General features: G+C 40.8%; 2 protein-coding genes across 2 annotated transcripts; both read left to right on the top strand.

Moving 5' to 3' along the window:
• Positions 1-769: 769 nt before the first annotated feature.
• On the top strand, positions 770-4,380 carry BCL2A1 (BCL2 related protein A1). Its single transcript, XM_007440667.4, has 2 exons — positions 770-1,389; positions 3,545-4,380. Exons 1-2 carry the CDS (start codon positions 979-981, stop codon positions 3,653-3,655), a joined length of 522 nt encoding a protein of 173 aa, XP_007440729.1. The 5' UTR covers positions 770-978; the 3' UTR covers positions 3,656-4,380.
• Positions 4,381-6,410: 2,030 nt separating this feature from the next.
• MTHFS (methenyltetrahydrofolate synthetase) lies at positions 6,411-24,982 on the top strand. The gene is made up of 3 exons (XM_088148652.1): positions 6,411-6,751; positions 11,926-12,190; positions 22,300-24,982. Exons 1-3 carry the CDS (start codon positions 6,596-6,598, stop codon positions 22,533-22,535), a joined length of 657 nt encoding a protein of 218 aa, XP_088004778.1. The 5' UTR covers positions 6,411-6,595; the 3' UTR covers positions 22,536-24,982.
• The last annotated feature ends 47,107 nt before the right edge of the window (positions 24,983-72,089 follow it).

Here is a 72,089-nt window from a genome sequence, read left to right on the forward strand (position 1 = left end):
TGTGGCCCTTGAGTTTACTGCAGAGGGAATGTGGACCTTGGCAAAAAGAGAAGGAGGAGGGTAACAGTGATGGCATTACTATTTTCATCGTCACAAAGCACTGAACATTTCGAGTTGAGGGCTGGTGGGCGTTGTGGGACAAGGATTTGCGTACCATCTTGAGTTATGGGAAGAAAAGCTGGTTATCAATATGCTAACCCACATTTGGAGGGCTACACATTTCCCATCCCTGCACAACTAACCTATGGATGTGTACTGTGTAATAACAATAATTACAACAGCTGCATATGGTCTCAGTGTGCTTGACAGAGAAGAAATCCCTGTGTCTAGGAAACTTACCATCTAAAATCTAACACATAAAGAAACAAAAATGGGGAAATGGGGTAGAGATTGCAGGTTCCAAATACATTAGGGGAATGTCTAAATCAGTGTTTCTGAACCTCAGCAACTTTAAGATGAGTGGACTTCAACCGCTTGGCTGAAAGAGAAAAAGGGGACTTCAACATGCTCACTAGGGAATTCTGGGAGTTAAAGTCCGCTCATCTTAAAGTTGCTAAAGTTGAGAAACAGTAGTGTAAATATTATCCAGCACGTGGCACTGTATCAGTAAAAGCCTCTCTGATTTGGTAACCTTAAACCAGATTTGATTTTATTTTTTTTTATACTAGGGTTTCAAAACTTCCTCTAATTGCATTTTGAAAATAAATCATGTTAGGAGAAGTTCCAGCTACAAGGCTGCAGTAGTTTTCCCACCCTCGTATCACAAAACTTTCACTTCCAATCACATGTCATATGCTGATTTGCATGTGGATACTTCAGTACTGGTAATAGCTATTGACAAGGCTTTGAAGAAGAAAAATTCCACCATTGGGTGAAAAAGCTGAAGCTCTTTAGCTCATTATCAAGCAACAGACCACACATTCTTGAAAGCGCTGCTAAGAGTCAAGTCCTTCCTCTTTGTCCTGTGATTATTTTTCAATGGAAAGCTACAACTTCTTTTATGTTTACACCTTGGTGCAAGATTACTTGAAATACATTTGTCAAGAGACTCAGCTTGCAGCAGCCCCAAACAGAGTTGCTGAAGTCCTACGTAAAGCTGGATCTTCTCTTCAGAAAGAAGTTGAAGGCAACCTGAGACCGTACATTGACTTACTGGAGGTTCACTCTGTGGAAGAAGCCAGTAGCATTTTCAACCAAGTGATGGAAAATGAATTTGCTGATGGGAAAACTAACTGGGGGCGCATTTTGACAATATTCCTGTTTGGTGGAATCCTGACCAAGAAACTCCAAGAACCTTTGGCAAAAGAAAATCTGGATCAGGTTTCTCATTTCATCACAGACTATATCATAACCACCAAAGCAAAGTGGATCAATGAAAATGGAGGATGGGTAAGTCCTCATCCTGCTTTTTAGATTTGCTAGTTTCAGAATGGTAGACTAAAAGCTCACAGAAATGGATATTAATGTAATTGACAGCTCATAATTGTGCAAATTGGAGTATCTGCTGCATCTTTGATCGATTTCACAATGCTGAATTTTTGTGCCGACCCCACCACTTCTAGGGTACTGCATTTTTTGCTGAAACACTGCCTTATACCGGTTGTTAAGCAAACAAATATCCATAAATAAAAAGAACAAATATAAATCTATATTTATATTTATATTTAATATATTCACATCTAGATCATTTAATATATTCAAATCTAAATCATCTGTAAATGTATTTGTATGATAAGATGGAAAACTTACATTTTGATGACTAGGAGTATGAACGAATAAATATTCTGATAAATATTGTCTTATAAAATACAACTCAGTAGTACAACCCAGTAGAATTCTATCTAAAACTCAATTCCACAGAGTTCAATGGCTTTATTTCTAGGTAAGTATGGGTAAGATTATTCCTAAAGATCAGAAAAATTCACTAACATGGTAATAAGACTGTGGAACTCTGTGGAATTCTGTTTCTGAATGGGTAAGTGGCATTTATTAAATGCCACCTCGCTCCTTTTGGTTTTAATAACGTCTTCCAGGCAGCTTACAGGCAATGTATTTACAAAAAGTTGCATATTAAATGAAAGTCAGCCTTCTCTGCTTTTGGGTTTTATTTTTACTAATTATTTGCCTTGAAACATAGCAAAAAGGAAGAAAACACACAGTATTACCCGCAGAGAAACAGGAACTTGCAAAACGCCTGGCTTGTTTTCTACATTCCTATGAAACGTGGCAAAGGGTATTGGCAAAGTACAGTGCAATCTTGAAAATATTGATTTCCAATTAACCCAGCAACCTTTCTGGGATCTTCCACCGAACAGTACTCTACCTTCCATCATTTCAAAGACACGCTGTATTTAAGGGAAAGAAAAATGATCCTGCATTTAAGAAATCAGAACTCCCCCAAAGTAAGTCAGATAGAAAAAGACTCCTGGCTGTATCCTCTGCAAACCTAAGATGGCTTTTTCACTCTGAAGTTTGGGGAAAACCCCAAATCTTCCTTTCAGGTAGTTATAGCAATTCTCTATTCCTCTACATGAACAGTTCTATTAATTGATCCTGATGCTGCACTGAGACTTTGGTGTGGGTGTATTTGAGAACCACATTTACATGGTTTCCCCTTGGAGTTTCCATTCAGCTTCTACAAAACAGAACCAGGTTTCTGTATCAGAGAGGCTATTTCTCTACAACCATTTGAGCAACACTGTAATAAACCGTGCCTCATTTATTACAGCCAGCTTGGCTTCAGGCAATATGCTGAGCCATAGAATAACCCAAAGAACTGGGTTCATGTTACACTATTAAGGCCCAAATAAGACTTAATCACATTCCACACTAACAAAATTTACTGTGTTATGTGACACCAGCTGCTGAGTCTTCAGCTGACCTGGGGTAAGCCTATTGTATGAACACAGCCAGTCTTTTTCTGATTCTGCAAGCAGTTCTGTGACTCTCTCCAATTCTTCTTGCTGGGGTAAAAATCTTGGAATCATCTGAGGGAAACCTTAACACATAATTATACCTATACATCTGTCATGCCTGTGTGTATTTTTAAAAATTACAAGCTTCCTAGGTTTTTTTTTTTTTAAAGGCTGTTCAAAACTTTCCTTGACTCTTGCAGGCACCATGATACCTCTGAATCCACTAGATGGCACCAACAAACCTTTAAAATAAAAATAAAACCCTACAGTTGTTTTTAAATTTAAAAAAAAGGCATAATTAACATGTAACAAAAAGTGGCTGAACTCTTGCGAAAACAGATCTCATCAGATTTGGCTCATGTTTACCCTTAATTTGAAACATTTAAAATTATTGTTTTGACAGGAGGGTCGGCCCCCACGGCATGGTTTAAGTCATAAGATGCTCATCTCCTGAAAAGGATGTCAAAATACAGTGTGATTTGCAAGCCACAACAGCTGGGGTCACCCAAAACACTAGGTGAAAACCAAATAAGGCTTTATGTACTATGTACACAGCTTCAGATCTCAACAACTCTCAATAATCTCAATCTCAGTCTCAACAACATCACCCTCTCTCTCTTTGCTTGCAGGACAATGGCTTTATGACAAAATTTGAGGATAAAGGCTCCTGGATATCCTTATCCAGTCTGAAGACAAAGATCGTGGCTGTTTTTTCCCTCTTCAGTCAATATCACTCATAAACCCAGTCAACGCTTTCTTGAGGATGTTACATTGGGATGACTTCGGGAAACAATTCCTCTTAGTAGAAAACTGAGACTGCTTTATTAAGCTCAAGAAGGAAGGAGGGAGGAATACTACATTTTGAATTTTATTATATGTTATTTATAATATAGATATCGATATATATATTTGCCTTCTCTGGAAATGATTGCAGATGTCAGTGGGCAGTAAAGCAAGCGTTTTAGCAACTCAACACGGAAATTGTTTCTATTTGGCCAAGGGTGGTGCTCAAGATTTCTGAGAGTGGTGGGGCTAGTATAGGTGGGACTATGACACAAGCTGCATGGAGCCATGTTGTGTTAGTGTGTTCCACAAAAGTAGCCAGAGAGGGGTCTTTCTTGTTTGCAAACTAGCTAGCTGTTTCATGACAGACCCTTTGGTTACGAAATTTAAGCCAGTCTCAGTCCCAGAAGTAGGCTGTACAAGAAAATAATCACGCGGGGCCTGAGTTCACCTAACATGCTAAATCATGATTTCTTTAAACACAAAATAAGTCATAAACCACAATGGCTTAGCTCACAGGGTATGATAAAGTACAAATAAGCGAACCATTGTTACAACTTAGCGTGCTGCTTGGACACAGCTGTACTCAACCACAGCTCCCCCAGTCTTCACTGGGTGGACCACAGGCCTTATACTCATTAACTGTAGCCAGCCCTACCATTAAACATTGTTTGGGTCCACATATGCTAGATTATTGTTTGCTTAATTAGGGTTAACTGAATACATAACCATAACCTTGAATTATGAGATTAAATCATAACATGATGATAATTTGTTCAGTAAATAGGGACACTGAATGCACCAAAACTGATCATACAAAGCCAGAAGCTAGGGCTGAGCAAATCTCATTTCAGTAGGCCAGGAGCCCCTTCTGACCATCTCCCAAGATATAATGCTCTGTATTCTGGGCCTGGAACATTCTGGTTTTTTCCCTGAACCGGTCAGTCTGGTTCTTCCTGAAAATTTTAAGTAAATCTCTCAGAACAGTAGACTGGTTGTGGTGTTCTGGATGGGAATAGCCTGATCCCCCGAGCAGCTGGATCACCCTGTTCCAGGAGGAGAAGGGAATGTTTTGGGGAAAATAGTTATGTTCCATGCCTCAAAGTTTTGCACCTCCTCCTCCAGCTCTTTTTGTTTGTTTTTGCGTACAGTAATCACTTACCACTCCCCCAACGCCCCCCAAAATCTTATATATAATCCCGAGGTGTGGAAAGGTGGCCCACCCTGCCATAAACTGTGTCTTACAAACCACAATGGATGGGTGCTCACAATATACTAAATCAATTAAACAAACTATAAAACGGCACTCTCATTATACAAATTAAGTGGCATCATTAGCAAGCAGCAAGTTGGCTAAGAAGGGAGATCATGTGATCTCTAGGATGATCTATTATTACCAAAGAACTGCTTTCCCCACGCAATGAAAGCTACAGAAGAGGAATGAATGCATGAACCATTCCATGCACAGAAGAGTTGCTTCCAGCTGCTTTCTGCCCAAACTGAAAGATGCACGATTCGATGTTTGATGCACGCACAGAACAAAATGGTACGGGGACATCAGCAATGGTGGCCAAGTGAAAGGAAGGTTGTAGGGTGGGGAGTGGGGAACAGAAGCAGACCAATGGGACATTTTGTTCTAGGGAAGAAAAAAAAGAAGGCTGGCTATGCGTCAACCTTGTCCTACTCATCTTCCCTGTCTTTTGCTTCATCTACAGCAATGTTTCTCAACCTTGGCAACTTTAAGATATGTGGACTTCAACTCCCAGAATTCCCCAGCCAGCCACGCTGGCTGGGGAATTCTGGGAGTTGAAGTCCACATATCTTAAAGTTGCCAAGGTTGAGAAACACTGATCTACAGTGTAACTCAGATAACCAAATACTTCTAAGCTTCAGTTCTGCTGAGCTGTGGCTGACCTGGGACATCCAGAACTTCTGGGATGCAAGAGCTCATTCTGGATTTGAAAGCAAACTTTGTTTCCGATTCATGCATGTGGTGGAAAACATATGGGGCAACAATAACACAGCAAGACATTAGCAACCACTCCAATTTTAACACATTTTTTGGTCATGTACTGTTCTGTAGTGAACTCAGCAGACCTGGCTCACAAGCCACACCAAACTATGGCTTGATCACAATGTACTGAATAAATCCGTACTAATTACCTGCTGTTTATTATTACTTCAGGCTTTTGGAATATGCATCACCTCTCGTAGCTTATATTTTGTATATTAGATTCTTAATTAAACCTCTGTCTAGACCAGTGTTTTTCAGACTTGGCAACTTGAAGATGGGTGGACTTCAACTCCCAAAATTCTCCAGCCAGAATTCCCCATTCTGGAAGTTGAAGTCAGCACACCTTAAAATTGCAACTTTGAAAAACACTGGTCTAGCCTTTCTTGGGTAGCTAAGCAAATTCTTTTCGAAAACATCTTCAAAGAACCAGAATAGATTAACTTGGTTTTATTCCGCCTTGCAATGTTTAAAAACCACTTTTTGCTGTCAGTTCCCCTGCCGGAATGTGTATTTTTCCATAGTTGCATCAACTTTGAAATGCACGCGGGCTTTCTTAAAATCTACAGAACTCCGCCAGAGGCTTGTCAGAAAGAGGGCATAAAGAGAGGCCAGCTTAAATAAACAATCGTAAAAAAAACCACACACACACACCACCCAACCCCGTTCATGCGTTACAAGTGATTGACCGCATCATCTTTGGACTTTGGGGCTGTCTCTCTGCGTGGGCGCCTCTCCGACCCAAGCGGAGCGAGCGGCCCCTTTTCTCCCCGCTCTCCCGGCGCTCGGGGACCTGGGGAAGACATGCACCGTCCGCTCGCACCCTCCGCCGGGTCCGGGGCGCCTCCCCGAGGCCGGTAGAAGCGGCGGCTGCCCTCGCAGGCCCATGGAGAGCCCGGAGGAGGGAGGAGCCGCTGCAGCCCCAGCCGACATGGCTGCCCTCCACGCCGCCAAGCGAGCCCTGCGAGCGGAGCTGAAGCGCCGCCTGAAAGAGCTGAGCGAAGCCGAGAAGCTGCGCCAATCGCGCCTGCTGGCCGGCAAGGTGGGTGGGCGAGCGGGCGCTCTCCTTCTCCGGACCGAGGCGGTCTCCTCCAGGTCCCTCGCAGCCGAGCGTGGAAAGCGCGAGAAAGTCCCCGGGGCTGTCCCGCGGACCTCTCCAGCGCGCCCGGAAACCTGGGCGCCCACGCGCGCCTCGAGGCGGCGAGGGAAGAACTCCGCATACCCGGGGATTTTCCCCTCCCGAGAATTTTCCTCGCGCCCCCCCCCCCCAGCCCCATACACCACCAGGGCCTCCTTCCAAGGGAGGGAAGGAGGGAGGGTATTCGGGAAGGGGCAGGGGGTGGGCGCGGATGGGATTTGGCAGCGCGCTCCGGTGCAGAGCGAGCGGTGGAAGACAGCCAGCCAGCCCTCGCTGGCGTGAGTGGCGGACGGACTGAAGCCTTCTGTCCTCTCCCAGGGCGAATATTCAGGGCTGAGGCCTGGCTGTGTGTCACTGTTGCCTATTCCGACGGAAATAAGAAGAGTTATTAACTGCTTAACGATGACGGGAAAGACGAAAGTTGAATCAGGCTTGGAAAGTCTGAGCCAGAGCTTGGGGATGAGAACCTACTTTAGGTGGTGGCCCCATTACCCACTGCACTCTCACTGAGCACACCACATTTCAGCTTAGAGTATTGGGGGGAATCCAGTCTGCGCTGGCACTGTCTGCATTGGGTGTGTGTGTGTGTGTGTGTGTGTGTGTTAAGAAACACCGCATTGATTGACCTAATCTTCACCACTTTCCATATGGGTGTTGTGAAGGCACCCGCAAGAATGGAAGAGACAGATCTTGCCTTCTGTTGATGCCATATTACTTTGGTCACTTTGAGGAAAGCAGTGGATTCCAATAAACCCACTAAGTCCAGTCCTGTAGTTGGGTTATTAGTGTAAGAGCCCAACATTCCAGAAAAGTGGGTTCATTATGCTAAACTACGGTTCTGTTAACACGGATTTCAGTCAGTGAAAGCACAGCCATTGATTGAGGTCTTACAGTATGCTAAGGCAGTGTTTCTCAACTGTGGCCACTTGAAGAGGTGTGGACTTCAACTCCCAGAATTCCCCAGCCAGCATGGCTGGCTGGCGAGTTCTGGAAGTTAAAGTCCACACTTCTTCAAGCGGCTGAGGTTGAGAAATGCTGTGCTAAGGAATAATAGGGTTTGTTTTGAGCTTCATCTTTTAATCCTGCCATTTGTTCATGAGCTCAAGGTGGCCTTCCTCCCCCATAGCCCTGTGAGGTGACTTGGGCTGAGAGATCACGAGTGGCCCAAAGTCTCCCAGGGAGCTTCCATGGCTGAGCAGGGACTAGAACCTGGCTCTCCCCACTTCTTGTCCAACAGCTTCACCTCTGCACCACACTGGCTCTTGGGCTGAGAGGGAAGGCCTGGCCCATAGTCATCCAGGGACCTTCTGTGGCTGAGGAGGGCTAGAACCTGGGTTTCCCCACTGCTAGTCCAATACCTTAACCACTAGTTTGTAGGCCATGATTTATGGCATACTCAGCTGATGCAATAAACAATGGTAAAGCAAACTATAACTGTAAACAATACATTCACTTTTAGATCGTGTGGCATGATATCCTGTACGGTACAGCTTAGCACTATACACAAAACAAGCCAGTATATCATAATTTAAACCTTATAAGGCTTTAAACTTATTCTTGTGCTAGAGCTCTCTCTGGGGGTGTTGCCTTGAGACTCCTTAAGCTTCCAAATGGCTGCTATTCCTAATGAGGGAGCATTACAATCCATCAGGGTGACAACTGCCTCACAGAACACCTAACATAAGCTTCGTCCTCTCAGTTTGTTTTACAATGGTCTTTGGGGCACTAATAGTTTCTGTGCGCAGCTGAATTTAGTTTCTTTCAAAGCTGCTGTGCAATCAGTGCCTTCCAAGAAATAATGTTAAGGGAAAATTCATCCTTCATTCTGAAAATGAAAATTTGGGTTTTTTCCCCTGTTTTCATTCAGAAACTAAGGGGATATGAAATTGACTAGCTTCAGTTCCCCTATAAGACTAGTTGTGAAATTGACTAGAATAGGCAAAGTGCCAAGCAGATCATGCTAGGAAGAGCAAGTTCACCCAACCTAGGAATCACAGGTCAGGAAAGACTGTTCTCTTTCAAAGAACCACCACCACCACCAATTACATAATGTGTGGAAATGAAGGAACAATAATCTGACGTGTATACATTTGCAAAATGGGATCCCTCCCAAATCAACAACCAAATATTACAGCAATTATATTCTGCAGCTACGCAAGAATCAGAGAGAATCAGAAGTGAAATTCCTGAAGCTGGCCTGTACGCTTACAAACTGTAGCATGCAGGCAGGAGGAATGATTTTTACACTGGGTCATTTCTAATTTTAAATTATCTTACCTTGCCTGCTAATAAAGCTGAATGGCACATAGTGGCCAGTATTAAGATGTGGATATATTATAATATATTTCCAGTTAAATCAGTGTTATTTAAATACAGCATAACCTTCCCTACTCTCAGCCTTGGGAAATAAGACCTTATTTTAAAATGGACATTTCCATACCTCTGAAGCCCTGGAGATCAAACTAGAAACTGTACTAAGATTTTCAAAACTCTCATCTTTCTGGACTAGCAATAATTATTAATGCAGAATCAGAGCATGCAAACCAGTAGGACTTCAATCACAAAAGCAAACATTAATCAAGTGAAAGTAGCCAATCATTAATTAAATAGCAGCAGGATAGTCAATCCAGTGCAATTATTCTCCTGAATATTAAGATCTTTGGAAAATGAATATTTCAGAGAAGAAAAATGCCATTCAAAATAAATGTTCTCTCTTCTACCTCATTTCAATTTCCTACCATTTCAGTGCTTGGATAATTTCCCAGCACATTTTAATCTATCTTATCATGACTGATAGCTTTATAGTACGTATACATACCCCTCAGCTAGACATTTTGCAGTGCTGAAGTGCTCAGTAGAAATGAAAGGATCAAGTCCCTTTGGAAAAAGTATGTAATATAAGAAGTGTTGTAAACCCTGAATTTGCCCTGAATCATATATTATTTATTTGATTTACTCCCCACTATTCTGCTCAAACTAGCCTTCAGAACAGCTCAGAAAATTAAAAACACACCAAAAGTTAACCACATCAATGCTAAGAATTAATTTAAGACGAATTTAGAGATTTTCTGAATGTTAGGAGAATAGAGGGTTAATGCATCCTAAAGGAATGCGTTCTATTCCCTGACAAACCCCCAGATACAAAATTGAGACACATTAGAGTCAATATCCCATTTTGTTTTATGGTTTTAATTGCTTTAATTGTAGATCTGGATGTTGTAAGCTGCCCAGAATCTGTTGGAGTGGGTGGCCATAATAAATTGAAACAATAATAATAGCAACAACAATAAAAATAGGAATCTCTGGAAAGATTGGGGTAGAAAAATCTTGTCCAGATTTATTGAAGAGCACAGAGAACACAGAGAACTCATATTTTCATTCATTTTCCATTTAGGACATTGGGGATAACCTCTATTCCTCTTTTTTTCATGCCTCCTCTTCTCCTCCAAGAGCTGAAACACTAGGGCAAGTCAGAATAGCAGTGGTATATTCTTCCCATCTCTTCCTGGTGGGAAGTAAAGAAATAAAGTATGCTAAGACCAAAACCTACTCCCAAACTCTTAAAAATAGTCTTTTCCCATTTTGACATCCCAGTGTCTTTGGCTATATGTTCCATCTTAGTTGTAAACTCTGGCCATGGAAAGGTGGCTAATCTGCTACTGTGGATGTGACTAATGAAGCTTAAAAATCCAGATTTAGAGCATCTGCCTATGAAGAAAGATAGTTCTCTTTCCAGAGGTTTGTTAAAAACTAGGTTAATATGTATCCCAGGAAGTCCAATGCCAACTAGGCCTAGGTCAACTCAATGAACTCAACATATTTATCTAAGAACAAGCAGGGGGATGTTCAGATGTGGCAGATAAAATGAAATATGGAGATAGCTATTTCAAAATGCACTATTGGAAAGTTAAAATCTTAAGAACAGTTTGCTACAGAAACTTACCATATGGATGTGAGGATCACTGGACACTTTGCAGTATGATTTAGTCATGATTTTTTGTCAGTCACCTAAAGATAAATGAGGATTTCAGAGTCTTATTTCTGAAGAGGCAACTGCTGGAGAGGAATTGGCAATGTAAACTGATCCATCAGTAGCTTGACCTCATTTTGTAGTCTCAGTTACTTTAATCCTATGCCCACTTCACATAAAAGCTCTTTTTTTAATGCTGTGGTGATTTTGCTTACATCCAGCACAGAAAGCCACCCATTGTGGCTTAGCAATTATATGCCACCCAAGCCATCATAGCTTGTTCAACCAACCATGGTTTAAAAAAGTGAAATTAGTGCTAGGCAAAGAAATTCTCATGTATGCTTTTCTATCAGTTCTTATTCGAGTTGATGGAGGAGATTTTGCTTTCGAAATTCCTTTCAGGAAAAGAATTTGGGTGAAATTCTCATGGGTGGATGAGGGCATGTTCTTGCATGCACTTAGTTATGAACTGGCCAAGAATAAATGGCTCTTCTTTCATTGTAACATCATTTCTCCACTACTGCAGTCTTTTGGGCTTCCTGGTTACCATTTAATCACAAGGAAAGGCATCCAGAAAGGAACTCCTTTCACTGGGGGATTGATTGATTGATTGATTATTTGATGGGGAGGGCAGGCTTTTGTCCGTACTGTCAGTCATTTCTGCAGTGAGAAATAGTTGGGCATTTTCTCCTTCCCCCAAAGAAATTAGGAGAACTCACTAACCCAAATTCACTGCCCACAAATTCACTGGAGAATGGTCTTTTTTTGCCCAGGTGAATTCTGCATCATGCTGACCAAGGTTTAAGTCATGAAACAAAATGGGGTAAAGCTACATTTTAGAAGTGGAGAAATATAAACCTGAGCGCCTACCAGGGATGAGGTGTATCCTTTGTTCTCCTGTCCCACCAAGGGAACAGGTATGATTAGGGTAGCCTGAAAGGGATCTTAGTAGGTAGGGATAAAGAAACCTGGGCGCATTTAGAAATGCTGTATTAAGCAGCTACTGTAAAGTCTACAGCCTCCTAGACAAACTGAGCTTTAAATACACACAGTGGTTTCTTTTTCCCATTCATAAATCTGATTGCAGACTCTCCTTTTCCAAAAACAGGTGATGGCACATCCCTGCTACCTTGCTTCCCAGCGCATTGCAGTCTTTCTGAGCATGCCGGATGAGGTCCGGACCAATGAACTTATTAAAGACATTTTTCAAAAAGGCAAAGAGTGCTTCATTCCATGGTACAAGCCCCACAGCAGCCACATGGACATGGTCAAGTTAGCGTCCTTTGAAGAAATTGCCTTGCTCCCTCTGACATCCTGGAATATCCATCAGCCAGCTGAAAATGACGTGCGGGAGGATGCACTGGCAATGGCAGGTGAGTTTGGGCGACATGGCATTGTGATACAGGTGGGATGTGGCTTACTCCTTGACATAAAAAGAACAAAAGCAGGCATCGATTTGCCAAAATATTTATATGCACTAAGTTCTAAGTATAGATGTATGTTTAGGAAGGAAGACAACTTTAATTGGGTTCATATATTATGCCAAGCCAAAAGGCTGTTGGTCTGTTTGCTGCTTAGCTTTAGATGCCCACAAGGTTATTCATTATAGCTTATTCAACAGAATGTGGCTAAAAATCCTGGCTCGGTGCAATGTGCAAATAGAGAACCATCTATTCTCTACATTCCCACAGTGGACCGGCAACTTCAAAATCTCTGCTCTTTGGTGCTTGTGTCAACCAGAAATGGACTTCACAGCCCTTCAAAGAGAAAGCACTGCAGAGTCAGGAATACAGCCATGATACCTTTGATAAGGAAATATTTCTTCCTTTGAAAGGGAGGATAAGATGATGCTCTATGAGGCCATTGATAGCCTTGCTGGATGTGGTGTTACAGCTGCAAGTTTAGATTAAGACAATGGTAAGACGAGGTCAGGCTGCCACTTGGCTAGCAGGTACTGACCTTTCTTGCAGCCCGATCTGCCTTGTTGTGATGAAGAGTGGGGTGAGTCTGGAATGCCATCCTTTGGAGGAAAAGCAGAGGAAGAACATCGATACCTAGAACTGAAGCCCTTCAGCCCTGTGCACGCTGCTGGGCTTGCTTCCTCTATGTTCATCAGCAGCTCAGAAGCAGCTTGCAAAGTGTTCTTTGTACCTGCATCAAATCTGTTTTGGATGTGGGAGGGTGGAAGCCCCTAAACAAGCAAGCAAATAAGTTTTAAAACATTGATTGCCTTTTGGAAGGGGGTGGAGGGACAAGAGTGCTACCCAAAACATCTCTCTCAGCTTCCCCCAACCTAGTATCTCCAAGCATTTTAGGACTAGCGCACTCAGGACTCTTCAGCCAGTGGGACCCCTGTGAATTCTAGGAACCGCAACACATCTGGAGAGTGAATTCTGGGAACTAAAACACATCTGAAGAGTGAATTCGAGGAACTGAAATATATCTAGAAAGTACCAAATTAAGGGAGGCTGGTTGACATAATTGCTTGTTGCCAATGGAGGAAGTGAAAACAAAGCATCAGGATGCAGGATCCACTGTATTTTGATAAAATGGAATGGCTTCAACTGATTGGGAGCACCAGTGTGATTTTCTTTCAATGCAATGTTGTGAAAGGGGCAGGGGGATTAAATGCAAAAATTAGTCTTTTAAAAACCACCTGTCCTCCCCAAGCCTATGAACTGGATGGCTCCCTCCTAAATGTGTTTGAAAATAGAGTGAACTGAATCAAGCTATTCACATCCAGATTGGTGTTTTCTGGAGGTTTTGGGACATACACGCTCTGAACATTCCCGGGTATTAAACATTGTGGCCATGTTGCTGAAAGATTTAAATAAGATATGCATCAAGTGACAAATAGATGTAGCACATATGTTAGAAGTAATGGGCTGTTACATATAACTTCCTGATGGGAGACAGAAAATGTCCCCAACAAGATTGCAAAGTGATTGTCTGGACTAACAGATTTCTCCCTTTCAGGAGGGTTGATTAAAACTTTGAGTGCAATGTATATCCAAGTGTAAGATTAATAAATTATTTTTTAAAAGACCACTCCGGTCATAAAAGACTGTGGCATGAAACAAAATTGAAAGTCAAGGCTCGGCTTTGGATGTAAATTGTATTTAAAAAATGTTTTTGAAGTTTGGAAGAAACCTGTGCTGAAAGATAATGAGTTGCAATTCTTCTATCAGTCCATCAGTGGAGCAAAGAGAGATCTGGATTTTAGAAGACATTAATATTCTAGCAGAGAAACTTTTGGGGGAGAAAAATGGAAAATCTTAGCTCAGTATCTGTTTTGGCTTGTTTAAATTGAACTAAGCTTAAATGAACCTCAATGAATCTGGTTTGTTTATTAACAACTGTTTAAATTAGGAATACACAATCTGTGCTTTACTACCCCCATTTCTCCCAAAGTTGCTCAACTGTCATTGTTAACTTGGCAGCAGGGGAAAAATCTTTGAATTTGCAATTCAGTGCTGATCCCATTTAAAATGCCAAATTGAATCGCCTTTCTGAAAATCAGAATTAAAAATAAGCAATTTTCAAATTTAAAAAATCAAACTGAATGAAAAGTGTTTAGATCAGTTTGGTGATTTGGTTTGGAGCTTTGGAGATTCAAATAGTCAAACTGGATCAAACCAGTGATTCATAGCGGAGCCAGATAATCCATCTGCATTAAACACATGATGAATAATCATCCTAATTCAAACTGAACCACGGTTTACTCAATTAGTCCTAGTTTCTAGATTCATTTGACACACTGAACTAACAATGAATGGTAGAGACTGGCCAGTGGTCTGATCCAGCAAGGCACTGCTTATGTTATCTCCTTACTGGGCTGAAATATGATAGGCTAGTTGTGGGTAATGGGTTGTATGGATATACCATGGAGATGCAGGCTTGGAGATTAAAATCTGCACAGTTGGTGAAATATATGAAAATCAATGGCAGAGTAAAAATGGCTTGTTCTTACTGGGACATGTGCAACAAGAATTTGAGTGAGCTTTGCAAACCAGCTGCAATTTCCCCTCCTTACAGATATATCTGAGTAAATACATGCCAGGACCAGCAGATGGCAGGGTAGAATGCATTAAGAAATGAGGCAGACTGACACTTTTTCTCCCCCTCCCACCCCTGCCCAGGTATGGTATAATTCCAACCTTGTTCCACATAGAGGAATTTATCTCTGGCCTTGAGAAGGAGGTGGGAGAAGGGAAAGAGTTACTCAGCTCCAGGGAAGTAGAAAGAGTGAGAAAGAGAGTCAGAAAAACGCAGCCTTGACCTTGCTGTCCTTAAAAGGGACAATGAAGATTTTGGACAATTTTTTAAGATTCTGTTCATATACTCTGGAACAATAAAGTTGCCTTCCTGGAAGACCTGTGGTGCTTCTTGACCTGGTCTATCTCAAAAGGCTGATACCCCATCATTGCAGTCATAGTCCAGGGCAGAGAAATCTGCAAAGCCTTGCATTAGGGCTCACTTTCATTCTTGCATAACAGGAACAAGAAAACAAATGGGGTGGGCTGGGCTGAGAACAAGCTGATGGACAGAGAACATTCTTCTCCCCCTCCTTCAGAAAGCCAGAACTGGGCGCAAAACAGATTTCAGAAGCAGAAGTCCTTTGCCGCCCTGCATGTGATAAACCTGTGACACTCCTTTCTACAAGACCTAGGAACAAAAGTTCATGAAAAAGGGTAGCTCTCCCTAGGAAGTTGCCTAAGCAGCAAGAACAGCATTACTTTAAATATGTAGAACTTAACCATGGTGAAGACAGCTGTGGTGAAGCCTTCTGCTCAGCTTCCCAGAAACAGCTGGCCACTCCGCTTTGTTCATGTTCTCACCTCCCCACATCTTTCTTCTTTTTTGTACCCTTCCAGATTTGTTTTCTTTGCCATTGTCATGTTGTCCTGTCCTGTTTTTTGTGTTTTTGTATTGGTTTTTGTTCTTAATGTTTTTTAACCATTGTAAACCACCCAGAGTTGCTGGGAGTTGGGTGGCCTATACATTTAATAAATTATGATGATGATGAACCCCACTGCAGGACTAGGTGGCTTTTCCCTCAGCTCCAGGAGGGTTGCTCTAGTGTAAACTAAAGTGATCAGGTGGGGAAATGACATTTATCAATGCTAGCTGGGGGAATATTATCCTTTTTAAAATAGGACTGCTTGTTCCTTATAAATGTAGAGGGTTAGAGGAGGAATTAGTGAAGTTTAAGGCAGGGATAGCAGATGTTCATTAAAGGACACGTTGACTGTTCAGCTGCTCTACTGAATGCCTTTGGGAAGTCCTATTGTGATCAGGTTCACCCCATCCTTGAAGCTACAACCAACTGTGGCTTATTCAATACACTGCATAAATCATGGGGAAGCAAAACAAAGGCTTCACATGTGGCATGAACACCTCCAGCATAGTGAAATCAAAAGGGGGGAAAACGGTCTCTGTAATCTCACGTTTTAAGGGAAAACCTGCCATCCCCTAAAAATCTTTAAATTAATCCGTTGTGCTGTTTTATCCCATCCTGCCTTCTGGACTGAACAAAACTTTGCTTAGGATAAATATTGCCATCCAGTTGGTAAATGCTCTTGTGCACACTGAAGTTTTGATCCTTCTTTGGACAGGCACCGAAAGCTGAAAGACAGGGGCCACCAAAAATGCCAAGGGGATGTGCATTCAGTAAGATGCATGCCGTGAGCTTCCCTAACATTCTGGAATGAGCATCTCTTATGTAGAAAAAGTTTGACTTACGCCCACAACAGTGATCACTCTCTATCTATCTGAATTGGAGGTTTGAGATATATAGAAATGAGGCAAATCTGAGTGGAAGCTGTGCTTTATTATTTGCAAACCTGGAAGAATTGAGCAGGAATTCAGTGTTTTGTTTTGTCTTGCTTAAGCTCCAGATTCCTTTTCTAACATGTTCAGAGAGATGTTTACTTAAGGCTACGTTCCCATGTTTATTAAATAGAGGACTCTATTTAAATCTAGTTTGTCTTGGTAATTACATTTTTGCTTTTGACAGCTGCTCCGTATGTACCATGTTACAAAACTGGTGTTATTCCTGAATGGACAGGGACAAGATTTTGCTGTTGCTCGATTAAAGAAGTAGGCACCAGAGCTGGGCACAAATGGCCTTTTTGAACGTCTCCACCAAATTGGCTGCACAATTTCTCTACATTTCTCTAGAGGGAGAAGAAAATCTCCAATAATTTGTCAAGCCCCATGTTCTTTTGTGACATCTTCCTATGGGACCTCATGGGAATATGAGAAGTCAGGAAGGTTGCCAATCACCTGAGAGGTGATTGTGCAATGAAAGATGGGACGTTCAGATGCATTCCTAGTATCACCATATTCCTGAATAAGTGTGCAAGAACACCACACTTATCCACAAGAATTCCTCTGAAAGTGTATCCCATAAAAGACATTTTGAAAATAAATTGTTTCGCCACAACAAGGAAGAATCAGCTGGAAAACATGCAGGAACATTTCTCAGCCCTCATTACAGAGACTCATCAAATAAGAATACCCCTTGATCAGTTATTATCTATTTATACTCCTAGAACCTGAAAGTAGGTTGGTGCTCAGTGGAGGAGCTTCTGTGCAAAATGCAGTTTAATCAGAATGCAATGCTACACATAATTACCTGGGAATAAGCTCTACTAAGCCCAGTGGAGTTTTCCTTAATAGTAACTGCATTGTGTGTCTGTCAAGTTATTTGGAGGCTAACAGGATTGTCCCTTTGCAAAGCAAGACTACAATTCACAACATAAAATGTTGCTATCTGAGAATAACCTGCAGTTTACTGAACTAATAACTGTCCCTCAGTGTCAGGAAGAGGATAAAACTATAATAATTTGGGGGGGGGGGGTATTCCATGCTACTAGAATTACAGTATCTATTTGATCAATCTAGTTTAAATATATTGATATTACATATCCTAGCTTAAAGAGGCAAAAAATGGTCTGCTTCAGAGCAGGACAGACATACCTGGAGCAACTGATCTGCAGTATTTCCTTTTCTAAGATCCAGGATTGTTCTAAACCGTCCAGTTTCTGAGGATCCACTTCAATGCCTCATCTCCATTAGAAGAGTTCCAGCCACATCTGCTTCCAAATTACAATGTTGAACCTTTCCTGGATTGGAGATATATCAGTCAAATACAACGTCCCCGATAAACCACCCAACAGATTTTTAGAAACAACATTATTTTGAATCAGACTATTTGTATGGAAGTCAAGCACAGCAAGGATCACAAGCACAGGTGAAAAAAACCAGGAGTGGATTATTGTTTGAATGATACTTTTCTTTCTGATGTTGAAATTTCTGCACTGGGTACAATCTCAAAGCTAACCACTTCTTTAATTCTGTGCCTCCAAACCAGCATTATAAAACTTAGGTTTACTTAAGGATTAACATGGCCTTTTCAGACTCAGGACCAAAAGTAGTTCTGATTTTTGGGAGGGAGATTGGGGCATAAAACACCCACTTCACTCCTTAAAATCTTCATCAGCTCCCCAACACAAAAATACTAGGTCAGTTTTTTTGTCCTAAACCACTTTGAGGATCATAAAAGATCTGCTGGCTGTCCACATTTCTGGTATCCCTACCCTAAACTAATGGTCCCCTACCTTGGTGGGGAATTCTGGGAACTGTAGTCTCAACACATCTGGAGGGCAGCAGAAGGAGAAAGTGTGTCTTAATTCACAACTGATCCTTGACTTTATCTGGGGGGGGGGTTCATGTTTGTTGTAGAAGACAATCTAGATTTTAGAAGCCCAACGAATGTCTTTCTCTATTTTAGAGCAAACAAATATAGGCTGAAAATGCAAATTTTAATTTACCACAGCAAAGAATAGAAAAATGTAGAAACTCTGTACAATTTCTATCTGATAAAGAAACAGAAACAAGGAAGAAGCAGTTACACATTTGTGAACAGCCACCCATGGTAGCATAGTATCTAGTTTGGCCTAAAATATAAATTATATGTTAGGGGTGTGTGAACCGGACAAAATCTGATTTGAATCAGTGAATTTGGATTTGCAACCTGATTTGGACTTCAACTGTAATTTGGAGGATCAATCCAGGGGAAGGAAGAAAACATTTCTGCACTTGTGCAAACTCGTCTATTCTATTTGATTCAACAATTCCAATAATTTGCTGCTTTGATTTGGAAATCTGATTTAATTTGGGGATTCAATCAAATTGCCTTCAAATCAAGTACCTGAATTGGACAGTCAGACACCTCTATTACATAAAAGACCAGCACCCAACATTTGGGAGGATTTAATCCATATTAGTCAAAGGAGGAATGGATTGGCTCTGCTTCTTTCATTCACAAATCATATAAGGTTTTTTTTCCTTTTAATCAATTCAACTGAAGAGCCTTGGCAGAAGATGTGAAAACACCATGACAGTAATTACATATAGAGCACCCATCCAAGTGCATTGATACCAATATACAAATAAATTGCAGCTCCCAGCCAGAAACAGAAATAATTAAGCGAGAGGAAGCAATTTAGTTCCAGCCTGGAGATGTTAAACTAAAAAGCTTACGTAAGGAGGAAAAAGATGCGGGCAGAAAGCTGATGCCCCCTGCTGGTGGTGTCAAATCATGTGTTGAGTTGATGGAAAGCGCGTCCCAGGACCACTTCTCATCCCTGCTAGCATTAAAAGAAGGCATTCAGGTCCATCCGTAATTTTTCGGCGTTTTAATCACTTTTACAGAGCTAGCATATGAATCACCTACAGTGGTTGGGCACGCGGTAGAAATTTGCTAGTGACTCCATCTTCGGTATTCAGCCAAGTTGCTGGAGCCAACGTGGGAAGCAGAGGCACGTTTCTCTTCCTCCCTCTTGTCGTCATCAGTGGAAATGACTCAGCTTACCTCGGCCTTAGATTTTCTGTAAGCCGAGCGTGGGCAAACTCTGCTGCCCGGGCTGCACTGAAGGTATTGTTGAAAGAATTCCTGAGGTGCTGCCTCAGTCTTTGGTCCTGTAAAATGGGAATAAGAACCACTGCTTTATTAATACATATCAGTAATTATACGCGCTAAGTGGGAGTTACTCTTCAGTTGCTTGTGCACAGTTGGGGCAACCTTAAATGCAATGGGCAAACTACTTCTCTGTTGCAGCTCGGGTCGTCTGGAATAGTTTTCCCCAAAAATCTGCAGGGGTCCCACCCTGATGACATTCAGAAAGTTATTGAAAACCTGGGTCTTCTCTCAGCCTTGAAGCAGGGTAGGGACTGCACCTCTGTATAATGTTTTGTTCATTTTAGAGAGATTGCCTTCTGCATACAATTTGACCTGTTTCTTATTTTTTTAATGGTTTTGCGCTCTCGCTCTTAGCCTAAGACCTCCAGTCATTTAGAATCCACCAGCCTCTCAATTATATCCAGTGAATTATATTAGATAAATACATTATTCCAATATTTAAAGAATTCCTCTAGTTTTTGCAGTCTCAGGAATACATTGGCCATACCTTCCCCTCCCATTACTGTTGTATTTGCAATCACAGGGACAAGAAACTTGTCTTTCATTTTGAAGTGTGATTTTGAAATATTTATTAATCTTGAAAATGTTGTTGCGGGGGAGGATGAATATTCTTGTTTCTAAATTAAAAATGAAAAAGCAAAAAAGGGCATGGACAGAAACCACTGAAATCCACAGAAGGCTGGATCATACTGAACTTTAATACTATTGCCAAGACCATTACTTTATTTATATTTCAGTTTTCCTGTTTTGATAGATAGGCTCCATATTTATTTTTAGTCACTCTTTGTTGTTTTATTTGATTTTGTCTGGACTTTTTCTGTCTTGTGCCAAAACTTTTTCTCTGCTGCAAAAAAAAAAGCAACCAAGATGATAAGTTTGTTTCAATAGGCTGCTCTAACTTGTACTGCTCCATTTGTTTCAAGTGTCCCTTTGGCAAATCTTCCTCCGTACTGAATAAAGCAGAGCTACATGTCAGTTGCCTTTGAATGCAGCACGGGCCCAGAATGCCAGTCCGTCCCTTTGCTCTTCCTGGCAAAGATAACTGCATCCATTCTGAAAGCAAATGGGACAGCAGCAAAATCTGGTCCCTTGTGTGGGTTTGAAGGTAGGATGGCAGAAACATCACCACTGGGCTGAAATTTCTCCAAAGCCTTTCCCACGAAAGAAGCTTCTGGTTTTCTACCTTATTCTCAGGGAGCTAGAGAATTTCCTTCAAATTTCTCTTGGTGGGCTAATTGAGCATCCTTTCTTATTGGAAGTGCTGGAGGGACCTGATCTGGTGGTGATGTTTGCTATAACACATCTCTCCAACACTGTGGACTTTCCTTGGCTGTCTAAAACTCCTCTTCCATTGAAGGCATCCCCTCTTATTTTTTCCATTAGTATTGGATGGAAGAAATTAGAAACCAGGAAGACTGCAGATTACTGGAGAGAAAATTTCACAAACACCCTTTGGCCTTCTCAGAACTAAGTACATACAAGAACACACTCTTTTAACTAGCTATATATTTTCAAGTGTGTGAGTGGTGATGGGGGGGGGGGAGAAACCACTTTTACAAGCGGAAAAAACATTTACCAGTTTAAATTGCAATTTCAGGGTTCCATCCAGAAGGCTCTTGATGCTACTGACAGGTCCATGCTGAGATCTTGATGTTTCTCAACCAGGGGTCTGATCTGCAATTAAACCTTTATTCCTTTTTTATCTGACATCTAGCCAAATGCTTCAGCAGTTGCTGTTGTTTCCTTTCCCATTGCCAACCCCCTCCGAGAAAAAAGCAAATATATATCAAGGGCAGAAACTGAGTTTTTATCTTATTGATTACATAATAGATCAATTGCAGAATTAATTATTGCTGGGAAAATCTTGGCAGAAGAAATAAATTGCCCACTCTTGCAGCTATCCTACTTAACCAGTCCCCCTCCCCAAAAAAACAGCCTTAGAGGTGAGAAGCGTATTCAGACAAATTAAAACCAGAAGGGAAAACATCTTCATGGTGCAGCTGAGTGCAAAAACCAAAAGAGGAAAAGAAATGACAGCCGAAGGTGAAAAAATAGTTTTAAGATGATATTTAGCTGTTACTATATGCAAGTCTTTATTAGGGGCCCTTAGTTGCTTTTCCCCACATTAATGAGCCCCAGTCACTGAAAAGTTGCATTGCTGTGACCTCAGAATCCAAGTCAATCAGCTTGTTCTAAGTCAAAACTGGGAAAAAACATTTTATTCCTCTTCTTGGACAAATCAGGGATAAAATGTTGATGAAGATTCTCAGTCATCCAGGTGGAGTTATCTGGAGGTTGAGTCATGGCAACTGGACTTCTTTTCTTTTTGACTTGATATGTTTCGCTGCTTGGACAAGCAGCGAAACGTATTGAACCAAAGGAAAAAAAGTCCAGTTGCCATGACTCATCCTCCAGATCAGGGATAAAACAAAAGTGGAAAAAAATGAAAAGTGAGTTTGGTGTTATTTCACCCCAAATGCCTCCTCTCTTCCACAGATGGTCTGGATCTCATCCTGGTGCCAGGGCTTGGTTTTGACACCACAGGGAACAGGCTGGGAAGAGGAAAGGGCTATTACGATACCTACCTCCGACGGTGCCTGCAGCATCCGAAAGGAAAACCGTACACAATTGCCTTAGCTTTCCATGAACAAATCTGCGGTTTGATCCCCGTGTCTGAAACTGATATGAAAGTAGATGAAATTCTCTTTGAAGACTCCAAGCAAGAACTTTGATGAGGAACTGACCAATGCCTTTCACGGAATTTCTAAATAACTTCATTCATGCCTATTCACAATTGGGAGGTTCTGTGATTAACCTTCATACCAATACCTCAACTCCATACTTCTCTTGAGGATGGTAGTACCACCAATTCCTTCCAGTAGGGATACTGGGAAGTTCTTAGGAAGAAAAATCCAGTATTTTACAGACACTAATATAGCTGGTATTTTAAAACTTTGTTGAGCAAGACAGCATCAGTCTTCCCCAATGAGTGTATCCTCCAGATGTATGGACTTCTGCTCATAGAATTCCCCAGCCAACGTGGCCATTGCTGAAAATACTTGGAAGTACACACATCTAGAGGGTGCCTAGATTAACAAAGGCTGCCCTTCCCCTGCCAAAGCCCCTTCTTCGGATATTAGCCAGTTGTGTTAAGAGGGTGGGACTAATTGTGTAGTCTTTCTCACCTGAGTAGCACCTTCCTACAGATATTTTGGGAAGTGCTTCTAGGGACAATGAATACAAGAAAGGGGATTTTAGGATAGCGTCTTATACTCAAGGTACCACATATTGGGTTTAATCCAGGTTTGCTTTATTTATGATTTAGTGACAACCCCAGTTGGATGAGTTCACCCAATATACTAAGGGTAGCCAAAAGCTAAGAATGGTTAGTACAAAGCCAGCCTGCAGCCCAGGTCCTTGAGGGGTGCTTATCCAACTTCTACTCCTGACTGATTCTTCCCCACCTTGCCATCACTGAAAATACTGGTAGTTGAAGTCCACACACAGGGAGGACAGGAGGGAGGAGGAGTGTGCACATCTCCATACTTATAGGAGTTAGTGGGAGGGGTGCGTGAGCGAGCCAAGTAGTTTTGTGTCCACTGTCCTGAGACTCTCATAAAGCAAGAAGGATGTTGTTCATTCCAGACTACATTGTTTGTTGCTGACTCCTAGAGAGGAGGATTTTTTTAGCCTTTTCTAGAAATACCAGGAATCAAACCTGAAATCTCTTGGGAGCAACGCAAAACATTCTACCCCTAAACTCCAGGTAACATCCTAACGTTGGAGGACCTGGGACATCAGCGGAGCTGCCCAGGAATGAAAAATGGGAGCAAGTTGGCACAAACCGGGGAAGTAAGAGAATTCAGGAGTGAAACTCCTCCAACCCACTTGGCTGTGAAGGGAAATCGTGGGTTACCAGCATCTGTGACTCAAACATTTGTCCACCAGCATTAAGTGCATAAAGACAGAAACATCTTCAGGGTTTAAGTGCCTGCTTCCACTATCGTCCCCTACAGTAGAGCAAATTAATCTGCTGCCAACTGACTGCCCATTATTGTTCAACTCCCACGGAAGGTGTCACCTGTGTGAAATGGAACCTGCTAATTATTTTGACAGATGCATCACAGAGGACCAACCCCCAAACCACTTTCCCTATTGCCGTTGCCTCTAGTAATTGCTCTGATTAACAGGGAAGTCTTTAGAATGCACAGCCTATTCCAAACACCGCTTTCACATTCTCTTCTCGTCCCTCCTTAAGATCTGCATTCTTGGAGGAAAAAAAGAGTTTTTATTTTAACGCAGTCTTAAGGTTTGAGGTTCCCCAAGGACACGCGTGACAGTTAACAGTACTTTTAAAAAAATTCTCAAGAATGAAGTGTAGCTTTCCTTAAACCAGATAAATTCTTTTATTAATTAGAAAGTCAATCCATTAATTAACAGCAGAGCTCAGAAAGCTGTATACACACCCCCACAACGTGTCAGATTTTAAGCTCTCTCCAGCCTGCTCTTGGATACACACATCACACATTGCTGCCACTATCCCAGAACAGAGAATTATTTAGGTGGGCAAGAACCACACTTAACATGGGGTGGGTGAATGGGGGTGGGACAAAGAAATAAAGTAGGAGGAGCTATATCATGCACACTGGCAGAAGCAACATCTTCCATTTGTCCTGATGTGGGGGGCAGGGGGAGTGTTAATTTTTGTTTTCTTTAAAAAATCTGTTATGCCTATTTTTAGGATTACACTGCAGTTTCTTTTAACACAGGAAACTTTCACTGATTTCCAGCAACTGAGATGAGAGAGGGTTCCAGGAGGCATGGAAATAGGAGTTTGGGGCTGCAGGTTGCCTGTTCCTGTTTCGAATGGGGAAATTATCTGAAACCCCAAAGCAAAGGCAAACTTCCAGGTCTCTCCTCAACAGAAGCTTCCCAATGGGAAAAAAAGACAACGCCCCCCAAAGTCATTGATTAATTATTTAGGATCTTTAACAATTACTCTACCAAATGAAGGAGAATCACAGTTAATATGAGGTGGGTCATGCCACTGTAACTGTTATATATCAACTGAAAACTGAAGCCTTTTTCAAAGATATGCTATTGAATTGAATTCCTGGTGACTTCTTGGACACATCCATGCTAGTTTTCTTGGCCATATTACAGAAATGGCTTCCCATGACCTGGTTTGTTTGTGTTTTTACTTCCCACTCTAGCCTACACACAAACTTTGGGGGTAGGGTGGGGGTTGGCATACGTATGGTATATTGATCTTCTATAACAGGATTATGGATCTCCCAAGAGATCAACTGCCCTACGAACTGATTTCATAGATGCTTCCTTCTAGAGGGCATCAAGATTACTCCAGATTGGAATTGGAAGCTCTCCTGTAAAAGTCTTCTATTATCAGCTTTTCTCCAAGAGGAGGGAACAGAAACTAGGAACGCAGAGGACTTCTACCAAATATGGTAATAATGATGATAGTGATGATTAAGTACATTAGCTCTTACATTAATGTACAATGTACATTAACAGTACATTAGCTTTTCTCTTGGAAATAGGCTTTCAAGAAACTATAAAACCAACAAAGATGTTGATGTGCAGCTAATTGGGAGAAGCATGTCATCTTCATAAGGTTTTTGTAATTTCCCACTGTGTTCCACAGAGACATCTATTCTCTTTGTCGTAAATTGGTTTTGAACCTCCGTCACACTGATAGCAAGTCTGTCTTTTGAATGTCCTAATGTTAATATGCAGATATGCGAGACTCTGACCCAAAATGGCTGTTGCCACTACAAATTCAGTGGCATTTTGATTCAGCTGACACAAAAGGGATGGGATTCCCCATATCCATTACCGTCTTAAGCTCCCAGGGGCCAGTCTGAAGCAGAACCCTTGTTCTGAAGACTAAAATGTAGAACCCATAAATCATGTGTGCAGAATAAAACTACGTTATCCTTAGTTTCATCAAATCAATCCCTTTCAAGTTAACTTTGCTTTTTATCTTTCATGGAATTTTCATTACCTCCTTACCACCAAGGACGAGATGAAACTCTTAGCTTTGTTGTTCATCTACCTAATCTTCTGTTCAGTTAATGGGTTTTCATTGCCAGACTCAACCCCCCCCCAATTTTTTTTTCTCTCAAGGAAGAAAAAACCACTACATCTGTGGGATGGAAGAATATGAAGATTCTGCAGATCTGAATTGGGTCCAAAATTCCCAGTAGTCCTAGCAACAGTATCTATTCAGAAGTAAATTCTTACTTAGGTGCTCAGTCAAAATGCTTTCTTTTTGGGCCAATCCAACACCCTGCACTTTTGGAAGGGAAGAAGGGTAGTGTCCCCAAATCTGAATGGATCTGTCCTTGCAGACTTGGAGAAGCTGGGTCAGTGAGACACATGCAGTGGTGCCACCCCTTTTATTCTGATTTTGTACAGGCCTCATAAACCTTCTCCTAGATAGATGCCCAGGTATATCAGAGGTGACTTATATCTTCTTCCTGCTTTCGGACCAGGTTCTTTTCTGTAGCCATCATGATACATTGCAAATTATCAGAAATGTCCTAATTGAGCAAATGGAGCATTTATGGATAATGCTTTATCCAATAATGTGTTTCACTCATTGTGTGATAATTTTTAAATGTAATAATTGATCAAAATATAATTATGGGTGAAGGACTATCCCATAGGCTTTTCTTCTAGATAAGCGTACATAGGACTCCTCCTTAAGTGATTGAAAATGTAAGTACAATCTCAACAAAATGAAGTAGCTAATACTCATGTCTGTGTCTCTGAACTATATAAATACACCCCCCCACACACAGAGGTACACACTTATACATACATATATTTGAGACCCAACACACACATGCACACAACCTAAGAGCATTAATAATTGGAGCAGTGTACTGTTAAGCAGCACACTGCTCCAATTATTCTTACTAATGAGTTGATAATGATGATTAATGATTAATGATAATGATGATAATGATAACTAATGATCCAACAGGATCAGCCCATGGCTAGTTTATCATGTTGCATGAGTTAACAATGCTTAGAACAAGCCGGAGTAGAAGCCACAGACCAATTTTAGTTTCTTCCACTGTTAAGTTCATAATGTGCTGGACACACTCAACATTCCACAGAAATTAGCCATCCTGCTTTGCTAATCAAATCCACATTGTAAGCCAATAGCAAAATGCACAAGTATTCTACTCATTGACTAGGTTTAACATAATGCTAAGGCACCATTTTAAAACCATGATTTGTTAAGCAAACAAGTGTGTATCCTAAGTGTGTGTCAGTAGATTGCGTGTACTTCATCATCAGTGAGATACAGGCAATGGTAAATTCTTTCATTCATATTTAAATCTACACCTTTATTCCCCTGCACGTATCCAACCATTTCACTCCACAAGATCAGGCCACTTTCATTCAAGTCTACTATATCTTTCCCCTTTCTCTTAGTTTCAGACATACAACATCTCTATTTTTCTTTCTGTACATATGTCAGCTTACAAGCCCATCTCTAGACGACAGCTCCTATCATTCATAGAATAGAAGGCTTTGGTTATGCTTTGGTACACTGGCCAAAATATGCCAAAACTAACCAAAGTCTCTTTACTATTAGCAAGGAAAGCTGCAAATGACGTGGTTGTGACTAAGGCTGGTAACATAGTCTACACCATCTCTATCTTACTAAAAATATGAAGAATCTGGATAGGTGGGTGGACTCAATATATATTTATACTGACTGCTTATGGAAGATTGTGACTTGGAATGTAAGAGGAGTAATAAAGGGTGTGAATTAGCAAATGAAATGAAATGAAAGAAAGAAAATGAAGATCCTGATTTTTTCTTTAGAGCAATCAATGAAAACGAGTTTCTAATCTATAGGTAACATATCCATCTTCTTCCATTTCTGTCTCAAGCTAGAGCACATTTTGATTTTATTAAACCAGTGACAAAGAACTGCACTAAATATTTTCCAGTTTTCAATACTAGGATCAAACTTCATTATTTCTACAGAGTGGAACTCTCGCTCCCCAAATATTTACAGCCATCTCATTACATTTCTACAAAAGAATAATCTTCTAGGAATAGATTTCTCAAGATCACTTTAGAGATAAGTATGCCAGGCTATATTGTAATTAATCAATATTCCTAATGTCCTAGTTTCCTTAACTCACCGCCTCCTGTTTTCTTTCCATATTAGCCACATGGATGCTTTCACTCAAGTGAATACACAGAAAAGTCACTAAATTTTATACTGAGTCAATCCAATCTAGCTGTTTGACAATAGTTATAAAAATAATTAAACAAAGGCAGTTGAACTGGATATGCCAACATTTTTCCAAAATATGCTTTAAAAAAAAGGGGGGGGAGAGAAAATGGGAAAGATTTGTCATAGTGAACACACTTGTGAAAAACAAGGTATAGTTGAAACTCAGTTCTACTCTAATTTTACTTGCAAGACATCCCTAGTTTTTCTCCAGTAAGTTTTTCCCGTTTTTTCCCCCTCAAGAGGAAAAAACAAATGCTCCTTTTGTGATAATTTGGGAGAAATCAATGAATGCAGAGACGAGTAGTTCTTTTCCACATTTCCCACTGGACCAAGTAAAAAGAAACCAGAGATTACATTTCCCATTTCTGTAATGAACATTGAGCCTTTGGGTTTTTTTACCCATTACTCAATCAAGGCGTATAGAAATAAGCTACTTTTTTTTTTCTTTTGCACATTTTGGGCTTTTTCAGACATACAGTATTTAAATATCATCCGATTAGATTTAAAACATCCTATGAAAACAAAGAACCTGAGAATTATTTAGCCATCACGTTAAGCAAAGAAGCTGGTCAAAAGCACATACGCAGACTTCCCTTAGATTCATCTTGAATCTGTGTCGTTCCAAGCAAAATATTTTAAAAATGGCGTATGAAAGAAGGAGTGCTATTCTCAAAAGGAGGCAGTGAAGATTCAAGGCCTTAGGACAATGTGCAAAACAGGGGTATCTCAGGCTGTGGTCAAAAATGTCAGGATAGTGTCCTGCACAATGCACGAAAAAAGCAGGCAGACCTTCAGTCACATCATGTACAGTAAAACCTTGGTTTGCAAGCATAATTCGTTCCAGAAACATGCTTGTGATCCAAAGCATTTGTATATCAAAGCGATCACCCACAATCCCGCAGCGAGAGAGAGAACCACCATTGGCTCAGTTGTGATCATGTGACGTTCAGCGTCACGTACTACTCTTATTGCAAGACATTGCTCATTGCTCAAGTTAAAATTTATTAGAAATGTTTGCTCGTCTTGCGGAACACTCGCAGAACAAGTTACTCGCAATCCAAGGTTTTACTGTAAATGGTAGGTTGGAATGACCTTGGGAGACTGGAGGAAGAGCCTCAGCCTAGACAATAGTCCGATAAACGAAATTTGAGTCCGAAGGAGGAGGGGTGATGAAAGTGTCTCAGAAGGGACCCTCCCTAGTTTTCGGGAGAATAAAAGTGAAGGAAAGGAGGGGTCCTTAGAGACTTGCAAGACTGATGTTAGCCTTGCAAGGTAGTCCAGACAAGAAGCACAACCAGGAGTACTAGCTGTATTTTGATTGTGAGGTTACATTAACAGAATCTTGCAAGTCGGAAATTATCCCTCCCTTCCTTCACTTGTTTTATTTTATTTATATGAATCTTTGGTTTTACTTTTGCGCTTGCAGATGCTACATTCAAAGGACCTCTAGAATAAATAGCATTGCAGAAACAAGAAAAACCAGCAAACCACAAAACAAACCCTGAGTATCTACTGTCCATTTCAACCCCTATTCAGCTTATAGCTTTCTGTCTTATTGAAAACAGAGGCATGATTTTTATGGTGTTTATAGTATGTTTAGCACATGCACTGTTCAGTAAAGTTGCTTCCAAGTAACCCCTTTCATTTTATTTTTCTCAGAAAAAAAATGGCATCTTGCTCAGATTGAGAAGTGCTTTCACACTCATTAATGGAAAGTGAGTTTTCATTCATTCATTTTTATTTCAGCTTTCCACCAGTGCAGAAAGATTTTTTTCTTTTAATTGCCTGAATCAGTAGAACCTGTCATAAAGGGATCCTGTGCTCCCAGAAGTGATATCGCAATGACAGAGGATAAGTTGGTTTCTTCTTTCCAAAGTTGGAGGGAGGAATTGGATATCAGATCTCTCCCTTCAGCCTTGTTTTTGTCAGGTGCAAAGGGAACATACCAGGTGATGGGGAGGACAATTTGGGTTGCAACAAATAGGGTTGGACCATTCCAATTTTGCAATTAGAATTGTCCAGGTTTCCTTCTGCAACCTCCAGCCAGCCAAAACAACTCCAAACCAGCGTTTCTCAACCTTACCAACTTTAAGAGGGGTGGACCAACTCCCAGAATTGCCCAGCCAGCATGCTGGCTGGACAGTTCTGGGAATTGAAGTCCACCCCTCTTAAAGTTGCCAAGGTTGAGAAACATTGTTCCAAATGGAGTTACTAAACTCAATTTTGGTAACACCAAATATGGAGTTACTAAGCTCAGTTTCGGTATCCTTGCCAATTGATCAGCTAGAGTTAGCTCCCAACTCATTCTACTCTGAATATCTAAATGACTTAATTTGGATTTAGCTCAAGATTTTCAGAGGTTATTATTTGCTTTCTAGCTTCCAGGGACTCTTTTCTTCTTTCAATGAACAGTGAAAGCTTTTGCATATTCCTGTTCTTCATTCCCAAGGCTCCCTTGTGCTGGCGGGAGGATTCACATCGATTTGTATTCCACCCCTGCATTCCTAAGATAACCAATCTAAGGGGGAAAGAGGAGATCAATCTCAAATTCTGTCTTTTTTCTTTGTCTACCCTACAGTTTTGAGCTGTGTGGTGACTGTTAACATCAGTTTATTTTACTGGGGAATTAAATAAGAGTTGAATGCTCACTGGAGCCATTTTATACCTGCTAACATTGGTACAAAGGTGCAATACATTCTCATTTTCTTTTCAGTCACTATTGAAGGCCTTTATAATGGAAGCCACAAATCCATGGCATCAGATAATGGTTCTGAAGACAAACACCTCCCACTGAGCTATACAGCTTCTTCCACCTTTTTATTTTTTTCTCTTGAAAAAAATAATACAAGGGCATGCAACATTTTAGTGATGACAATAATCCATTAACTGAGCCCAAGAGCATGCACAGATACCCAAATGGATTAAGGATCAATTGGCCCAGCCCAGATGTTTCTATAATTCTAAATGTACTTTCAGGTTCAACATCAGCAGGCCACCTGAGTAAATGAGTGAAAACATGTCAACCCAAGTTCATCAAAAAAGCAACATGACCCAAACAGTGGTCTTTGCATTTACAACTTAATCTTGCAGCATTAGCAATGCCTCTCAGTAAATGCAGAGGCACACATGATGCTTTTGCGTTGTCTGCTGTCTTTCCTCTTTCTTACCAGCCTTCTTTTGCAAGGTACATACAATACCTTGTAATCTTCCTACTAGGGAGGGAGGCATCCAGCTGCAAATGGTCTTCCTCCATCCACTGAAAAGCAACACCAGAGCCTAGTCCAGTGTTTCTCAACCTTGGCAGCTTTCAGATGCGTGGACTTCAGCTCCCAGCATTCCCCAGCCAGCCTCTTGGAGTTGAAGTCCACACATCTTCCACCTGCCAAGGTTGAGAAATGCTGGCCTAGTCCAAAGATTCTTCAGACCTAAACCGTGGGCTCAGTGCTTGGTGATTGCTGCTTTGCTCCAGCACGGCATCTTCCTCTCCCTCTCATGCTGTCCAGTCAAAGTCAGTAGCAATATGGAGACAACTGATCTCTGCTCCTCTACTGGTTAGGCTGGAAAACAAATAATAAAAACAACCAGTCTCAAGCCCCAGAATGGCACCAAACACTCAAAGAATGCAACTCAAACAGCCGAGTTTGGTGCTCTGAACAAAACAGCAGTGCATCATGCAACAAAACAAACAAGCCACTCAGAACAAGCTTAGAACACTTAGTAGTTTTGGCTGGGCCATTTTTTTCTTAGAATGTTAATCTTTGAAAATAAAAGCTGTACCTACCTGGGGATGAATCTATCACCTTCATTACAGCCCTGTTGATGGCTGGTTCTTCCGACATTCTGCTTTCGGTTGGTTCCGTTCCCCTTGTGAAAATACTGGCTAAAGCTAACCTAAAATGGCTGGTCAGTTTTTAGGATCATCAAAGCAAGAAGCCCAAGTGAAAATCTCAGTTTCTTTCCTCATCTGCTCCACATTTCAGCAAGCATGGCCCCCCACCTTTCCACATCAAGAGATCCATAGTATCGATTTCCAGAGATGAAAAATCCATGTAAGGCAGAAAGCTGAGGGAGTGGGCTAGGGAAATCAATATAATTTAAAGTGATTGAATGGAACTATCCATTCTAGTGCCAACAGCCAAAGAGGATTATCCCCATCCCATAATGTTTTGATCTCTGAGCCTTTTCGTCACTATATTTGTCACTGACAAAATGTTCTCCTCACACCGACATGGCTAAGAATTAATTTAAAATGAGAAGTTCTTTTGAAAGACAGGTTTGTTTTCCCCCACCCCCCAAAATGGAACCAATAAGGTCTGGTCACTCTGAAACAGAAAGGATTCAGCATGGAAAGTCTGGTATTATCCTCATTATTGATAGAGGGCCATCAATGTGATTTGCTTTTCCAGGAATTTCAAAATAAGAATGTAAATGAATTCTACCAGATATGAATTGGGGTATTTCACTTCCACTACACTTCACAGGAGAGTCCACTAGCAATTGTCTTTTCCTGATCAAAATTCTGCAAAAAGAGGGTCTGTAGTAAATAGACCCTATTGAAAGTTGCGTGCAACTGTAGCAGTAATATTGTAAAAGAGAGATTACAGTTGCATTTAAAAATACATGGCTGATCTAGTGTAAGCCTGGAAGCTCAACAGGGTTGGGCTTGGCTAGTCTGTGGATGGGAGATGCTCAGAGAATTCCAGGACTATAGGCTAGCCCGGAAAGTGATTTTTTTTTCCCCCCAGAAGGCAATGTCAAACCAATTCCATAAGACTGCTGAGAAAACTGTATGGATGTGTAAGTACTATCACAAGCATCCAACTCAAAGAATATGATAATTTAAACATTAGGAAAATTTACATGCCAAAAATTAAATCTCATCCATCTTTGAAAGGACAGATCTCTGATTCAAAGAATTCATCACATGAAATTGACACAAGGAAAATTAGAGGAAGTCAAGACAAAAGAAAAGAGTTTAATTCCCCTTGTTAAGATTGTCCACAGGCTGAATTCAAGCATAGCTCAGGACATTTAGATGTCTATCAGGAGAAGCAAGAACAACATTTTTCTCTCTCCCTGTTCTCCAACTTGTGAAGTAGGATGTCTCAATCACTAACAATGATGACAAGATACAGAACAAGTCTGAGCTGGAAATAAAGCAGCTGCCAAGGATGGAAAAGACCAAGACTCAATGTGGAACTTAAATGCAGAAACATCTCCATTTGGTGAACTCAAAATGAACTAGTGGAAGGAAGCACCTTGTTGGAAATCTTGAGAGTTCCACCAACAAAAGTAGATGGGGGTACATGGGCAAATGGTCCCATCTTTCTACTCCCTATTTCTTCAACCACTTTAATCTCCATCTCAATACCCAGCTTCCAAACAGCAAGAGCAGCTTGACAGTGGAACCAGCTACTAAGGGAGGCGATGGGCTTCCTTTTGTCAGATGTTTCAAGGAGAAAGTGGTCCCCCTCCCCCATTCAGCAGGAATGCTTTCATTTGGATTTCTTGCAGGGGTTGGTGCCAATGGTTGAAATGAACTCATTTAGCTGTAGGAGTCTATGAGGAAGCAAAGCCTACCAGTTGGGATAGATGGACAGAAATTTGCTACCAAGCCAGTTTATCTGAAAAGAAAGACATGGGGCATAGGTGGCACCAGATGAATAGCTGGGAATAGATATTGGTTGATAAGATCATTGCTAACCAAAGCCAGGAGTTATTTTGTCGATAAGTGTTTGTTGGGTTTCTTTTGCTTTAAAATGAGTTAAAAAGTGGGGTGAGTGGCAGTCACTGGCAGTTGCACATGGCACTCTGATCCTTTTGAATACAACCCACCCACATTTGTGTCTGCCTCTATTCCTGAATGTCACCCAGAACACTTTCCCAAATGCCATTTTGGATTCTTCCCTGCCCAAAAGAAAACCAGCAGGGGCTGCTTCAAAAGATAAGCTTGCAAACATCAGAATTATTTCCCTTTCAAAGAATCAGTTGATCGCATTCCGGCCAACAAGGATTCTGTCATACTGTGCTCTCTGCAGGGTCAGAGTTATTGTCAGCATCTAATCTATAAAATTAATAATCATTAGGCTGCCAGAATCTATGTTTGGCTCCTGTGAAACATGCACAGTAGGAAGACGTCAATAAACACCTGCAGGCGAAGAGGAAAATGGGAGGATGCTCTGTGGGGTGGACTGGAGGGTGCTGCTCCACATTTCTTTGTAACTTTCTGTGAACATTAACAGTTCATTGAGCTCCAAGTCTTGTAACTTTCAATTTACAGTTCAACAAAATAAATCCATTGGATTCTCCTTCTTCTTCCACCAATGCTGGACTGCAACGTGCCTTACATTTTTTCAAATGATTGGAGATCGGTGGGCCTGCAAGTACCCCAGCCCTGTGCCATGAAGGGCTTTATAAGTGTAAGTACCACCTTGAATTGCACCCAGAAGCCCATGAGGAGCCAGTGCACCTTGCAGAGCAGTGGCATTATGTGGGCATACTGCAGTGTGCCCATAACTACCCACCTTGTTGCATTCTGCCCCAATGTATTTATTATTAATTCAATTTGGATGGCTGCCCATCTCAACAAGTGACTCTGGAGGGCACACAAAATTAAAGTAAAAACAATTACAACGATACAAAAATTAAAATACATAGTCGCCGAGAGAATATCATATCCCCCAATCACCAATACAATCAAGAAATGGGTCCCTGCACACACTTGGGGTCCTGGTCCAGAGCCAGGTCTTTAGGGACTTATGAAAGGCCAGCAGGGTCAGGACCATCCTGATCTCTGGAGGGAGAACGATCCATAGGGCAGGAGCTATGGATTGCTGTATGTAGCTTGATTATTCCTGGAACTATGCACAGGACAAAATTCTGCCTAGAGAAGATTTCAATCTTGGATCAAGCTACTCAGGTGTTTTAAAGCCAAAGAAGATATGACATTAGGGCTACAGAGATGGAGAAGGGGGGAGAGAGAAACACAGTTGAACTGCTGTATGATACTTCTATTGTTTTCTCCTGCAAGCAAGTCAACTGCTCATGAGAACAGGGATGCTTTTGGGCTGGGAAACTGTTCAGGGAAAAATTCAGTCTCTATTCTTTAAGTGCCCTAGTCCTGGCCTGAATCCGGTCTGTCAGTAGCTGCTAATTTAAACAAATAAATAAAACTTGAAATAGAGAACTAGGCATAAATCTCCTGATGCCAAGTTTAATTTGAGCATCAGCAGCTAGAATTGACCCATAACACATTTTCAGTTTACATAAAAGTAAATATATAATCTTTATTAGTGGCTATTGATCACAAATAAGCTTTAGGTAACTTAAGAAAAAGGAAGTTGTAACTTTCAGGTTACTACCTGAACATCAGGTGAAGTTGGGAAAAACATTTTAAAAACTGGCCAGAGTCCTATCTCGCTTGTACCATGCAAGGTTCCTTTGTCTTCTGTAGACATATATCTATATGGGATCACTACATTTCTTTTGTGGCAGGGATCTAGTGCCTTCAGTAGGATTAGAAATTCAGCAGATAAAGCAAAAAAAGTAGAGGATGCACAGGTCCAAAGGAGGACAGGACTGCTTTATTTTTTTTTTTAAGTTCTAGAGCAGTGTTTCTAGAACTGGGAGTTGAAGTCCAATCTTGAAGTTGTTGAGACCGAGAAACGCTATTCTATAGAAATGCAACTTTTAATTATATTCTTCCTACAACTATATACTATAGTTATATACTATAACGATAATTATAGAAAATAGTTTACCTGTTGAATGTCTCATTGACCAGAAGGCAGAGGAGCATTCCTTTAAGCAGGGACTATTTCACTTATATTTTTCCTTCCCATAATACATGTCTAACCAAGTGACTTGCACTCTTGTCTTTTTCAGAGGATTAACAGGTCAGCTAATTAACTGCTGCACAATCTCGTCTAAAACTTTAGAAACTACATAAATTAAGGTACTTGAGGATCTAGAGAGATCCCCTTCCATCTCTAGAGATAGTCCTTTCTTACAACATTATTACAAATGAGTAATGATAACAACAGCAGTAGTGTGGTTACTTGACCAAGCTATGTAGCAAAAGAATAAGAGCAAGCTTAATATTTTGCCAGCAGTATGTCATTAGCTCTGCTTAACATTAACAAGAATTAATTGCTGTTATAATAGTTTTATTATAGCATGAATTTTATAAATAACTCCATTAACATTCTCGGTAGTGTGCAAACCGTTGGCCCTGTAATTCTAGTCAGTTTTCTCTCAGCTAAAGGAAGAATTCTATCTACAATCATAACTATTCCTCTTATTTTATTTGCATACAAGGCAGGATGGCAATATTATTCTCTTCTTCCTCCTTCCCCTACAGCCACCAATTCTTTTAAAAATTACCCTTTGCAAGTTTTTGATGAGCAACGGTTTCTGGTTACGCTAATATTGCATCTTAAGCACTAGCACTGGATATCTAAAGTTCGTACAGGAATGGAGTCAACATTTGTCTAATGATGCAACACGCTAAACTTTGATTTGGAAATGCAGTTAGGATTTAACAGCCAGCTTCCAACCAAATGAAGTACGCTTGCTCTCAATGGTGAATGTGGACTTCAGATTTCAGCATTCCATTGCATCAGAGGAGTTGATTTTGGCCCACTGATTTTGTACACATTGGTGGAGAATGTAATAAGACTTGGATCCATAACACACATAATATGCACCAGCTCTATCCATCAAAAGGGGCTGGGATGGGACTGAATCAGAAAAATGGTTTGCATTGGACTCAGCAGAAGGCATCCAGCTGCTGGTGGTGACCCTGGGAGAGATGAGGGTTTACTTTAAAAAGACCTCTTGAACTTTGTTTAAGGTGTCACAGCAGGATTGGGGAAGAACCAAGTTATTGGTCTGGAAGGAATAATTGGAGGAAGGAATATTGGATGTGCCATCTGGAGCTCCTAAAGGAGGGCAGGTATAAACCTAAGCAAAGCCAGAATAAGTTAGTGTCATGCTAAAAATGTCTACCTTTCATCACTCCAAACATTCAAGCTGATGGAAAATAAATGATGTTTTGTTTTTGGTTTCAAAGGAGGAAAAAAAATAGTAAAAAAATCTCAAGAGTGAAGGAGGATGCTCTTGTGTTGATCTCAGTAGTAAAGTTGTCAAGGGGGATGGAATGCATTTTGTCTCTTGTAGAATCATCACTCTGAGGATCTGAAGTTTGTCTGGATTTTGTTCCCACCAGACCAAGAGGGAACTTCTCCCATGGAGCTTTTTCAGATCAGAAAATTAGGCTAGCCAGGGAGCTGCAGGGTGAAGGAGAAATGAATTCATGATGGCAGTGGGAAGAAAGGCCACAGTAGTATCTTCTGCCACTTCCCAACAATAATTTGTGTGTGTGTGTGTGTGTGTGTGTGTGTGTGTTTTTAAATCAGCTAAATAAATTGCAATGCTCTGAGAATGGTGGAAGAAAAACAGCAGGGAAAGACAAGTTTCAAGGAACTGGAGGAGAGCTTTTGACACAGTATTAGAGAGAACCTTGACTCGAGCCGCTCAAATCCTACCAGATGAACTAGAATGAAAAATAGGCAATTTTGAACTGTCACCATGCCAGCCCCCTTCCTTCCATTCAGATACAAGCTGATATTTCCTAAACTACAAAGAACACAATAGTTTTTAACTGGCATTTGAAGAAGCTGCACATTTGACATCTACCCAGCCATCCCCCGAAAGCCCCTTTAGTTATCACTTTTGCAAAAAAAAAGAAGGCATATTTGGCATAAAGGCAGGACAACACTGTGATGGTTCTGAAGTCACATAAAGGATCAGAACACAGCTTCCTTGGCATATTTGTTCAGTATTGCCTTGACAAATAAAAACCCAGCCAGGATTAAGAAAAGCTTTTCTCCCCTCTGCTCTAAAATGCTGACTCCCCAAAACTGACACCCACCTAGAGACACTACACATTTAAAAACAATGGTTTGGAGAGGCTATGAATATTTTGTCTGGCTTGAATATCAGCCAGATCTCTAATCTTCCGCCAGTCACCAGCACTGTTGTTGTTGGCTGTCAGGGACAAACCTGACCATTCTTCTAAAAACTGAAACCTCTCACCTCTCCCCTCTCTCCCAACGAGATGCAGCCACTGTGTACAGAACAGTCACCACAAGCTGGTGCCCAACAGATAACTGGACTAGATAGAAGCAGAAGAAATCAAGATGATTTCAATTCCTGGCAACCATATAGACAAATGCTTGCCTTTTTTTACAAGGAGCATGCAAGATGCAAATTCAGTAAATTACACATGTGTCTTTAGTGCTAACTAAAGCACTTCCAAGGTCATTGCAATGATCTTTTGATCCTACTCATCCATACATACCCAAAGCATGCATGTTTCAAGATAACCTCTCATCATCCACACTGGTCGCCATTGGGAAGATTAAGAGTTGTAGCTTGTTACATGTAAAGGCCACCAAGTTGGGAAAGGATGGATTAAAACATGGACATTAGCATCCTTTTTCCTTCTGGCATATTACAAATATTTTTAAATTGTAATTCATCCTCACATAATATTATATTTAAGGCCATGATGTTTCTAATGGTGTATATGATTAAATATCATTGCATTATATTCTGTATGATTGCTTTTTGAATACTAATACTAATAACATGTTGGGAGGAATAGGGAACAATAGGTTACCACAGAGCTCATAGATGATTTTTAGGTGGGTTAGCTAGATCTATCTCACTGGGTACTTGTAGACACAGAACGGGTAAATCTTGGCTCTATACATCAATCTGAGATTTTTTCAACAAAGCATGACATTTTAAAAATCACATTACATTTTTGATTATTGTAAACCACTTCAATTTTTTTTTTTAGGAAATCAGAATGAAAAGTGACACATATTTAAAATAATGAACTGAGGACCTGATGTTATCTGTGACTTATGAGTTTAGAGACATAGACAACATATGGCTGATTATAATGAAATAGGGTCAGTCTATATTGAAACTGTTGGGTAAAACTTCATATACAGGGTGTACCAAAAGTTAAGCCCCATAGAAAATGTATTATATGAATTACATCAAATGTTTGAATTGGTTGCCATTTTCTTCTAAACAGTTCCTTACTCATTTGGTGCCCGCACATTCTTAAGTACAGTAACTTTATTTATTTATTTATACATAGACTTATCCCCATCCATCTCCCTGCAATGGGGGACTCTGGGCGGTTTACATCAATTTAAAACAATAAATACATAATTAAAATTTATAAAAGACAGACACATCTACACAAATGGAAAGAAGAGGAAAAAAAAATCCAAGAGGCCGATGGAAGCCACACTAGGCCTCTAGGGGGATAGCCAACCCCATTTTTGACAATCTCCCTCCCTCCCCGCCCCAGGCCAGATGGTAGAGCCAGGTCTTCAAATCCCTCCGAAAGGCCAGGAGTGAGGGGGCCTGTCTCACCTCCGGGGGCAAGATGTTCCAAAGGGCGGGGGCTACAGCAGAGAAGGCCCACCTTCTGGACCCGACTAGTCGGAGTTCTTTTGCCGAGGGGGTCCGGAGCATGCCCTCTCTGTGAGATCGGGTGGGACAGGTTGAAATTGTGGGGGTGAGGAGGTCCCTCAGGTAGCCTGGCCCCATGCCATTTAGGGCTTTAAAGGTGATAACCAACACCTTGAATTGGACCCGGAAGCAAACTGGTACCCAATGCAGCTCACAGAGCAAAGGTGTTATATGGGTCCTTCTTTGGACCCCAAAAATAGCTTGCGCGGCTGCATTCTGGACCAGCTGAAGCTTCTAGATACTCTTCAAGGGGAGCCCCATGTAGAGCGCATTGCAGTAGTCTATCTGGGAGATAACAAGGGCATGAGTGACCGTTCGAAGGGCATTATTTTCTCTGAAAAAATGAAATATATTGTGACTGGCCTATAGGGCTTGACTTTTGATATGACCTGTATATGCATGTGTTTGTGCCCATGTATGTCTATATTTTTTCTCTTTATACACAAGCATACATGTACAGTACATACATGTATAAACTTATATAGGAAGCCCTTGTATGTGTAGTTTGTTGTTCTGCTTTTCTTTTTTTTAAAAAAAAATGTTCTGTTTTTTCTCTTGTTCTGTTTAATAAAGGCATTTTTAAATATATATATATATATATTATAGCATAAATGCAATTCTGCATGAAATATTTCACCGTTGAATGTGGGCCTGGCTTCCCGCCAGTTATAAAATATGTGAAAGTTGCCCTAAATTACTTCTAAGGTGCCCTCCATCTCTACGATTCTGTGTCGTAACTTAAGCTACATTCTCATACCACCTTTCCAACAAACCGCTAGAATTTATTTGTGGGGTGCAATACATAGGGAGTTTTGCTGCTCAAGAAGAAAGAGGAAAGAAAATGTCCTATTTCTCCTCTCTTCAGCCTAATTTCCACTTTTCAGGAAAATGAGAAGAAAAACCATTCTTAGGCAATTCTACAACTGGGTTCATGTATCACAACCAAGCCATGATGTCTTAATTATAGTTGTCAGAACAAACCTCCATTTGCTGAGTTCATCTGTTGTGATAAGATATAATTGCCTGGGTTCATGCAAAATGCAAGCCGAAAACAAGCAACCCCAATTAGGCTTGAATACAATGGGTGAAGCAGGACAGAATGTGCGCACACACGTATGTGTGTCCACGTACGTGTGTGTGTGTGTCTGTCTGTACGTATGTATATATTTGTATATATATATTTGTGTATATATATATATATAAAATCCTGAGGGACTTCCAGATCCTGTGGGACTTCCGGATGCAGATGGACAGACAGGTACTGGCCAGTCATCCAGACATTGTGGTAGTAGACAAGGACCAGAAGACGGCGGTACTGATAGATGTAGCAGTGCCAAGTGACAGCAACATCAGGAAGAAGGAGCATGAGAAGCTGGAGAAGTACCAGGGCCTGAAGGAGGAAATAGAGAGGATGTGGAAAGTCAAGGCCAAAGTGGTCCCAGTGGTGGTAGGAGCACTCGGGGCTGTGACTCCTAAGCTGGGAGAATGGCTCCGACAGATCCGAGGAACAACCTCAGAGCTCTCTGTCCAGAAGAGTGCAGTGCTAGGAACAGCTCAGATCCTGCGCAGATCCCTAAAACTCCCAGGCCTCTGGTAGAAGACCTGAGATTGAGGAAGACACAGACCACCCATAGGGGCGAGAGGGGAATTTTTATTTATTTTTATATATATAATATATATATACACACACACACACACACACACACACACACACACACCCTTTGCTTTGAATCAGGAATGGACCCTCTGAAAATTCAGGCGCAGGATGATTTTTTTTTTAAAATGCAGTTCATAACAGGAAGGGTGCTCATGGGGAGATCTGCGATTGCTTTTTGCTTGACTTGCAAAAAGAAAAGAAAATCAATTTTCTCATTGCCATTTTAAAATGTCAGTGAAGGTTACCATCCAAGCAACACCCCTAAGAGCTAGCCTACCATTTGAACGTATTTCTACCGCCAGCACGCTTGGCAAAGCGCAGGCCCAGCCCTTGTGCATTTACTTCTCTCTTGGAATCTTTCAAGCAAGCTGGAAGAATTGGGGGGGGGGTCCTGAGCAGCTCAAGACACTTCCGGAAGGGGAGATGGTTGGTTGGAAGGGGAAACCGGGAGCCAAAAATGGATGGAGGGGAGAAAAGGTTCACCTCAGGCACGCTACCTCACAAACCTTTGAGTTGGAAAGAGAGAAAAAGGGATGCCAAGGGAGAGGGAAGAAAGGGGTACCAAAAAGGAGCCTCTGCAGGGGAGTAAAAAATGTCAAGGGAGTTACAAGGATGCAATCCAAGCTCTGCTCCTTTTTTGTGTGCATCACGCATGCAACACACATTAAAAAGGAGATCTCATGTAGTTATGGCTGCTATTTTAACTTCTTCGACACCACCCCCACCCCCACCCCGATGCCCTTGGCACCCAAGAAGGTTGACCCTTCTCTCCCATCCAGTCTCAGTGTATCACTCACAAAAGGAGAACATCTTACTGAATGCAACCTTTGGTTTAAGGAGAAACATTTTCAGCATTCACACACAAATATGCCTATGCTTGAGGAGAAAACCAGACATGTAAAATGTATTCCATATTTCTCTCTGTGAACTCTAAATCACAGCAAGCAGCATTGTGAAAAAACCCAGGACTGTTTCCACCAAACCGCTGACCCAAAAAATTACATTCTACCACCACCGTTGGAATAATATGTACCAGTTTGCTTACAGCCCCACCAACCCAATCTGGAAAAGTCAGAACGAATATGGTATACTTTTAACTGAGTGTAGCATCACTGATTGTCTTCACAGTCAATTCCTGTTGACTACTGAAACTGATTTTAAAGAAATGCTATGCCACAAGGAGTACCATTTTTTCTTTTAAACCTTTTGAGAGAACCTATCACGCTTTCAGATCAGTCAGCAAACATTTCCAGTCCCTCGTAATGGAAAAAACTCTTAAATTTTGCCTCCTAAAGTAGGCTGCTGAACTCAAGACACACTTATGTATGAAAAAAATGTGTCAACTAAAAGTAAATTCTTGAGTTGAATAGATGCAGTTTTTTAATCTTGTTTTTCTGCATCCTATCCCCACTAAAAGAACCTGATCTTCACCAAGATCTAGTTTCTGCATTTCAAGTTCTGATGAAAAACTAAGTTGATTTCACATGGCCCAGATCTGTCCCTGCTTGTTTTAATAGCATCAAATCAATGCAAAAGATAACCTAGCTGCCTTCATATACAATCAGAGTGCTTTTAACTATGGTTTGATGAAACTGAAGACTGCATTCATATGTTGCACTAAACTTTGGTTGGCTTATCCATGGTTCATTGATTTAACTACAATTAGCTGGATTTGCATTGCTTTAAGCCAAAATCAAACAAGCAACGTGATTGCCTAGGGCAGTGTTGTCCAAACTTGGCCACTTTAAGATGAGTGGACTTCAACTCCCAGAATTCCCCAGCTGGCTGGGGAATTCTGGGAGTTGAAGTCCACTCATCTTAAAGTGGCCAAGTTTGGACAACACTGCCCTAGGGCAACGTATGAAGCCAATTGTAGTATCTTGGTTTCTACATTAGTCTTTAATAGGTTGGCTTACCATTCACATGAAGCTAAAATTAAATCACTTTATGGCTTAACAGAATGAATGAGCCAGGCCACCAGGACCTTCTCTAATGTGGTATCCTTCAGATGGATAGCATACCGGTTGGAGGTTCATGGTCATTTTAGTGCCACGTTCCTGAAGATATTTGGCTGGGGTAGCTGTTCTAAGAACTGAACCGAGAGCCAAAACCTCTTGTTTCCATATCCTGCAGTTTTAGTTCCATGAAGTTTATCTAGACTCAGAGTAGAATTTAATAAAGAGGCTGGAGTGAATGGAACTAGTCAAATTCTTCTTCAATGGAATATTGCCAGAGATCTGGCTAAAGGGAAACACAGATGGTGATCTCAGTCTGCAAGCTTGCACTTCTCTGAAACAGCTTGCTGGAAGGATTGATTACTCGGCTCCCCCAAAAGGGGGGAATCAGCAGTTGTTATTGATATGAGGCAGGCATTTATCCACTTGGCACTCTGTTGAGAAGAAAAAAATGCCACCCATATCCATTTTAAACCAAAAAATAGAAACAAAAGCGGAGTTAGAAAAATATTTTTGAAAGCTGCAGCTCCTTGGATGACTCCCCGCATGTTTTGGTTTTGAGTTCCAATGCATCTGTCAGTCAAGGAGGGGAGGAAGTGACACCTGCTGAGGTTCCAGCTTTAGTGCCAGCATGGGGCGGTGGTTAGGTTTTGAACTTGGACACGGAAGACCCCAGGTTCAGCCACAGAAGCTCACTGGGTGACTTGGTGCCCCCTCCTATCACTCAGCCAGACCTGCCACTTCACTTATCTCATGAGGATTATGCGAAGCAGGGAGAAACATGTCCCTCATCTGGAAAATGTGGAAGAAGGAGAAGAAAAAATAGATCAGTTTAATTTATTGACAACTTATTAGCATCTACAGTTAAAAGGATCAAAGAGATGCTGATATGGAAGAACATGGTGGGAGGATGCTATCATTGGGTAAAATAGTAGAAAAGTCCTGCTCCAAAATTTTCTTCTATTTATCACCTGCAGAGCAACAGAGATACTTGCATATGTGAAAATTTGCAGCAATAAAGCAGTGGCTTATAGTAAATACAGAATCCTTCCATTAATTCTTTCAAATGCAAAGACAGATTTATATCTCACAACACATCAAAGCGTTTGCTCACTTCTCCAATGAAGGGTGCTGTCAGACACCGGTACATCAGAACCTCCAAGTGGGCTCATGATGGAAAATTTAGAAACCCACCCCTAGCCTGATTCGAATGAATGAATGGGAAGGGCCTATGTTAGCCTCCCCTCAATGCTTTCATTGCCCATATCTGCAGAGAGATGCATTAAAGACAAAATTTGTATCATTTTCAGAATGGCTGTAAAACAGTATTTTCTTGCCTGCTTTGATTTTGAGGCCATTCTGTTTCTCACTGCTCTATTTAGCACCAAAATGGAAAGAGTTGAGCTCTTAGGCTGGTCTCCAGATGGCCATGATGAGAACTTCTTTTGCATTTTAAGATAATAGCATCATAGAAGTGGATGGTAGAACTGAAAAATCCAGTAAACAAAGATAAGGTAACTGCATGTTTTGGTAAGGCATAGACCCCAGAGCACTTTTTTTTCTTCTTTTGGGGACATTTGCATTATACAATTGAAAGACAGCTGTCTTCAGTCCCAGGCAGCATAATTAATGGCCAAGGATGATTTGGTTTGTAGTCCAAAGCCATTTGGAGGTCACAGTCGGGGAGGAGCAAACTCCCATTTCCTGGACAATGTACATCAAACTAAGTCTATGGATTCCAGTGTCATTCTGTTTTCCTTGTATTCACCCAAATCATTTTCTCACATGACTGTTGCTCAGACAAGCAGGTACGCATCTAGAAGAAGAATGGAAGAAAGAGACACCCAGATTCAGCTCCCAGAAGAGACCTGCCTTAGGTAGCTGCATAAGGTTTAAGACCTTGAGGGCAATATCCCAAATCCAAGTTGTCCCAGTATTGACATGGTACAAGTGGCTGGGTTTTATACTCTGGTCAGGAGAATCCAGACAATAGATCCAGGTTCCTAAGCCCTGTATTTTAATTTTTTTTAAAAAAAATTATTTACTTTTTAGAAAGAGCCAGGACTCTGGTATAGATGCTAAGCCCAGATGATGATAGTGATGGTTCAGGTCTGGGGAGGCCAATCTTAGTGGGGAACGCTCTTCAAAATCTTTTAGGTCACTACATGCATCCATGCTTCAAAAAATCCCCCAGCAATTATGGGATAGACAACAAAATCCAGGCAGAGCCCCTGTTTGTGGGATAGATAAAGGCCAGACACCAACCTCAATCCTCCCATACAGATTCAAAAGGGTTTTGACCCTGGCATTTACTTTCTCAACAGGGTGAATCTGTGCAAGAAATGGAGGGAGCCACACAACATGCTAACACACAGTGAGATATATGGACCCATTTGCTGGCGTAGCATTATGGGCAAACCTAGCCATTGTGATGACCTAGCATGCTATGCACACTTAGCCAGTGAGAACATTATACAAACCTAGCCAAGTACAATTTATTTAATAATCCATGATTAAGCAATCCAACTCATAATGTGCTGTGAGAACATAGCTTCATTTGTATGAAATGGGATATCAAGATATAGAATTAAGACACAATAGCCTTAAACAGTTATTGGGTTTCATGTGTCCCAGTGAAGCTCACCATTGGATTTTGTCCAGGGTGTTTATTTTGCATTTATAGTGTTCTCATAACTACTGGACAACTGAATCCAGAGGATGCTATCTTATCATCCATTAGTTCCTCTCATTGGTCACATCAAGGCATTTTGGGAAGCAGAAACAGCACCTCCAGGATCCAACTGCCTACCTTGAACCAAAGGCAGTGGCTTATTGGTACTGCTGTCAACAAGGGAAGCTGGTCAGGATTCTCCCAAATAGAAGGGAGGTCTTCTGAGACAGGCAACCATGGATTCCGTTTAGCTCTATTTTATCCATGGGAAATAGCCACAAACTCTTGCTCTGTCCATTCCTAGTGGGAAAATCCATTTTTTTGCACCAAGCTCAAATAGCACAGCTTAACTCCTTTCACATATTTAAAACATCACCCCCACCCCACAGACTTTTATTTAAAAAAAGAAGGGGGGGGAAGAGAACCTGAAGTAAGAAATAACACAAGCCATTTGTGGCTGGATAAACATACCATAATTAGCCACAAATGCTCAAATAAACTACAATTAGCTGGATTCGCCCAACAAACTGGAATATACATCATACTTTAGAAACCCAAATGCTCACTTCACACAGGAGCTCAAGCCAACACCAAAGAAATGGTATTATAGCTTAATGCAATACGTATGTGAACTTATCCCAAGAGCAAAGAATCTCAGGAATATTTTGATGCTGTGGGAAATCAAAGGGAAGGGGGAAGGAGACACGCGAACAGTATTTTTAGTTCTGGATGCAAACCCTATAAGATCAGCCCCATTTCTCCGTTCATCTTCTGAAGGAAAAAAAATCAGTATGCTTGCTTTCCTATCTAGTCCCCTTGAAAATTAAAAGAGGCCATTGTTCTCACCATAAACTTTAAACAAAAGGGGATTCCAACCTAGAAATTATACATTTCCATAGGTCTTCAAAGAGGGATGGTGGCAATAGAAGTAAATCAATAGAGACAAATATATATAGCTCAGGGCTGAACTGTGGAGTCAGTCCTTGGTGCTCTCTGAGCTTGGTTGTTTGCTTGCAGACATTTCATTACTTGACTAGGTAACATCATCAGTGCGAGGGAGTGTGGGGTTTACAAAGTAATAGAACGTCTGCAAGCAAACAACCAAGTTCAGAGAGCACCAAGGACTCCACGAATGTAAATCATTTTGAGATAGTGGTTGTAAACCACCAAGAGGCCCCAGCTCAGTTTCTAAGGTGCTGCACATCATAAAGTCTGATAAATACTGCAGTCCCAGCTGCTGAGCATTTGAGGTAATGAAGGAGCAGTGCTCTGGGGATTTTTCTCCTGATGTTCGTTACACATTCCACATCCTGCAGGCCAGCCTCTTCTGTAGCAATTTGGAGATTTAGCTACAAAACAGCAGTGGTGCAACTATTCTGTAATTTAGAATACATGGCTCAAGGCAACACTGAAGGTTGGAAAGGCTTAAAACTAATCGCCTTTTCCCTCTTAGTTTCATTTGATTCTAGAGAGCTCTCCTAGATGATACAAGAGAAAGTAGTTTAAATTGTCCATCTAGACAGAAAGCAAATTTAATCATCTTTTTTTTTTTTTAAGAAAAAAAAGGAACATAGATTTAACGGCACTCCAGCAGGCATGCAAGTCTTAGAAAGATCACTGCACCAGCTTTAAGAAAGGACTGCAGCTTATTGGGAGAGAACATTCTTTTCATTGCAAAGCACTGATGGTTCAATCTTACAGTATCTCCAAGTAGGATTGGGGAAATGCTGGACAGATTTTTTTCTGAATCTGAGAATCCTCCACCAGCCAAGTGCTGGATTTATATATTATGCTAAATGACGATATGACTACTTTGTCTTTGGTTTAGTGTACTGAATGCATCTAACCATTGTGACTTGCAAACCATGATTTGTGGCTTAATATCCTCTGTAAACATCACCTTGCCGACAAAGATCCGCATAGTCAAAGCTATGGTTTTTCCAGTAGTAGTGTATGGCTGTGAGAGCTGGACCATAAAGAAGGCTAAACGCCAAAGAATTGATGCCTTTGAACTGTGGTACTGGAGAAGACTCTTGAGAGTCCCCTGGACTGCTAGGAGGTCAAACCAGTCAATCTTAAAGGAAATCAACCCTGATTGCTCATTGGAAGGATTGATAATGAGGCTCAAGCTCAGATTCTTTGGTCACCTAATGTGAAGAGAAGACTCTTTGGAAAAGACCCTGATGCTGGGAAAGATGGAAGGCAAAAGGAGAAGAGGACGGCAGAGGATGAGATGGTTAGATAGCATCACTGAAGCAATGAGCATGAAACTGAGCAAACTCAGGGAGGCAGTGAAGGATAGGAAGGCCGGGCATGATATGGTTCATGGGGTCACGAGGAATTGGACACGACTCAACGACTGAACAACAACAACAAATCCTCTGTCAATATAACAAATTGTAGCTTAACTTTGATTATGCAAACCCCAGGCTACCATGATTGGAAATGCAATCCCAGAGAAACTGGACATATTGCTTCAGCATTGGCCTGAGTATCAATCACAGGCATCTGGTACCAAGTGTGGCTCGTAAGGCATGGATCGGAGTGTAGGATAGGTCAGCAGGTCTCCATGAACGTGACAGGGGCTGAATTATCCAAGGAAAAAGAGAAAGCTGCTGCGTTGGGGGGAGAGGGTCTCCTGTATCACCTGAGACTGATCCATGCAAGGAGATAGGACCTCTCAAAATGCCAGAAGTTCAGGATGGAGTCATCCAGGTTCATGGAGGACATGCAAACTCTCTTTGTTATCAGGGAGAGGAGATCCATTGCCTTTTGGGATTCTCTTCCAAAGAAGTCACTGCTAGGATTATGTTCTGAAAGCAATCTCCATTTAGGAGTTCTGCTCTGGAGCTGAAGCCAGGTAGGGTTGTGGGCCAAGGGCTAGGTAGCCATCCAGTGATACAACATCCCACATAATACTAGGCTGACAACTGTCTCCCTCTGAAAAAGGCTTCTGGTTTCCTACAATATTCTCAGGACACATCTTTCGATGAAGTCCAAGTTTCCAAACTTGGTGGTGGATGGTACCCATGCTGGTGCCCTTGTTTTTGTCATATCTTTAGCCACCACTCTGAAGCGTACGTGGTTTCCCCTGGTGTGAAAAGACCCAATGGGAGGACTTTCTTCCCATGGCTTCTCATGGGATTGAATGGAAACATGGGCCAACCAGGGCAGCTGCCCATTGGTGAACAGAAGATGGTTCTGTGAAAGGGAAATTGTTTCTCCTAGCCAATTGGCAAGGAACTAAATGGATGGCTATTGCACTTTACCCATGAAAACCTCACCAACATTCTCTTCTCCCTTCAAACATACTTTTTGAAAGCAAATTCATTCACATCAAATTGAATGAGAATCATTTGGCGGGGGGGAATGCAGGGTTTTGGGGTTTTTTTTTCCTTTGTGCCACTAATCCCATCTACAGGATGAAAAATCAAATTAGCTCCTTCCTTCCAGCCCAATTTCATTCTCATTTAGAGCTGCAGCAAGGCAATACACATAGCCTTGCAAGCACATTTTCCCTGCCTCGCAGCTAATACAGGGAGCCTGACCCTGATCGTTTGCTTTGTGGGTTGTTGAATATGAATGTGTGTACTGTACTCTAATGCACAGTGTGCCAGGGAACCTTTAGATCTGTGCTGAATAAACATGCACTTCATTATCAAAGCCTAAAGTCTTGCAGTTTGGCAGGCTGGCTGGGTTAAGAGAAGTTGGCATGCCAGTGTGAACGGAACTTGACAGCAAGGTCAATATGTCCTTGAACTGCCATGGCTGGAACATTACAGTCAGGCTTTTTGGAGAGACCAATAGATTTTTGCACAGCAGCAGGCACATTGAAAGCTCCCAGTGAGAGGGCCATAATCTCTAAATTGCCTTGAGAGCAGAGCTGTAGGGATGATAGGATCAGCTTTATTCTGATTCACGCTCTTCACAAGTGTTCACTCTCCAATTCATTCCATCCTGTTTCCACAGAAAATGTGCACATTTCCCTTGGAAAGGAATAACCTGCCCCCCAATTTATCAACACGCATGTTTATATGGGAGCCAGGCAAAAATGACCTTTCAAAATTCTCCACCAAATGTAAAAATTGGGGCGGTGGATCATTCTTCCCAAATTCTCCAAGGGAAGGAGAAATTATCCAACCATTTATCAAGGGTCCTCCCTTTTAATGGCAAGGGGAAATGCCACTACTGAAAAAATGCCATGAGAAAAAAAATGCTATCTTCCCTTGAGATTGAATGGAAATGTGCAAAGGCCCTGGAAAAACGACTGCATATTTAGACAGAGAAAGGATGCATAGATACACACACATCTGGAGCATCTTGTCACTAAAAAGTGCAAGAATATCACATGTTACCACAAGAGTTTCACTGAAAGGCTCTTTGCATTTGAAAGAAACTTCAAAAATTAAATCATCTTTCATTAAATCCAGTGAAAATTGGTAGGAAAAGAAGGCAGAACTTCGCACTATTCTAAATACTTAAGTACATTTTCGGAATAGGGACTTCTACATTTTATCAACTTTTATAAATGTATTTGCTCTCAAAATAAGCCTATATAAATGCAAATTTACTTTTTTTTTTTTTAAAGCAGAGAACTAAAGAATCCAAAGAAGCATGGATAATTACATTTACATTCTTAGTCTAAGAGATATAGATCAGTTAGACTTGCACTGGAATCCACAAGGTTCATTTTCTCAAGCATCTTTACACAAGGATACTATGAACATGCCACTGAGCTCTATTCTGAGGTTCGGTACAATGCTAGCCTTTTCTCACCAATGGGGAAAAAGTGGCTTAGAGCCTCGAATGGCCTATGAAAATCACTCATAGCAATGTATTGCAAGCTGGTTCTGACATCTGCTGGCTTTGGCCAGCTCATCTTCTGTCACCTGGACAGCGTTGTCGGCACTGCAGCTGACTGGAGATAGCAAATCGTCCTCCATCCATAGCCATGGGTGTTCTTTGGTTGCCCTAAAGAAATCCATTTGTTGGGAAACCCCACCTGAATCAGTCACCTGTAGGAACCCAATGTTTACAACATGCTACTTTTGCTACAGTTCCTCCTGAGAACATAAACCCTGGATCCATTACTGCAGAGCAGACCACCTTTTTGAACGGGACTGAATGAAGCAAAATGGGTGGGAGTTTGAGGCATGGGGGTGACCCATTTTCTTCCCCAGTTGCTTGGCAGTAGAGTCCAGTTTTTATTTTGTTCTCCCCTTCCCCAACTGCTTTAATCCTTTGTTAGAGATTCATTTTCTTGAGGTCTCTGCCAGTATCTAGGATCATCAGTTTTGGTCTACTGAATCTTAGCAAAAATCTCCCAGGGTTGCAGATATGGGGAGACTGAGGGCTCTAGGGATAACATGGGTGCAGGTATCCTCTTCCCATGTTATTATTTGAGTGGGATCCTGATAGTCAGTGAGTAGCCAGTCCCTCTTCCTCCTCACTTTTGGTACAGTGATATATGGAATCCAGCTTCTACTATTAATTAACAAAAAGCATTTTGTGGTTTTCAGAGACTGATTAAAAAGCTGCTGCCTCATTCACTGCCTGCTTGTTGCTTTTCCAGCTGTGAGCCAATATGTAGTTTCTTCCTCTTTGCATCTTAAGAGGAGAAGATACTCCCCAAGTGCACCCAGTGAAGAACAGATTTCGCTTGAACTTAAAATGACAAAGGAAGAGCTATCTAGCCCTTTCATTTGTAAAGCTGAAAGGCAACCATCTCCCTTCACAACTGGAGCCAAAGAGAAGCACTTGGGTTTGGCTTCTGGGGGCAGGGAGAAGATGCCCCCAGCCTGGGGAAAAACCACTAATTCAGTGCTGCATATTTTTATAAACATTAATCAGAAGTAATCTGGACCCATTACATCATCTTCCATAGCACTTCCTCCATTAACCTGCTTTCCCTTTTTAATATACAGTGACATCATCACTTTCCTTTTCAACACATAGAACTGCCTAGAAACCATTCAGAAAAACAAAGAATATGAGATGAAGGAGGAGGGAAGATGCCAACTCCATTGACTTGTATATGGGGCAGAGAGAAAGCTCAGGGAAGGAGAAGAAACTGGGTGGAGTCATAGAAGATACTAGCTAAATGTGTGGTCATTTAGGTTATGTGAACCCAGAGAATTGGATTGAACCTATAAACCATGGTTAAGTAAACTAGCCTTTTAACTACCCAAGTTTGCTATGGGAACACAACTTGACAGTGTTGGATTTGTGAGAGGTTTGGGGAAGGGGAGGAGAGAGTATGTTGCATTATGGGCCAGAGCACTGTCAACATGAGAGTGTTGATCTCTCCCTCATCAGCCAATATCTGAAAAGTATTGAAGATCCTCAGAATAGCCCTGTGAAGTAGGTTAGGCTGGGAAACACTGACAGCCCTCATTCTTCCTCTCAGGCCTGCTATATATAACTATCCACACTAAGAAATATAGGTCATTTGTTAAAAAAAAAAAGAAAGAAAGAAAAAGGAATAATTGCCTCTCAAACCTAGCCCCCCTCTGTGGCCTTGGGCCTATTTTTAATCACTACCTGAAGAAAATATTACCTAAACTGTTTTAAATTCTGTCCTCACCAATTTCACACTTAAGCTTTACATACCTTTCGTATGAACCCTGTAGCCATTCTTTCAATTAAAAATGTGTGGGGGGGGGGCATTGAAGCTATAGTGATGCTTATACCTCTAAAGTTCATACAAGGAGCCAGAACAAACATTGCCATTGTTCCATGTAGTTGCAAGAAACATTTTTCTTTATGTGACCCAGATCTTTGGTGAATCTTTACACTTTATTCTGCATAATTTCCTTACAGTTTTTTAAAGAATCTCTCCCCAGCTGATAGCATAAAACTGAAGTAAAAATAAGCATAGACATCTATCACATGCAGAAAGCAGCTGGGCTAAAACCAATAGTCTTTTTTCAAAGAAGTTCCTGATTTGGCTGTCCCCCCTTCCCCAAAAGTGAGCTTATAACACATGTTTGCAATTATATTTGTACCTCTTTTCTCTTGCAAGAGGAGCTATTGGATGGGGTTTGCACATCACATTAAGCCATAGCTTATTCATAGTTCATTAAATAAACCACCCTTGTCTCAGGTCATGTCTCACACTAAGACTATGAAACAACCCACATTCCAGCATAAGGTATTGTTTGAGTCAGAGCTATGCCTTCCTATTAACACACAATATAAACCCTGCTGCTATATCTGCCCAGTTTGTTCCCCCCAAACTGCACACAAAGGTGAAAAGCTGTTAACTGCTTCATGGATTGTATCAGGATTGTTCCCCTTCTTGGGGAACAAAAACATAATCACCCCAGTCATAACTCTCATCTTTTGCAGAAGTAATCAGTAAGGAGACCCTGCATACACAAGTAAAGATCATTCATTTAGACATCACTCATTACACTTCCATAAAGGATTCAGCCCCTTTTCCTCTCTTCAGGAATAAGTCTTTGCACAATTTGTTTTTGGGCACAATAACACTCACCTGGAAAAAGAGGAACAGTCTGTGGTTTCAGAGATTGGATAAGACCAGGATCTAGACGGGTCAAGTATCTTGCTCTCTTTAGAACAGCACCCAACTGCAGCCTCCCCAGTAACGGACTTGCTAGATGTTGAAATCCCAGGATAAAGGTGCCAGAATAAAGTCAGGAAAGCAGGAAACTAAGCCTGGTTCAACATTCAGGAGTCAGCAATATTGGGAAAAACAGGCAAGCCAAGCAAAAGTAAAACAGGAAAAATCCAGGAAAACAAGGCTCTGGAGAAGACAGTTTCCATCATTATCTCCAAGCCCAGAAAAATTCAGCTGGAGATCTTTATAGCTACAATCCCAGAACCCCATGTAAAGCTCAGCTGTAGTCAATCCACAACAGGTTCATTATAGCTAACAAATTAACCCATTTTTGGTGGTTTGGGCAATTCTGGGAATTATAAACTTAAGGAGCCAAGAGGGCTTGTACTCATGGTAAGCCATGGATGAACTAACTGAGTTCTCTACTGCAAAAGCATAGAACTTTGTGTGAATGTATCTGCTAAATCTCTAATTTACTTGCTTAAGCTTGATGTACAGAACATAGGAAGGGACACAGGGAAATTATAATGGTTCCAGCAAGAAGAGCTAGTGTGGTAGCTGCAGGCCCCAGTGTAGTTGCAGACACCTCTATGCCTCATCTGACTTTATTTTTTGTTAAAAAATATATATATTTAATTTTTTAAAGGGAAAGCTGGCTTGTTGATAAGCTTCCTCCAGCACTGCAGAATTTTGAAAGTGTCTCTAGGCTCCAGAAGTCATTCTTGGAAATAATAACCATAACAACAATGCATCTGTACTCTAGGACTTTGCCCAGACATATATCTACTAAATCTGAAAAGTTCAGGAGGAGGAATAGAAGCGGTGAGAGTGGGTGGGTGATAGGAATAGCATTACGGGGTTCTGTGGCTTTGTATCTGCCATCTTCCCTCCTATTTTCTGTCCGAATCTAAGATCTACTCTCAGCTCCTTCTCTGGCTGACTCTGATACCTCTTCAGATCATATAACTCTTTTGCCTTATTAGCAAAGCAAGTGCAACCTCTTTCGCTCGTGGGGTTGCTTGGATGCACGGCTATGTGAAGACCCAGGAAGAAGTTCTGGCTGGGAGCAGACTCATTATGGAGAGTGTTCTGCAGGATTTCAAGGGTTGGTGGTAGGTGTGTTTTGTGACTGAAATGATAGCCACATTGCACAAAGGCCATGCTTCCCCCTCCCCTTCCAGCTTTAGAAAGCTTGAGATTCTTGTTGGAAGACTAGTCTTCACAACAATTGTGGCAAAGAATTCTTTGTGTAAAGCCACTTTTTCCTAGCTGGCACCCTCCAGATGTAAAGGCTGTGGGATCATAAACATTCTCAAGATGCTTCCATCTGGGAAGCAATCTGTAAATAGATATAATAAATATTTAAATAAATAAATAAAGGTCTCCTTGAATCACCAGTGCAACTCCCAGTGACTACATGGAGATACATCCATGTAGTTTTTTGGGGCTACAACGTGGAACTGCTTGTTCACTGCCTTGTTCTCTGGGATGTCTGTTCAAACACAGCACTGGGAATTCCCATGGTCTCCCATACAGATACTAAGCAGATGCAAACCCACTTAGCTTTTTGAGATCAGCCAGCTGCTGCCATCTAGCTGGTTTGGAAAATAAATCCCATTTCTCCTCTTTCCCTTACCTTCCCTCCAGGATTATAAATACAAACAGAACAGAACAGGTACATATTCATAGCATACATCCAGAGTGGCTTGCATAACAATATAATGATAAAAAAATATGTTTTTTTAACAGTAATTTAACAAAATGCTATAAAGGCTGAATTTTTAATTTTTTTTTGAATCTCTAAAGTTGTTCGGTGTGCAGAAAAGATGCATACCTGAATAAAAATAGGACAAAGGCTTGTTGGACATTTTACATAGTTGTTTAAAGGACACTGCAGTGGTTCCAGATTTTGCTGTGACTTGGTGGGTCTTCAGTTCATCAGGACTAGTTTAAATCCTGTGATTTAATGGAATCCCTTGGATGGTTTTAGCTTTAGCTCAGTGCAGACCTACCAAGTTATTGATCATCACAAAATTAGCAATACATTTTCCTGGAAAAAGAAAGATTTCTCCGCAAAGACTTTTTCCTTGGAGACTGGGATGGCTGTATAATTACTCTCATTAATCAAGCCCTTTATGAATCAGAGAAAGATGAACAAAACAAATAGGTAACTATTTTATGGAAGGAAGTGAATGCACATTGTTCATCATATACTTGAACGTCCATAATATTCCATTAAGCATTGTTTCTTTTTCCTAACATGACAGCATCCCTAGGTAAAATAGGTTTATTGCAGTTCTTTCTGGAAACAAATCAACAAACAGAATACTGCTTGGCAAATGTTTCTTAATAGTGGAATAGGATATAAATGTCCATAGGCAGAAGAGAATATAAACACATGTGCACAGACTCCCTTATACTAAATCAAACCAGGGTTCCACCCAGGTCAGTGCTGCTCCCCTGTTTGATTGAAAAAGAGTTGCTATCAAGGATTATTACCTAGATATTCTGGGTTGCGAATCCTCGGCCCTTGGTGTGGAAAGCACATGTTGAGTAAAAAGCAGGAGTAAATAAGAAAATTATCCTGATGGAAGAAACAAATGGGAGTCAGAGTATAGGATCCAGGAGGACACTCAGATTCTGTGCCAGTCTTGACTAAATCAACATGGCAGGGAAATATAATGATTAAAGTCTCACCTTGCAACCAATTCAGTTAATAAATTTTAGAAAATGAGCTCACATATCCTGCACAACCATGGTTTGTTTAATCGCAATTTTAGTAAACCTTGGCTTGTTCTTCCTAGTTGCTGAATTTACACAATGTGCTAAGACAAAATTTAAGCAAAGTACAGTATATAATGACTGGGTTCTCAGGACACATGGAAAATAACCAACCACATGTTGGGCTTGCTTGCCCAGCAGGTTAGGCTAAAAGGTAATTGACAAGTTTGTGGTTTTATATGTCATGAGAATGCAGCCACATGGCTTAATGCAATGGTAAGTCATGGGTATCCATGAATGGGACAAGAGTCAAAATGATGACATGCAACTGTTGATATCATCAGGCAAATTTTGCAACATTTGTCAGGAAACAAATGACATAACTGTGCACAAGATATCATATGGATGCAATTGTGGCTCACTAGAGAGGACCCAGCCTATGTCAACCAACCTGTCCTGCAAGGTTGAATGATCCAATCCCTCTCAGTATAAAGATGTTCAAAATGATCTATTGCCAGTGGAGGTGCACTAAGAGGAGGTCTGGCCAAAGCAGTCTCATACAGAGTTATAAAAGGAAGCTTCCTTTGAGAGTTGCTGCATCAGGTTCACAGCAGCCTTTACTTTCCAGCTTGCAAGAAAATGTCATGTGTCACACCAGCATAGCCAGATTTTTAGGGAAGCTGACACACAAGTACCAAGGGTGGAGGGCTGTCCTAGGCTATTAATTCAACCATTCGCTTCACTGCTAAACATGCACTTCACATGGCAATCCTAAATACAGATTTACAGCTCCTAGCATGCAAATTTATCACCTTAAATGAGGAATAGATCCAGCATACAAATTGCACATCAAAATCATGAAACGGGTTACAAATGCAGTTAAGACAAACTAAGGCATTCAAAAGCTGAACAAATGGAAAGAACATTAAAAATGCTCCCTTGCCTAGGGTACAAACAAACAAACGTTGTTTGATGAAGCATTTTTTAATGCTGCTTTTCAGCTGAAAAGTTTTCCAGAACAGGTGACATCTGTTAAGTATAAACCAAGCCCCTGACCATAAGATATAACCTAAAGAAAAACACTAAAGGTGAAAGGGATGGGAAGGGAAGGGAAGGGAAGGGAAACTCTATGTGCAAACTCCAAAGGGGAATTATAATTTGTATACTGGACTAGACAGGTTCAAGGAGGGGAAGAGCCACTTGGTCCCTCAACAGAGAGACTAGGCTTCCTTTAACTCAAGGGTGGGCAGCCCTAGGTGCCTGGAGTCCATATCCAAGATTTCTTGGAAGGCCAATGGTCATAGTTGGCAGGCTGATCATGAATAGTGGGCTGGGCAGTGGTTTTCTCTTCTTTCCTCATTCTGAAAGGTTTGGGTACACTTTCAGTCTCAAGATGACAAGAAACCAAACCACCAATTTTGGTTGAAGGGGACTCTAAGACATCATAAAAGAGCTGTGGTCCACCAGCAGTCTTTAAGCCACAGTTTGCTTACCCTAGCCTTAAATGCAGTCTTATCAGGTGGAGATCTTTCTCCTGAACCAGCAGGATGAAGTTTCACCATGGGAATCATTTAAAAAGTAGTGGCTTGCTGTGCATCTGGAGACATGTAGTAAGCATTGCAATGGCAGAAGTGGGTGGTTAATCATAGAGTGAGATATGGCCAAGAAGGAGTGGTCCCTCAAGCCATTCATGAGCAGATCAATCAGGCAGCCCTTTTCAACCCAGGGCCCTCTAGATGTTTTGGGACTACAGCAACCACAATTCCCAGTCAGTATGGCCTAAGGCTGCCTTAGAAATCAAGCTGCCATTTGCTAGCAGGTTACTATTTCTGAGTAAGCCTAGTATGCATCTCTTTTCAATGAACCAGTTTCTTTTTAATCATTCATCCAGATTGTTTTATTATTTCTGATAGAAATGATTAGGAACTGCCAAATAAGTAGGCCATTGCCTACCAAGCCACCCTTCCAAAAATACCAGGGAGGCTCTAGTTAATGAACTGAAACCTGAAGAAGGGGAGTAAAGAAGAAATAAGGAGAGTGAGTTAAGAAATGCCTGTGGCTTTTTGTGCTATGAGCTAAGAAACCATGTGGCTTCTTCTGGAAGCAGATGACAGCCAAAAGAAGTTTTCCAAGCAGCCTCAGTCTAGCATGTTACCTCTTCTCCTTCTTTTCTGACATAAACCATGGATCAAATGGAATCCTGGGCTCCACACATTCATGCCATAGGACCCAAACACTTATTTTCTGAACTAAAATTGGAGAGACTCAGCACTCTTACAAATGAAAAAAAAAAAGTTGTGCTGTAAAATTTTGAAGATCACAAAATCTATTATTGACTTGCATTAATAGCACCAACACATCAGGCAGCAGAACTCCAGAAGCTCCAGGCTCAAGGGAGGCCCTCACAAAATGCAGGCGTTGGACTACTTCATCCCACCCCAGTGGTGCATCACAGAGCAGAGCAACTTGGAAACTCACTGCCATCTGCACCTATCCAAGGAACTCCCTTGGCTCTGCTAGGCTACCTGCACAGAGCTGACTATGTATTTTCACAATTTGTTTAAATAAATAATAAAATGAAAAAACTAATGTTGCATTTAATCTGGAGTGTGTTTGTGTTTCAGTGAAAATGACCTTACTGGGAATGAAATAACTTTTGTTAATTAAAAAAAAGTAGGTGTGGGAAAAGTTAGCATGTCCCTCTTCTCTTTACCTCTATGGAAAAGTCCTACTGTCATTTGAATGGAGCATGCTAAGAAGGGAAGGCAGTACTCATTGCTTATCTAGATCACTTCCTTCCCAAATATTTTGGAAGAGCTATCCTAGGTGCTGAACCAACTACAGGTGGCCCTCGTGTTACAATGGCAATTGGGACTGGAATTGCCATTACTAAGCCATGCAGTCATAAAGCACAATGTCATGTGACTGTGCCACTTAGCGATGGCAGTTCCAGCAGTCCCGAATGCCATCATTAAGTGAGAACCACATGGCTTGTTAAGTGGGAACTTCATGTGACTGCAATGTCTGACTTCCTGCTGGCTTCCCCATTGACTTTGCTTGCGGGAAGCTGGCAAAGAATGTCAGATTTCACAATCACATGATGGTGGGGATGCTGTGATGGCCAGAACTCCAAGGACCAGTTGTAACTATTATTCATTCAGTATTGTCGTAAGTTTGAATGGCCTCTGAATGAGTGGTTGTAACTTGAGGACCAGTAAGGATTTGTTTTCCAAGCTAGGCTTACTTTCTGTTACTTGCACCAACCTTGTCACATTTATTTTCAGTATTTCAGTTTTCAGTATTCCAAAATTGCTTAATACTAGAAAAAAATCTGATTTTTTTTTTTTTTTGCAGTATTGAGTAATTTTGGAACACTGAAAACTATATCAGAATCTGAAAAAAAACTTGTCAATCTGCCCCTGCCATCTTATACTATATAGGGAGAGGAAGAGAGCAATGCATGACCTTGATGCAAGCCTTTGGGTCTGATGAATTGCATTTGGTGGAGGTTAAACCTGATTCTAGCAAAAGGAATTTTCCTTGGTAAAAACAACCTTGATCCCTTAATACTTGGGAAGATAGTAACAGCTGCAAAATACAACAATTTTTGAGAAAACAATGTTTTTTAACTACAAGATGTCTTCTGGCTATATAAAATTCTATGGTGTTATTTTTTAGAAAGACGCCATAAATAACTAATGTTTAAACTCCATCACGCAGCCTTCTGACATCTATCAAATGCAACAATCTAGAGCTAGCCAAGGTAGCTACAAAGCTTTTTGCTAACCACAGATTTCCAGCCCTACTTGCCATTTATTGATGGATTGTTTTCAATTATTATTTTTAATTAAGTAGAAGCTGGCTCACTGCAGTGTTGAGTGCTACTCTCTGGATCCCATAAGCATTCCTCGAAAGCAAGAAATGGCAGGTGGCTACAACTTAGTTCTTTCCCTGAAAGTATCTCCAATTGTCAAGGTAAAAAAAAAAAAAATGAAAAGATAACCTGGGGATAATAATGGACAACTCTTCTTTCTTTGGCAACAGGAATGAATGAGATTTAGCTTCATGCTTTATGACAATGGCAGATTTGCACATCAGAGGAGGAGGAAATATTCGCAGAAAGGCTGGGTGCTTATTTGAGGTGATGCTGATTTTGAAAGAGGTTGTGGCTTTGTCAACTTCAGCCTGACTTGCTCCCACCTGGTTAGTCTTCTAACTTGCTTCCCCACCTGCACTGCTGAAATAACATTTTCCTACCATTTCAGGATGATGGTGGTGACGATGACGATCATCATCATCATCATCATCATCATCATCATCATCATTGTTCCAAACAATAAAATCTATTGGCACACCACCGAGAGTAGCAACTAAGCATCATAAGCTGGAGTACCACTTCAGGAGAAGACAGTCCAACTTGTGGATTTCCCAAGGGCTGCCCCCTCTGGGAAATTGGCTAATTGTTTCATTTGCTCCAGAAGACTCTCCTTATTTTCTTATCCACTGAAGCATCAGTTTATCTCTGCCATTATATTTCCATTTCGGCCATGTGATTTGCTATTTTCCTTACTCATAGCTTCTTGGATTCATTGGAATCTTAGCAAAAAGTCCTGCATTGTCCTGAAGGTATTCTACTGTTGTTCTAAAAAAAAAAAAATTAAAATATGTGCCATGAAAGAAGATTCTTTCTCTCCTTTCTCCTCTCTCCTCCAACCTCCCAAGTTATGTAAATTGTGTCAAAAGAGGAAAGAAAATTGCTTTGATTGGAATGCTCTGTAACAGCACCTTGATTCGCTGTGAACTGTTAAAAGGATGCAAAAGATTATAATAACCTTAACAGCTGGTTGTCTCTAGATTGTTCAAGAAGCAACAAAACTCTGTATTAGTGTGATCTATATTTATATCTACGTATCTCTCTCTCTCTCTCTCTCTCTCTATATATATATATATAGTATATATAATGCAAAATGTTACAACCCTGCCAGTGGGTGGGTGGAATCTTCAATATTTTAATCTGACTTTCTGACTGTTTGGGTTTTGTTCCTAAAAACATCTGGTTTAGTGATAACAAAGTTTCCCTGTAAAATAGATTGTGCCAGCTTGAATTTTGCAGCCTTCCAAAGCTGGTATATGAAGTCCACAATTTTGTGACTTGACAGGGCTTATTTTAGTGGCATTTATCCAAGTCCTGAGCTTCACACACCTGACAACCTCAGCAACTTATAGCTATGTGTTTATTTGCAGGCCAACAGAAGAATCAGATATTTTAAAACTGCTGAAGTAATTGCTCTGGCTAGAATCAAAGCTGCCTTATTTCTGCTACTGAGATAATTGCAGAGATTTGCTGGAACGTATGATCTATATTGGTGAAAGGAGGCAGGCAGGAAGAGAGAGATTGGGAAATTAAGCAAGTACTTCCTCCTTTACAGCTGAATGGCTGGGAATGTTGTAATTACATTTCTATTGGGGCTGGGTAAAAAGTGATCTGTTCATTTGGCCTGATGGCCCACTTAGTGACCACCATTTTACTAAAAGTCCATGGCCAAACAGGTCATAGACTACAGAACTACAACAGAACTACAGAACAGAACTACAGAAATACAAGGCTGGACAGAAGCCTCAATTTCACAAGGCAACTCTAGGACTTTGATCTGTCATGAATAGTAGAAGGGATAGTTAATGCTCCAGGAAGGATTTCCCATGGGGATTAGTTTAACCCTAAGTGTGATTGGACCTGTTAGGGGACTAAATCTAACATCTAGAGTTATTTGACTGGATCAATTGAGCTCCTTTGAATGTTTCTACAATGCTCTTAACTGCCTCTTGACCAAGTAAGTGTATTGACCTTTCCTTCTCCACAGTGGTCACAGATAAACACAGAACACCTGTGACTGAATAGATAGAGGCTTACTGTTCCCAGATCAACTTATTTTATTTTATTTATCCAATTTATATGGCTGTCCAACCCACCAAAGCAACTTGGTGCAACTAAGATAAAATTAAAACAATAAAAAACAATAATCAGTAATAACAAAGATAAGGCACAGCATACTTTCAGGACCATCAAATCCAACATGCACCACTCAGAACAGGAACATCTAACAGCCCAGCCCAAATGCCAAGGGGAAAAACAACATTTAAGCCTTCTGAAAGGCTCATATGGTCAGCACCAATTTAATTTGGGTTAGGGGGTGGGAAGCGATCATTCCTAAGGGTGGGCACTGCTACAGAAAAGGCGTACTTCCTAGGTGCCACCAAATGACATTGACACAAGGGAGGGACCTGGACATGCCAAGGCTGGAAGAGCATGTGGGATGGGCTGATATTATTCAACCCAGGCCGTCCCATAAATAGCCTGGTCTTGTGCCATGAAGGGCTTTATAAGTGATCATCAGCACCTTGAATCATATCCAGAAGCCTACTGGGAGCCAGTAGTGGTTCATGGAGTAGCTGTGTTACATGGAAGTGATATGTCATAACTATCTGTGTCACTGCAAATAATTAGAAAGAATATCTGTTCTGGCCTTTTTTGACAGGCTAATTTCTAAGAAAAAGCATGAGGTCTGATTTCCTCCAGGGGAAAACACTCAACCAAGTACCCCTCCACCCAACCAATTCTACCGCAAGAGCTTTGCATCCATTTCATGGTGCAGAAAGCTTCCAATTTAAACCAACGCTAATTCAGAAAGCCACCGAGACAGACTAATAAAGGATAAGGGAAATTGAGTCTTTTATTAAACACCACTAAAAAAAAAGGGGGAAGAAATAAAGTGCAACTACACCATAGGATTTAAATCTGAATTGCCGTACTTCTGACTCTGTTCCATGAGCAGTGTCCTACTTTTCCTATGGCAACAAGCATAAATATATTTTAATAAGGTTGAATCCTTTTGGTGTTCTGCATTTTTGGGGGGTGCCCTTTACTAGAAAGTTGGTATACCTCTTGCTATGTTTGATACCTCTTGATTAAATAAAGAAAGAAAGAGGTTCAAACACCTTAGCTAAGAAGTTTTACCCCATGCAATTTTTTAAGGGACTTCATTAATTCTATAGCTCTTGATTCAATTCTCTAAGCCCTTTTTAATACATCATTTATGCAGGCAACAGTTACATGAAAGTTTCTCCATGGATTATGTTTTATAGATCAGGTCATAAGGAGCTCAAACAGTAGCCTGTTTTTCTTTTTCTTTCTTCTTTTTTTTTCTTTTGTATATTTTTAATGTATAATTTACTATTTGTAACATTAAACAGAGCATTTTGAATTGGGTTACCAGCACCCATGCTTTTCAGTTGGATGAATTAACTGGGCAAATTAGTACTGACAAGGAAAGTTGAAGGAACTAAATGTGTTGTTTAACCTGGAGAGACTATCTCTGAGGGAGAATATGTAATTAAATACTCAAAGGACTGTTAATTAGGGGGAGGGATACAAGAGAATTGTGATTCAGTCTTTCCAAAAAAATTGCACACAGTGCATTGCAATTCTCCTTTGTTTTTGTTTTTCTGATTGTTGCATTGCAGACCTCCTGCATCTCCAGAATAGCATACATCGGGAAAAGAATGACCAAAATGCTTGCATTTAGAAAAAATAGCATAAGAAAGGTATCTCCTGGGGAAAACTCTTTGCAAGATGTGTAACTATTGGGAGAAATGCCTAGTCATGGCCATGACTTCCTTTGTAAAGTTTATTCAACTGTATGGTCATAAATCAAACACTTTTCATGCAGACTCAGGTGTAAGCTGATATAGGAAGAGACTAAATGAACTCATCTCAAACAAACTGACAAAAATTAAGGAAAATTGACAAGGTTCAACCATGCACACACAGAAAATGTCAACAGTTAGTTCTGAATTGCCTCAAAAGCTACGACTTAAGGTACAACAAGTTAGATTTCAGTTGAACATTTGGGGCAATTTCTTGGGAGTTCAACAGCGGAAGTAATTATCTAGAAAGCTAGCTGATTCTCTAGCTGGATGTCTTTTAGGCAGACTTCTGCTATGAACTTTATGCCCTGAGCAGGAGGGTGGGCGAACTTTCCACAAACAATTCCTCTAATTATGATGCTATGATTCCTCTCTGGGGAAAATTGGCTGGAATATTGACTGAAATCATTTCCTTTCAAATGTGAAGCTCAACCAGTTCATGCAGAATTCACTACCCTTTGCTAAAGGTATATAAGGAACTGGAAAGAAGAGGACTCTTTGCTGTAAAAAAATATATGGGATATGGACAGGTATACATATTCTCCCTGTGTGGTTTTGCTGGAATGATCCCTTGCTTAGACCCAGATGAACATCCAGAGAGATATAGTCATGGCTCTCTGCCCATTCATATTGCTTCTTTTTGCTGTGTCACAGAGGCAGAGTTGTCTCTAGACAAGTGGCTTGAACGTTTTTGAAGTTACTATAAAACTTTGCAAAACTTCCTCCCCCTAGGCGCACACACACACACCCCTCACCAGCCAAGAATACTTGGTCATACTCTGTGCAAACTCAAGTGGCAGGTCTTGAATTTAAGTGCAGACAAACCGGACAGTTTGCTGAGGACTTGAGTTGGGCTGTGTGTGCATCACACTCAAGGGAACCAATGACCTACTTAACTGTAATCAACAGCTGCTTTGAAGAACACAGTTATCTTTACTTAGGAATTTGGCAACATAGACCCTTTTCACCCCAATAGCCAACATTATCTTAATATTCACTCTCTATCATTTGGGGGAGAATCAGTGCCCACCTAGGAAACAGAATGCTTACAAATTACTGTAATTGGACAGGCCCGCAGTGGGTCCTAAAAATCTTGGATGTGTGCCTCCAAGTTACTAAACTATACTTTTTAAAATAAGACTGAAAGAAAACATGACTTGACAGTAACCACAATCCCTATATATGATGCTTATGATATGCAAATATAAAATGATGTACATTTTATGCAAATTGGGACCTCTTGGTTGTGATATATTCTCGCTTTTGGGACATGCCATCTTCACACCAACTTCCACTGTCACATCTATATTCCAAACCACATGTTTTGCTAAAAGGAGAGAGACTTGTGCCTCCTGCCACAAATAATTGGATCAAATCTTTAGGTGTTGCATATAAAAAAAATAAGTGGTGGGTTGGAATTAAGAACTCCAGTTGCTATATGTTTCTTCAAGTTCATAGAGGTGTTACTCATTACCTCCCATGTAACATCCTTAAGAATGGAATTTTTATTATTGTGCCCCTCTGTGCCTGTTAGTGACTAATTGGCCACAGAGTTCACATCCTGAGAGGACATAGGACTCAAGGATACTATATAAGATCAGGAATCTGGTAGCACCTTTTCTGACTAACACATTTTATTAAAAGGCATCAGCTTTCATGAAGTGCATCAGATGAAGTGGCCTGCAGCTCACAAAAGCTGATGCCTTTTAATAACATTTTAAATAATTTTTGGAAAAGATGCTACCAGATTTCTGATTTTTTTGCTGTCGAAGACTAACACGGCTCTCTTCCTAAAATTTCTTACTATATAAGATCCGTATGGCCCTGTGGCTCTTGCTCTCACTGTCACCTGCTTGCTTTGGGCCACTAAAACAATCATTTGGACCCGGTTTGTTGGTTTCCCTGGTAAGCAGTTTTTACCACCACAATCATACCAAAAATTATTCTTATTATCCTTTCTTTCCTCTGCCAAAAACTAAAGGTCTGTATTTTCAATAAAGCAAGAACAGAAAAGGTATAACAACATATTGCGCCAAACTGATGATGGAAGACGTGTGAACTTCATGAAGAAGCAGTTTTAGCTTTGGTCCAAGCAGAAAGTATCCATTCTCCATTCTCCATTCTCCATTCTCCATTCTCCATTCTCCATTCTCCATTCTCCATTCTGCATATTCTATATCTATATCTATATCTATATCTATATCTATATCTATATCTATATCTATATCTATATCTATATCTATATCTATATCTATATCTATCGATACAATTACTGTGCTTTCAAGGGTTGATAGACCCTCAGCAACAGGCAAGACATGCTTTCAAATTATATTTTGGAACGAATAGTCAGTTATTGTCTCATAATCTGTGACGTGACAGTTGCCTTGTCTCTCTAAACAAGATAAATAAATAAATACCAGTCTTGCATCAAAAGCAAGCTGGATGGGAAAACAACCCTAGCTACTAGGTTTCAATAGATGTTACTCCAGCATCAACTTCCATGTGCCACTGTGGTACCACAATGAAATTGATGATAAAGCTCATGTGCCATATATAAAATCTTGTAAGACACCCAGAGTCACGGAAGCGAGATAAGCAGCTATATAAATGATATAAACAAATAAGAGGATACACAAGAATATCTTCTATACTTCTGTATCCTCCCCATTTTTATTTCTTGCCACGCTAATGACCTTCCTATGACATTCCCATTGTCAGGCTTGAAATGTACAGCTTCTTCCTTTCCCCCCTCCCTCCCTCCTTTAAATTACCATCGTGCTAGAAAAAAATCTGGACTTTAAATACCACTTCTCATTTAATTTGATGAAAAGGAATTTGCTTTTGACCTTTCTTTCAGAAGGGAAGTGAATTTGGGTGAATTTCTGACAGACAGGATATGGTGTTGCATTTATTGAGTTACAAGGTGGCTGATGGGCATTGTACAGTTCTTTCTCCGGTAGCCTTCCCATTTTCCACTTCCACCCCATTAAATCCCAAGGGAAGGCCTCAGGAAAATACTCCAGTGTTGTTGTTTTTTTAGAGTGGGAAGGGTGGGCAACCAGGGAGGCTTCAGAGTGATAAAAGGATGGATAAGAGAAACAAACAAATCCCCCCAGACAAGACAAAGATAAATTTAAAAGAAATCTTCTACCAGTACTACTGGACACTCTTTGTATCAGGCCAATGTACAAGACTTTCTGTATAGTCTGACTATTTTTAGTAAGATGGGAGCATTTGAGTTACATGAGAGATGCATTAAAATAGCACCCACAGATGCAATTGTTCTTAATTCTTAGGAGATCTCTAGCCACTTTCTTGTCCCCCTAGCTCTGGCTGGTAGAGCTCTAAAAATAAAAAGTACGTCTCACCAAGTTGCCCTCCCCCTCTGCAAAAGAGAGCTTATCCCCTCCATACTCTTCCCCTCTCATATATCAATGACTCACTTCTGAAGTAATGACACAGATCAAGAGCAGAGACCTTCTCCCCCTATTTTCATTTCTTCCTTGCTTTTTCACCAGTTGTTCTCCAACGATAGCTCCTTGCCTTTCATTTCACCACTATTTCAAGTTCAAAGATATAAAGAACCTTCACCTTGGATTGGGACTTCAGGGTCAGCTGTTGGCTTGCAAACCTTCTCTTTCTTTGCTTCATAGATGCAAGCTGTCAAGGGTACAACCTAGTTGACAGCCCTGTGTGTTTTGTGACATAAAGTGGAGATGCCAAGGAGCGGCAGTGAATAATAAATTGCCTTTCTGCAACAAATTAACATCTTGATGGCTCATCAGATGCCTTGAAGGGCCATACTCTCCCCTATCCTCAATTCTATTTCTTCATGGGAATCTGAGAGGGAGAGTCAGGAGCTGCTGTTAACACTTGAACATCTAGCCCACATGAGTTTAGTAGAATGAGAAGATTAGCACTGAGAAGGGTGTGGCGTCTGAGCGCATGTTGGACCCACACACCATAAAGTTCTGTGGCTTTTGCACTGAAGGATGTACGCTATCACCAATGTATCGTTCCTTTAAGAGCACAGCACATATTGGTTTTTGGTTGTTTTAATTCTTCACCCACTTTGTGGGCAGAGATTGGAAGTTTTCTTCAAATTTCTTTAGAGGCAGAAATGCTTCATCACTTCCACCAAGTTAGGACTCCCTCTTAGCACTGAGAAGAGCATCAACCCATGGAAGGTGTTCTATTCGGATGTGTTCTTATGATATTTAAACCAGAAAGGCTGTAGACCATTGAAGAAAAGACTGTACAATGAAAACATCATATCTCTTGGCTACCACATCCCTAAACAACTGCACCTATTCTACTTCTCTTGTCCTGCAAAATAAATTTTGAAAGGAAATTCTTTTTTATTAAATCAAATGAAAATCAGGAGAAAGAAATCAGAATTTCTCTTCCTTTGGCTCTCATTCCTGCTGACTCAAAGAAGCTGCACCTGGTGCAGGCAATCTTTACACTACATGGTTTCTAGGTCAATCTTCCTTCACCTCTGATGTTTGAGTTGTGTCTCCACTATCCTAAAAGGCATCAGGATAGCTAGATTAGGCTAGTAGGATAGCATCAGACAGGCAGCATAGGTCCACAGCTTATGGTCTCTTCCAGCGTCTTCTGCTACCTCCCAATTTTGCCACCTGAAGCACCCACTTCACTTTTCCTAATGATAGAGCCAGCTCTGCAACTGATAAGCCATTATTCTATGTATGCCACCTTGAACTCTCAAGAGGGAAGATGGGATGTCAGTACATAAGGATGGGATATAAGGAATCAAGAAATAAACCATCTAATTGGCTGGTCTAACTGTACAGAATAGAATAGAAAGAGCTCCATTTCATTCTTAGCCTTGGCAAGAATGTTATGAACTGTAGTGTTATTACTCATCATAATGTAGTTGGGTTCATTCAACACACTGGGCTAAAATGTGGCTTATTTGTACTTTTTGTTGTACAACCTTCATGTGATTATGATTCAATATGTTATGCACAGTCTGATATGGTCTATGACTAGTTAAGCTGCTTGACTATGTCTGAAATGGTTATATATATATCAGTAAAAAAATAAACATGAAATAATACAAAGAAAAGGAAAAAGGAAAGGATAAAGAAAAAGTGTGAAAAATAATACAGACAGAAAAAGAAAAGAAAAAAAATATATATAAAAAACAACTTTTGTTCTCCTTTACAGCAGTTAGGGTTAGGGTTATTGTCTCTCAACCCTCCTTAAAATTACATGATTCCCTTCTTCCCATATTCAATCGTTTTTAATCAGCAAATCCATAAATCGAACAAGAAGACGGCCATTAACTGGGGAGCTGGTGCTTGCCAAGCAACACAGCTGAGTCCCAACAGAAGCAGCAGGTCATGTTACAATGAACCAGGGGATTACAAATCTTGGCAAACTCCTTAGAAAATACTTGGCAGTTAAAAGCAAGAACTCCTGTCTGCATTAGTGTAGCATTCCCTTATAATCAATGCTGTGCTTGTTCCTAGTGCATTCCAATGAAGGAAAGTAATATAAATATTCCCCCCAATTAATAGCAACATGACTGTTAAAAAATTGCACTGTCTTCAGTCATCATCCACATCAGATAACTAGCCCTTTGATTTGGCCAATTCAACTTTCTCCAACCTTGGACTCGCCAAATGTCTTGAGTCTGCAACATCCAGAATTTCTGGGCACTACATTCAACCTCAAACTCTAGGTTTGAAATGAGTGAATTTCTTTTCCTTTTTTTAAATTTAAGTAAATCTATATTGTGACCTCATCCACACCTGGAGGATCTTTTTAGAAGTATTTATTTATATTAAAATAATGCTTTCTTTTTCACTGCAAGTAACACCAGCGTTTAAAAGGAATCCCATGCTTTGTTTTTGTTTAAGCAGAATGAGTGTAGAAATTAGGGATTAAAAGTACAACACTATTTCAGGTCTGTTTACAGTCCATGCAAGTTACAGGTTTTATTTGTTCCATAATGTGGTTTTCTGTGTTGTGTGAACAAGCCATATGTTTTGTAATTGTGATTACATAGTTTAGCATTGTGTGAATCAGCCAAATGAAGAAAACCATTGATTCAGGATAATATGTGAACCCAGCCAATAGTGGCTTGAATAAATAATGGTTAACCAAATCATGGTCTAGTATAATGTGTGAACCAGTTATTGATGCTATGTCTTTGATTTCTACTTGCATTAGCTGCTGTGGTATCACATACTGTCTACACATGAAACAGCCTTGCAACAATAGAATTTTCCATGTTTGAATTCCTTGCCTATACGTAATAAAGTTGCAGCAGAAAGAAAATAATTTTTCCCTAAATGCGCCAGTTGAGATACAATCTTACATTGTGACATATTCCAACAGGCTTCACCAATCACACTCTATGATAGGATGCTGGTTAATGATCCAAGATAATAGGAGGCAAAAATGGAATAAATTTGTCACTAAAAAAGAAAAGAACACGTTCACGCATCCTAAAGCATGCCGTTCCTTATGGCAGGAAATGAGAGCTCTTCCATTAACCAAGAATTGCAAAGAAATTAAGTACCTTAAGCAAGTTCCAACAAAGTTTATGCAACTTCTCTTTGATAACTGTGCTTGAAGGGTCAAGGTTAACAAACAAATTAGCAAGTTTAAAATCAAAGCCACATTGTTTCAACATTTCACCAGTTACATCACCCCCTACCTATCTGGGAACTTTAGATATTGTCATCCCAACACACCTGGAGGGTGTCACATTGGGAAGGAGAACTTATCAAAAGCTGATAGGCTAATAATTTCTGTCCCCTATCTTGACAAAACAGTAGCTTCTACTCAGGAAAGTGGGAAATATAAGCAGACTTGGAGAAACCTAAATGCTAGAGCAATCATTCTTACCTGAAACTCCCAAGTGCCAGATGAATATTGACAGACTATCGTGTGGAGGGGAAATGGATTAGACCGGTGTAGAAGAGGTGCTGCTAGCACTTTTAAAAAATCCCCCTGTTTTTCTACCTGATCTTTGAGAATTTCTTTAAAATGTCTTTGTGTTGCTTTTTGAGCATCCTTTCTTGTTAGAAGTGGCAGAGGAAGCCACTTGTGTGGTGGGTGTGGTAGTGGAGGAAGAGGAGGAGGAGGAAGAGGAAGAGGAGGAGAGCCATGGTCTATGGAAGCCATTTCTTCCATATGGCTTTCTTTGGGATTTAATGGAAATATGGGAAGATTGAAGAAAGCTGGACAGACAATGGTACAATAAAAGACAGGACATGGCTATTCACCCATCAGTTACCTCAAAACTGAATTAAATGTAACACCAGATTCCATGCTAGTGGGGGGAAAGGATTATGCATGAAAAGCAGACATTTGCAAACATGGTTTGGCTATTTTGTTCCTAATGGGCTGTGTTCTCAGAACACCTTATCAGATCATTCACACAATACCCTGAACTTGGTTATATTCTATGTGGTTTAGCATGTTGTTGAAGCAGCCCCTTTGATTGGTTTATGTTTTAACATATTTGACAAGTTCAGAATGTAGGTTAATTCAATCACCAGTCTAGGACTATTGTGTGAACCTGAACCTGTGAAGACACTGTCCTCCATTAATTAAAATTCCTCTAAAATTTATTAAAGAAAGCCAGTTTGGTATAGTGGTTAAGGCATCAGCTAGAAAGTGGGAGACTGTGAATTCTAGTCCCACTTTAGGCACAAAGCCAGCTGGGTGACTTTGGGCCAGTCATTCTCTCTCAGCCCTAGGAAGGAGGCAATGGCAAACCACTTCCAAAATCCTGCCAAGAAAACTGCAAAGACTTGCCAGGAGTCAAGACTGATGTAAAGGTGCATGTACACACACACATACACACACACACACACACACACACAGAGAGAGAGAGAGAGAGAGAGAGAGATTCTTTAAAAATATATTCCAAAGACAAAATCCTTTTTTTTTTTTTTAATGTGAATGAGGACTGATAGAGAAGTAATGGAGTATACATTTTTGGTACAACAGTAGTTTAAATCATTTTAGCACCTGCAACTCATCAGGTACAACTTTAGGGGTGGCAATCTGTGTCCATGTCTTAAATCAAGAGACTGAGTGGTTATCTGTCATGGCTATCACGATTCAACTCAGCATGATCAAAGCAAGAAGCAGTTAATATCTTTTGTAAACATGGCATCCATGAA

This window comes from Python bivittatus, unplaced genomic scaffold, assembly GCF_059951505.1.
Source record: "Python bivittatus isolate LINGU-HERP-01145 unplaced genomic scaffold, Pbiv_v1 ctg000530_np1212, whole genome shotgun sequence".
NCBI classification, from domain to species: Eukaryota; Metazoa; Chordata; class Lepidosauria; order Squamata; family Pythonidae; genus Python; species Python bivittatus.

What these genes read in the sequence shown, in the direction of transcription:
- MTHFS (XM_088148652.1), top strand. Translation starts at nt 6,596, where the DNA reads ATGGAGAGCCCGGAGGAGGGAGGAGCCGCTGCAGCCCCAGCCGACATG. An exon ending in CGCGCCTGCTGGCCGGCAAG is followed by an intron (nt 6,752 to 11,925) that starts GTGGGTGGGCGA and finishes TTCCAAAAACAG; the next exon opens with GTGATGGCACATCCCTGCTA. An exon ending in GGATGCACTGGCAATGGCAG is followed by an intron (nt 12,191 to 22,299) that starts GTGAGTTTGGGC and finishes TCTCTTCCACAG; the next exon opens with ATGGTCTGGATCTCATCCTG.
- BCL2A1 (XM_007440667.4), top strand. Translation starts at nt 979, where the DNA reads ATGGAAAGCTACAACTTCTTTTATGTTTACACCTTGGTGCAAGATTAC. An exon ending in TCAATGAAAATGGAGGATGG is followed by an intron (nt 1,390 to 3,544) that starts GTAAGTCCTCAT and finishes CTTTGCTTGCAG; the next exon opens with GACAATGGCTTTATGACAAA.